At 38.3% G+C, this 72,089-nt stretch overlaps 1 protein-coding gene, 2 long non-coding RNA genes and 1 pseudogene across 4 annotated transcripts; 3 read left to right on the forward strand and 1 right to left on the reverse strand.

The window, feature by feature from the left end:
- Positions 1-3,882: 3,882 nt before the first annotated feature.
- On the reverse strand, positions 3,883-4,310 carry LOC131235350 (vacuolar protein sorting-associated protein 32 homolog 1-like). The gene is made up of 2 exons (XM_058232509.1): positions 4,186-4,310; positions 3,883-4,100 (listed from the first exon to the last, which is right to left on the reverse strand). The coding sequence occupies exons 1-2, from the start codon at positions 4,273-4,275 to the stop codon at positions 3,945-3,947; spliced, it is 246 nt and encodes an 81-aa protein (XP_058088492.1). The 5' UTR covers positions 4,276-4,310; the 3' UTR covers positions 3,883-3,944.
- A 7,472-nt stretch (positions 4,311-11,782) lies between these two features.
- On the forward strand, positions 11,783-22,979 carry LOC131235351 (uncharacterized). The gene is made up of 2 exons (XR_009166078.1): positions 11,783-12,070; positions 22,601-22,979. It is a non-coding gene; the product is annotated as an uncharacterized LOC131235351 (long non-coding RNA).
- Positions 22,980-24,436: 1,457 nt separating this feature from the next.
- Positions 24,437-44,574, forward strand: LOC131234632 (uncharacterized; annotated as a pseudogene).
- A 2,332-nt stretch (positions 44,575-46,906) lies between these two features.
- LOC131235346 (uncharacterized) lies at positions 46,907-48,530 on the forward strand. 2 transcript variants are annotated; one of them, XR_009166077.1, is made up of 6 exons: positions 46,907-47,352; positions 47,450-47,505; positions 47,630-47,715; positions 47,822-47,914; positions 48,193-48,330; positions 48,413-48,530. It is a non-coding gene; the product is annotated as an uncharacterized LOC131235346 (long non-coding RNA). The 2 variants fall into 2 exon arrangements; XR_009166076.1 differs by having other exon boundaries at positions 46,926-47,715.
- The last annotated feature ends 23,559 nt before the right edge of the window (positions 48,531-72,089 follow it).

The raw sequence follows: 72,089 nt of genomic DNA on the forward strand, positions 1-72,089 counted from the left end.
GACAGACCATTCCTTCCATCTACAACATAAGTTGGCCGCCCCATTGTTGCTTCAGCTTAGTTAAAAGGCTTTGTTCATGGTCAACATTCATGCTCCTGTCAAACAACAAAAGATAATCCAGAAACCTTCCTTGACCAAGGAAATCATTTACTATAATCTAAATCATTGAAAAGTCTTTTAGGAGGGACAACCTTTTGCATTTTGACAGTTAAAAAGTTCAAACGTTCAGATTTCACAATTCTCCGCTTATTCTTTAGTAATTCATATGCCTGAAACAGATTTAGCAAACCATATTATCTGTGATTTTTTACCTTCATTACAGTTTCTTTCCTTCCACAAATCAAATCCCTTGAAGAAAGACCTTGAAGAAGTACCTAATACATACATTAAAAAAAAAAATAATTTAAAATCAATGTACAAATAAGCCCAATTCAAATTAATGAAAGCCAAAATAAAAATAAAAAGTCAACGAACTGTCAACCTGAAACATATTCGAACAGCCTTGGGTCAGCTTTGATGGGAATAAGGCCCAACCTATTGGCTAGGACTTCATCTTGGACCACGATGTGTTGTCTAAACCAACCATTCAATGCAACAAAAAACAACTGAGCCAACCATCTCAAAAGATGGTTATAAACAAAAAGGAAAAGTCATGTGCTATACAACTGCTTTTCTCTGTAAACATCAGCAGGTTCATTCCCAAGTACGTGCTATACAACTGCTTTTCTCTGCACATATTGAATACAATTAGTAAGATTTACACTTTAGAAAAGGACAATGAGAACCTAATTACCCTATCATTCAACTCGACTTGGCAAGATTTTGAGCTGCGTCTCTTCAAAACTCGTTGGAGATTAACTCTTTAAAAAAACTTGCTGGAGATCCTGTCTTGATCCGGACTCAACAAGACTAGAAACATGAAAAGAGTTCTCGCAGGAATCCAGTTCTAAGTTAAATCTTCAATTACACTACATCAATTAAGTTTACTAACAAGTAAACAGGCACTTCACCTTTACTATGTGTGCTTTCCAACAAAGCAAAATGGGACGAGATGTCAATTGACCTTTCAACCAATCATGAAAAACAATTTCCCTGGATCCTTTCACAACCACACCTTGTCTTGGCAAAAACTTGAATCATGGATGAAAGGTTCACATTCTTATATCAATGACATGGATAATTTATATAAACCAAGATCACTGAAATATAAATACTCTTAACTAAAATGAGATGAACTAATTTTAATTTACATTGCAGGTGGATTGTTAATGACAACAATGATGGATATGCATGGCAACATCACATTTGCTGATTGAAATGGAACAATTCAGTCAAACCCATTTCTTAAAAATGTTTCTCTTAGCATTAGGAAGAAAGGGGATCCGTAAAACCAGATCAGGCCGGTTGGTAGTAAGATAGAAAAGCTCGATCACATTTGCTGATCTCACTTAGCACCTAAGGTTGGGAACTGACCTGGATCTTCAATGGAAGAAAACTAATTCTTCTGTCTCAGAAATTGCACAGAACTGTATAATCATGAAGAACATAAAAACATCCTATACTCTAGGATGCACAGATGGACTTTGTCAACATGTACCATGAGGACCCCTTAAGAAACTGCCACCGCTAATTATGCACAAACCACAATGAGGCTATGTTTTGATGTACTCCAAATCACTGGTTATTCATATATTTTGGCAACAAGAACAGCCATCAACTCGCCAAGCATTTCAGATGGAGTAAGAAACCAGAATCACATTATATGGGATATGGTGTCTCTACCTTCTCTGCACAAAATAATATCCAAAGTGTTTCATCCTACCCAAAACAGAAAGGTATTAATATTGCAGAAAAGCATCCCATCCCACCTTTCTAAGAATATCCAAAATCCAAGTACAGTTATACCCAATTGCGAAGTTCAGGAACAACCAAAAATGTTGGCTTCTCATTCTTATATCACTATTCTTTCCAAAAAATTGTATAAAGCTGTAACAAACACCCCAAGTACGTAATGTGCTTATTATAACATACACCCCAAGCACCCATTTCCCAATAACTGGCATTGATACCGCAGAAGCTACAATCATACCCACATTCAGATTTATTTAATTTTTTTCCTTTTTCTTTTTTGCCTTTAATACCCTCTAGGCAGTTTAATTTTAGGCAGATGTGCCATTTCTGAGTGCCAGTGTATCATCCATCACACCCTGCCAAAGTATCAAATCATATACAGTAGCATGGGGCCCACATAAACTTGCCCCTAATTTTATTTGTCCTGAAAGTTGCGGTTGCTGATTTACTTTCTAAATCTGTTTTCAAGAATCCACCACTTGTGCAATTATTCATAGTAAAGTAATTCATCAACAAAATAGAAATACATAAATGCAAAAACTGTGATGATGCACTCATTCCATCCAAATGGAGCAAGTGATAATCCACACTATAAATCCAATGAATCTCAGTGTGGATGGAAGATGCCCTCTGATAGAGAGGTTCCTGATCTTTCGATCAATGTCCCTGGAGTAAACGGTTAAGGAAAAAAAATACAGCAATAATCTGTAAAAATGCCAAAGAGTGGATGGTTAGGAACTTCCACTTGGTTCAGGTTCCAATAAAATGAGAACTTGTGAGATTGTTGACAAATTACAAATGCAAATCAGATTTTATCCTAGATATGAAATCACCATTTTCTGTTCCCCTTTTATTCTTCCAGGTGTGGGGATTGATTGGAGATCGACTGAAGCACCTAGAGAGATGGGGAATTGACCATCAAATATGGTACTTCTTGCTTCTAATTTTATTTCAACCCTTGGGCTACTTTAGTACACAAGCTGCATCCATGTTATACCAGTGCCTTATCCATGCCATATCTAGTGAAAATAGAACCTGAATTTCGAAATCCACTCAGGCACTTGTATTAAGCTTTTACAATACAAGCAATGAGAATATTAGGAAGCTAATAAGCATGTAAGTAATGAGTGTACATAGAATGGAAAACTAAACCAACGGCTACACTATGTTCACAAAACACTAGCTTTAAAAAAACCTCCACTTTAACATAGAGAGTTCTATTAAAACATGAAAATGACAGCTTTAAAAGAAGACTCCGAAAGAGTACCTGAATGACAGCAACACCACCAGAGAGTTTTGCTATTCTTTCGTTAAGCTTCTCTTTCATAATCCTGTTCAGCATCCTGCAAAAACCCAAAATATATATGCCACTAAGGATGCCATTTGAGGTAGTATTCATCTTGCATTATTACCAGCTACTCCATTGCCTACATATTTGATAATACCCTGTGTGTATCTCCATCGCACTCCTAAAGCACAATAATCCAAATGATTCAAGTCTACAAAGAGTAGATTATGCATTTTTACAGAAACAAAGAAGTAATTGAGCATGAACCTGTATAATGTCAGCTGGAACATAAGTTTCTGTCCGTATAATCACAAGACAGTTTAATAGGCCAACATGTATGCCATCATAGTACTAAGTGAATACTAATTTCACTTAAGACATAGGTTTCCCACACCGCTCCCAAATCCATATCGAAACATGTCAAATGCAATTCTTCTCATGCATAGAAGAATAAATGTAACATGTTTATTAATGGATCAAAAATGTGGAATGCAAGGAGATAAAAGCAATGGAAGGGTCAAAGGGAAGAAAAATATAAGACAATCATCCATCCTCCCAACTTGCAGAAGTTCAAAGTAAAATATGCAGAATAAGAAGGTTAGGTAAATGCAATTCTCCTCAAAACACAATTTATTGGTCATGCAAACTTTCTTAGGGAAAACAAAAACATGATTCACAAAGATAACCCAATCAAAGATAATGCTTAGAAAACATCATGTAACACCAAAAATATTAAGGCCATGTAAATTTGTAAATTTAAACTATAAGAAACATTCCTTAAAGTGAAGCAGGCAGAGATGTATACTTATAAAAAGTTTCCATCCAAAAGGCATTTCCTGTTAGAAGACAACCCAGAAAGAGAAAAAAACAATGTCAAAATTTCCACATGATGGAAGCAATCAGTAAGATGTTCCTCCAACTCAGCTCCCTCCAATTCCTCGAGCTCTGCCTCCAGTTCATTCTAACATGGTGAAAAGATTATATTCAGAATCTCCAGCTAGAAAAAGTAAATGGACAAATGAAGATTTATGCGAGGATGAACGTACTTCATCAAAATCAGCTGCTGTGCCAATAGGAGTAGACAGTGCTTCCTGAATCTGTTTCATGTTCTCAGTCTGCTCGTTGATCTCATCCATTGTCTTGTCCACATCATCAATGTTTCTGTAAAATAAAACACCATTATGGAATTATTGAAACCAGTTTTGCAATAAACGAGTAGAGTGAAAATTTTCATTTAAAACTAAGAATGGGAATTCACATGTGTGCAAAGTGCTGTCATCTCAAAACACCATCAGGCCATAAGAAAGTGATTTCAAATGCAATGGGGAAATGGTTGAAGAATCCTAGACTGGATGTTCGTGTATCACGATTTTGCATTGGAAGAGGAGAAATTTTTCACTAGAACTAGGTATCATTGTGGTATTTCCTGTGCAGTTTTTGTAAAATATGGTATTAAGATCCAAGCTAATACAAAGCTCACATCCTCCACAAGTGTTCCATTGTGGCAAAACCATTGCCCAATCCATATGATTTTGTCCATGAACAATACGGTTGTATCATCCACGTCACCGGATAAGGGTGATATGGCCCATTTCTATTGGTGACATAAACGGCCCACCAAAACCAATTTTCAATCGTCCACATTTTGATATAAAGACTTGATAAAATTATAATCATTGTTCTCTTTGTTTAGTAAAAGAATATAACTAACATGATTATTATTTTTTTTTCAGGTATGGACATTGGATTTTTCAAATATCTAGCTCAATGCCAAGCATTCAAACTTCAAAATGGCCGTTTGAATAAAATCAGTCTGAAAAAATGAGTGACTAGGATATTACATGGATGAGAAATTTGACCACAAGTGTGGGGTGTGCTGCTGGTGCTGCTACAAGGTTACACACATGTCAAAACACATGTTTTTTTAGATGTTTATATGTAATTCCAACCTAGAAAAAGACGTGAGCTCCATGCATGGTTTTTTTTTATTTTTTCAAATTGAATAGATTTTTGGGGTCCTGTTATCATGGTGAGGCGATGTGGATTGGCAGGTTAGATGCCATACAAACAGGAGGGTGGACCCAACAGAAAGCTAGTTGCAGGATATTCTCATCCACAACAGCTGTAAAGGAAGTGGCCTCGAAGAAGAAAAGGGAGGTGGAATTTGATTAGACTAGTGAGTTATAGTAAGAAACAGAGTCACCATCAAGAGAAACACTGACAAGAAGAAAATTGAATGGAGAGGTGCAGCAAATCAGACAGGTGCATCAAAGATGATAAGGGTTTTCAAAAGTTGTTATTGAAGACTGTTGTATTCTTCAAGTTTGTTGCAACAACTTTATCATATACACATCCACTTGTTTATACAAATAAAGCAATATTTTCTTCTACAACTCTAATTCATAACTCAAATGCCCATAGTCAAAATATCCATCTGCCAACATCATCTGCCTGAACTGAGAGAACTGGATTTCATAAAAAACTGCCAGATGATGTGGATAGAGCATGATATTTTAGATCGCATATATCTAATGCTTCATGAATTCATATTATGAAACTAAAGTCTATAGGATTTTTTGTCGTTATTCATATTATGAAATATATTTTCAATTTCATTATATATCATTGTAGGTGTGCCAGCATATCAGGTTTTCCAAGGTTCCAATGTCCAGCACCTGGTGTCTGTATCCAACACGGACACACATGTCCATGTCCAAGTTACATACAAATTTTCACGAATGCAATATAAGGCTTGAAAGAAAGCATTCACCCAAAAATTCATTCTGGATATCGACGGACAGTTGGAACAGAAAGCATTCTGTTAATGTAGAGGCCACTGCTTAAGGTTAATGTCTTTTAACCAAAAGAAGGAAAATGTACTACATCAATAGCATCAATCTCTATCTAGAAAGGAAGGAGAAAATGAATCTGGGTGTGCTAAAAAATATTTGAAAATTAAAAAGGAGAGATGTTTCGAGGAAAGTAGCTGGAAAACTCTAAATGCTATCAGTGCCGTTTGTCAAGCAACTTACGAACAATTCAACAACAAACTAATTTAGGAATAATGAGCAAGAGAAAAGTAATTACCAAGAAGAGAAATTATATGACTCATACAAACTAGTGGAAGCAAAGTAATCATCAAAAAGATACATGCACATAGCTGGATCTAATAGAGTCTGGCACCCGTAAAAATCATATACCCATGATTCAAGTAATCATAATCACTACAATTGCGGTGAAAGCTATGACATGTTTAAGATAAAATACAATAACAACTACAATAGCATTAAATGAATCGATAAAAAATAGCTGAATCAAATGGTAGTAGTAAATGTTAGAACGAAGCATATATCTTTTTTTTCTGAAAGTGCTTGCAATGGCGCCTCTCAATCTAGCAACAAAGAGGGAAACCAGTAGTCCCAGATGCACCGAGACAAGTCAATGATGGAACTCCAATCAAGATGATGAAGGGTCCTCTGAGGTTTTCTAAGGTGATGAATCTGATAGAGGGAGAGGGAGCACGACACAGGGAGAGGGAGATGGAGCAAGAAACAGCGAGAGATGGAGCACGAGATTGGGGAACAGAGATTGAGAGAGAGAGAGAGAGAGAGAGAGAGATTGGGGAACGAATAGAGAGAGGGAGGAAGATGAGAGAGCTGGAGCAAGATTGGGAGAGAGATAGGGTTAGGGAACGGCGCGCGCGCGCGCGAGAGAGAGAGAGAGAGATTCAGATATTTGGGGTTTTTTTGGGCGGGCTGCGCGCCCAAATTTTGGGGTTTTTTTGGTAGGACTCTGTGGGCCCCACCATGATGCGTGTCAAACATCTACCCCATCAGTCAGATGCATCATCCCATGATGGGCCCAGGGATTAAAAATCAAACCAATCTATGACTTTTGTGGGCCACACCACATACAAAAGTTGAGAGGGGTTACTCTCCATTAAAACATTCATAATTATTTTTTGGGCCCACAGAGATGTGGTCCACAAATCCAGCCCATCCATTATGTGTGTACCCCTTGGATGAGGGGTCATACCAAGTTTCAAACGCATCCAAATTTCAGTTGGCCCCACTAAGTGCTTTTATATGTTTTAGGCATGTCTTCACATGATTTTAGATGATATGGCCCACCGGAGTTCCGTATATGGCTGATTTTTGGGATATCCCATAATTTAAAGGGGACCAATCAAATGCATGGTGTTGATGTTTGACACACGTCATGGCGGGGCCCACATAACTTGACCTCATGGGGACGGCATGGATTAAACACATACATCATGGTGTGGTCCACCTGAGATTTATATCCCGGATAATGGATGAACAATGTGGATTGATCTCAAATTTTTAGTAAATCCAAAACTCAAGTGGACCATGCCACACAAAACGGTGTGGAATAATGATTTCCACCGTTGATACCTTCCTTGGGCCCATAGTAATGTTTATTTGACATCCAACATGTTCATAATATCACGAAGATATGAATGAAGAGAAAACACAAAAATATATGAATTATTATAGGCCAACTATGATGAAAGTGTAAAATCCACTCCGTCTATCATTTTCGCTGAATCATGATAGAATGAGATCTAAAAAATCAGATAGATCCATTGTTAAAGAAATGAAGAGCAGATACCATCATTTGTACCAAAGTAGCCCATGGGTGCAAGATCTAAGTCGTACATCAGGTGAGTCCCACCGTGTACATCTCTGATTCTAGCTTACTACTCAAGTGGATCACATATTTATCTTCCCCGACCTTCAAACAGCCGCCCCAAACATATTAGCTATAGAACCATGCATCACCCATATGCCCCTAGTTTCTTGAATTGCAATTTTTTTTTTCTTTTCTGTTGGAAGGTATAATCTCAACAAATGATTCAAGAAGACTTCAACGACCTTGACGCAGAGACTAGAAAGTCAAATCTTTTGGATCCTCAATGATCTTCACTAGAGTTTGCAAGAATGAAGCCAAATCAACACCATATATAACACAATGATCTGCAATAACATTCACCTTCAAGCATTCACAGTTTTGCCCAGGTGAGTTTGTGGAAGGCTCAAGATCGGAGGTTCCAGGCTTCCAAATAACTCACCAGGCCGAATGTTTCTCACTTGCACATCTGACTTTTCACACCAATCTGGCCATCCTTGGTAGCAACTACAGTTGGTTGGGATGCTCCAATGGCCATGATTGCACCCTGCAAAACAGTCCATTACAAATTTGGCAGTCAGACTCTCATTTGTGTATTTGAGAGTCCCCTTGTTTTTTTTTTTTTTTTTTCTTTTCTCAAAGTGGGATTGTGTATTTGATTTACGTGGTGCAGCATCCAGGGAACTTCCTGAAGACACAAGAGTCAGGAAATTCAATTTTCACCCATGGCATAGAATCACAAGCGTTCCCTGCACTTGTTAAAATTAAATGACACTAGCAGTGCCACCGGTCCTTGGGCCAAGACATGACCCTGACTGCTTATTGAGTGGACTGCTACTGAATTAGTTTAGTGGGTGTTTACACAAAACTATGCTGACTAATGAAGAAATTTCATGATGCAACCAAATGCACCATTACCCAAAAACAAACACCAATTGGATTATCCTAAATATCCATATTATGGGCTGAAAATGGATATTTAAAAACAAAAATCACCACCACATATAACAAATAAGAAGAAAATCAACTCTGATATGGTCAGGATTGTTTGATTAGGGTAACTTATGTAGCTATTCCACAATGAGACCCACCAAAATAAAAGGTTGAAATTACAGGGGAAAATCATTTCCCATACACAATATAAGGATAAAAGAAAACATGAACTCTGTTGTAAGTGACTAACTAGTGCATATACCAAGTCATACTCATCCAAGTGACTAACTAGTGCATTTCTGATCACCCTTTGTGAAAAACTACAATCATGCAGATTTTCTGTACTCTGAAAAACTACAATCATGTGGATTTTCTATATTTGTTAAGAGGAGTTTCTTCAAGGCATATACCAAGTACTCAAGATATCGGTCGGCCTAGTTTCTCATCTCTGTTATGCTCTCTCTGTGAGGTTTTCTTGCGTTATTTTCAACTGTTCCGAGCCCGTGCCAACCAAAATCATAATGTTAAACAAACCCGGCCCTAGTGTGGGGCCCACCTTGAAGATGTGTTCTATATCTACATCATCCATTCATTTTACCAGTCCATTCTAGGACGTGGTTCCAAAAATTGAACAGATCTAAATATCAGGTGGGGCTCCTAGACTTGGTAACTAGTGTTGAACATCTACCCCATCAGTCAGATGTACCATTCCATGATAGGCCTAAGGCTTAAAAATCAAGACAATCCGTGACTTTTTTGGGCCACACCACATACAAAAGTTAAGAGGGATTACCCACCATTAAAATATTCATAATCATTTCTTGGGCCCACCGAGATGTGGTTCACAAATCCAGACCATCCATTATGTGTGTCCCACTTGGATGAGGAGTCAGACCAAGTTTCATATGCATCAAAATTTCAGGTAAGCCCCACCAAGCGCTTTTATATGTTTAAGCCATTTCTTTACATGATTTTAGATGGTATGGCCCACCTAAGTTCTGTATATAGCTAATTTTTGGCATATCCCATAATTTAAAGAGGTCCCATCAAATGCACGGTGTTGATGGTCAAGATGCCATAAAAAAAAAAAAGACTTTTACTTACGAAATATTTTGTAGGTAAAGGTTTAATTTATGTTTTTTAGAAAAGTTTTTACCTACGACAATTTTCGTAGGCAAAAGTCTCAACGTTTGAAATTTAAATTTAAATTAAATATTATATTTTTACCTACGAACCATTTTGTAGTTAAAAATCTGATAATGTTTTTTACCTACGACCAATTTCGTAGGTAAAGGTCGAATTTTAACTTAGAGATTATATGTTTACCTACGAACCATTGTGCAGGCAAAAGTCTCATACACGTTTTTTAGCTACGAAATATTTCGTAGGTAAAAGTCTCATCTACAACTATCTCATAAAGATTTTTACCTACGAAAATAGTTGTAGGTAAAAGTCTCATAGACGTTTTTTTACCTATGAAATCGTTGTAGGTAAAAGTAAACTTTTCAATTTTTGATTTTTTCAAAACTTTAAACACTTTTATTTACGATAACTTTCATAAGTAAATGGGTTTTACCTACCAAATTGCATTTCGTAGGTAAAAGTAATCTTTCGTTCGTTTGTATTTTGAAAATTTGAAAGAAATGGAAACACTTTTTACTTACGAAACTATTCGTAGGTAAAGATGACCTTTCCTACGCTAAAAACACACGAAGTTTAAAATTTGAAAACACCCTTTACCTACGAAAATTGGCGTAGGGAAAGATGACTTTTACCTGCGAACGTTAACGTCGTTGGTAAAAGTAAAGTTAAGTAAAATTTGAAAACACCCTTTACCTACGAAAATTGGCGTAGGGAAAGATGACTTTTACCTACAATCGGTAAAGGGGAAAGATTCAAGACACCTTTTAGCTACGAATATATTCGTAGGTAAAGATAGCGTTTATAAATTGAAAACACCCTTTTACCTACAACAATTTTACCTACGAAATTACCTTTCGTTGGTAAAAGTAAAATTTTTGTAAGGAAAAATTGAAAACACCCTTTACCTGCGAAAATATTCGTAGGTAAAGATAACTTTTACTTACAAATTACCTATTGAAAACACCCTTTACCTACGACAATTTTCGTAGGTAAATATGACATTTACCTACGAAATTACCTTTCGTTGGGAAAAGCGGTAAAAATATTTTTTTTATATTAAAAAAATTTGAAAACACCCTTCACCTACGAAAATTTTCGTAGGCAAATATGACATTTACCTACGAAATTAACTTTCGTTGGTAAAAGTAAACTTTTCGTTAAGAAAAATTGAAAACACCCTTTACCTACGAAAATATTCGTAGGTAAAGATGACTTTTACTTACGAAATCTAATTTCGTTGGTAAAAGTCATATTTACCTATGAAAATTAATTTCGTCGGTAAAAGTTTCGTCGGTAAAAATCATATTTCTTGTAGTAGCTCGTTCTACCCCAAAATCATATATTTTACGTCAGGTAACTCATTCCGGATTACAAGATACGCCCCGATCTAAGATCCGACGGTTCAGATCACTTCTGTCGTCGACTGGGCCTTTTCTGATCCATCTTAGCCATGAAATTGTCTGCGACCCACTCTACATCATATTTGAAAAACTCTTTTGCAGGTACTATAGGCTATATCAAAGGCTCTCGACGATCCAAAGAGGCCCGTTTACCAGGAAGCTGCTAGATGCCGTCAAGCATGGTTTGATTTCATTTATAAGCACATCAATCATCTAATATTTCTCTCTTCAAGTCAGTGGGTATGACACTTTATGATCTTTCACAACATGGCATCAACTGTATCAAGAAGCCTTCATTTTTGAAGGCCACAACGTTGTTACTTGTTCGTTTAAGAAAAAAAGGCCAGTTCTGCCGGAAGAAATATAGAAGACTAACCCATACGTGCCTTTGTCAAACTACAAATGAGCGGGTAAGCTTTTGTATTCTCAGAAGCTTTTGTCATTTCATTTGTATAATTTTTTTGCTCTGTCAATGCAGCTAGGTACATAATTGGTGCGGTTATCTTACTCTGGGCACCTGTAGTCTTGGTATGTCTCATTGTCCTTCAATAATTTAATATATTGAGATTTCTTTCCCATCATCATTTACATTTTTCTTCTTAATCGATACTTGGAAGTTAATATAATCATTTACTCTGTTTTACAATCTTTAAAATCTTTATATGTAAATCTGTGCCCATATGCATTGTCAGAGAAACTAAAAAACTTACTCATTCTAAGATTGCATTATGGAATATGCATCCATTATTCAAAGAAAGGGCGACATTCCAAGCATTCACACTTTCTCTCCTTGCTAGTTAAATTGGTGAGTCTTCTTTCCTTCATACTATATGATTCATTGATGAACTGGCCTGGCCATTAGGACAGGCCCATGTTTATATATTATCTTAAAATTGATGAAGTAGATCCGGATGTGCGCCGGAGCTATCCGGATGTTGAGCGGGGGTCCCTGGAAGGTGGAAACCATTGTTATGACCATGATAAAGCTGTCCATTTTCTATGGACAACAATATGGGTAGCCTGGCCATTTGGACAGGCTCATGTTTATATATTATCTCAAAATTGATGAAGCAGATCCGGATGTGCGTCGGAGCTATCCGGATGTTTAGCGGGGGTCCCTGGAAGGTGGGAACCGCTATTATGACCATGATGAAGCTGTTCATTTCATATGGACAACATTGAAAGGGCCTGACCAATTGGAGCAGGCCGTGTTTATATCTATATTTGCAAGGACCACACCCTTAACCTAAACCACACCCTAAACCTATAACTTAAACCTAAACCTTAACTTATAAACTATAACCTAAACATAAACCTAAACCTATAACCTAAACCTATAACCTATAACTTAAACCTAAACCTTAACCTAACCTAAACCTATAACCTTAACCTAAATCTAAAACCTAAACCTAAACCACAACCTATAACCTTAACCTATAACCTAAAACCTAAACCTAAACCTAAAACCTAAATGTATTCTCAAATCCCTAAGCCTAAACCTACACCTAATCCTAATATCAAATCCCTAACCTAAACCTAAACCTAAACTTAAAAACCCAAACCCGAACCCGATCCCGATTTCCTAAACCTAAACCTTAACTTATTCTCAATTCCCTAAAACTATAACCTATAACCTATAACCTAAACCTAAACCTAACCTAAACCTATAACCTAAACCCAAACCTAAACCTAAACCTAAACCTATAACCTTAACCTAAACCAAAACCTATAACCTATCACCGAAACTTATAACCGATAACCTCACCTTAACCTAAACCTAAACCTATAACCTAAAAACTAAACCTAAACTTAAAACCTAAATGTATTCTTAAATCCCTAAACCTAAACCTATACTTAATCCTAATCTCAACTCCCTAACCTAAACCTAAACCTAAACCCAATCCTGATTTCTTAAACCTAAACCATAACCTTTTCTCAATTCTCTAAAGCTATAACCTATAACTTATACCTAAACCTAACCTAAACCTATAACCTTAACCTAAACCTAAAACCTAAACCTAAACCTAAAACCTAAATGTATTCTCAAATCCTTAAACATAAACCTACACCTAATCCTAATCTCAACTCCTTAACCTAAACCTAAACTTAAAAACCCAAACTAAACCCGATCTCAAACCCGAACCCGATTTTCTAAACCTAAACCTTAACCTATTCTCAATTCCCTAAAGCTTTAACCTATAACCTATAACCTATAACTTATACCTAAACTTTAACCTAAAACTTTAACCTATACCTAAACCTAAACCTTAATCTAAACCTAAACCTAAACCTTAATATATAACCTATAACCTATAACTTAAACTTATAACGTATAACCTAACCTTAACCTAAACTTAAACCTAAAACCTAAACCTAAACCTATAACCTCAAAAACTAAACCTGAACCTAAAACCTAAATGTATTCTCAAATTCTTAAACCTAAACCTACACCTAATCCTAATCTCAAGTCCCTAACCTAAACCTAAACCTACACCTAATCCTAATCTCAACTCCCTAACCTAAATATAAACCTAAACTTGAAAACCCAAACCTAAACCCGAACCCGATTTCCAAAACCTAAACCTTAACCTATTCTCAATTCCCTAAAATTATAACTTATAACCTATCACCTATAACCTAAACCTAAACCTAACCTAAACCTATAACCTAAACCTTAACCTATAACATATAACCTATAACTTAAACTTATAACCGATAACCTAAACTTATAACTGATAACCTAAACCTAAAACCTAAACCTAAACCTAAAACCTATAACCTAAAACCTAAACCTAAACCTAAAACCTAAATGTATTCTCAAATCCTTATACCTAAACTTAGACTTAATTATAATCTCAACTCCCTAGCATAAACCTAAACCTTAACTTGAAAACCCAAACCTAAACCTGATCCCGAACCCAAACCTGATTTCCTAAACCTAAACCTTAGCCTATTCTCAATTCCCTAAAGCTATAACCTATAACCTATACCTAAATCTAACTTAAACCTATAACCTTAACCTAAACCTATAACCTAAACCTAAACCTAAAACCTAAATGTATTCTCAAATCCTTAAACCTAAACCTACACCTAATCCTAATCTCAACTCCTTAACCTAAACCTAAACTTGAAAACCCAAACTAAACCCGATATCAAATCTGAACCCGATTTCTTAAACCTAAACCTTAACCTATTCTCAATTCCCTAAAGCTTTAACCTATAACCTATAACCTATAATGTAAACCTTAACCTTAACCTAAACCTATAACCTAAACCTATAACCTAAACCTATAACCTTAACCTAAACCAAAACCTATAACCTAAACCTTAACCTATAACCTATAATCTATAACCTAAATTTATAACCGATAACCTACCTTAACCTAAACCTAAAACTTAAACCTAAACCTATAACCTAAAACCTAAACCTAAACCTAAAACCTAAATGTATTCTCAAATCCCTAAACCTAAACCTACACCTAATCCTAATCTCAACTCCCTAACTTAAACCTAAACCTAAACTTGAAAACCCAAACCTAAACCCGATCCCAAACCCGAACCTGATTTCCTAAACCTAAACCTTAACATATTCTCAATTCCCTAAAGGTATAACCTATAACCTATAACCTACAACTAAACCTAACCTAAACCTATAACCTTAACCTAAACATAAAACCTAAATGTATTCTCAAATCCTTAAACCTAAACCTACACCTAATCCTAATCTCAACTCCTTAACCTAAACCTAAACTTGAAAACCCATACCTAAACCCAATCCTGAACCCGAACCTGATTTCCTAAACCTAAATTTTAACCTATTCTCAATTCCTTAAACCTATAACCTACACCTAAACCTAACCTAAACCTAAAATCTAAACCTAAACCTAAACTTAAAACCTAAATGTATTCTCAAATCCTTAAACTTAAACCTACACCTAATCCTAATCTCAACTCCTTAACCTAAACCTAAACTTGAAAACCCAAACTAAACCCGATCTCAAACCCGAACCCGATTTCCTAAACTAAACCTTAACCTATTCTCAATTCCCTAAAGCTTTAACCTATAACCTATAACCTATAACCTAAACCTTAACTTTAACCTAAACCTATAACCTAAACCTAAACCTATAACCTTAACCCAAACCAAAACCTATAACCTAAACCTTAACCTATAATATATAATCTATAACCTAAACTTATAACCGATAACCTAACCTTAACCTAAACCTAAAACCTAAACCTAAACCTATAACCTAAAACCTACACGTAAACCTAAAACTTAAATGTATTCTCAAATCCCTAAACCTAAACCTGCACCTAATCCTAATCTCAACTCCCTAACTTAAACCTAAACCTAAACTTGAAAACCCAAACCTAAACCCAATCCCGAACTCGAACCTGAACCTGATTTCCTAAACCTAAACCTTAACCTATTCTCAATTCCCTAAAGTTATAACCTATAACCTATAACTTACACCTAAACCTAACCTAAACCTATAACCTTAACCTAAACCTAAAACCTAAATGTATTCTCAAATCCTTAAACCTAAACCTACACCTAATCTTAATCTCAACTCCTTAACCTAAACTAAACTTGAAAACTCATACCTAAACCTGATCCCGAACCCGAACCTGATTTCCTAAACCTAAATCTTAACCTATTCTCAATTCCCTAAAGCTATAACCTATAACCTATAACCTATAACCTATAACCTACACCTAAACCTAACATAAACCTATAACCTTAACCTAAACCTAAAACCTAAACCTAAACCTAAAACCTAAATTTATTCTCAAATCCTTAAACCTAAACCTATACCTAATCCTAATCTCAACTCTTTAACCTAAACTTAAACTTGAAAACCCAAACTAAACCCGATCTCAAACCCGAACCCGATTTTCTAAACCTAAACCTTAACCTATTTTCAATTCCCTAAAGCTTTAACCTATAACCTATAACCTATAACCTAAACCTAAACCTTAACCTAAACCTATAACCTAAACCTAGACCTAAACCTTAACCTATAACCTATAACCTATAACCCATAACCTAAACTTATAACCTATAACCTAACCTTAACCTAAACCTAAACCTATAACCTAAACCTAAACCTATAATGTCACGCCCCAAACCCGGAAATCGGATTCACAGGAATCCCGATCGCTGAACCCATGCCGACAGCCTCCGTAGTACCCCATTCTTGGCTCCCAGCGTCCATATGCCAGGTTCCGATCCTAGGATTTTACAAGGAGGATTTTTTTTAACGTACATTTGTCTTATAAGAAGCATAACTACAAGTATACCTAAATCACAAAAGTAACATCATCATCACATATCCACTAATATAAACTTCGAATACTATGCTGAAAGGGAAATACATATGTCAAAATAAAATCAAAGCTCTAGAAGACAGCTACAAGCTCCAGCTCCACGCTGCTGCAACAAAACATCACTTGCACGCATCTATCGTGCATAAGCTTATAGAAAGCTTAGAGGGTGGTGTAAGTGTGTGCACAAGGAAAGTGCTAAGTAAGCAATATCAGAATAATCAGAGTAAGCGGAAATACTGACAAGCTCATAAGTCATATAACATCAGAATAATGCAAACACATGCTAATAGGCCCATAAATACCATCAGCCTTATCCAGGCTATGCGATGCAAAAATATAATAAAAACAATATCGTATACTGATGAAGCAATTTAGATCGGCTATCCAATGCGAGGACAGTAAGCCAAATATCAGATGCCGAGAGTAAAATGCAATATGTAAATCCTGTTAAGTCTGTCTAGGCCATATAAGTGCAGAAACATAGTAACCCAAAATGCCAAGTACTGCGGATGCAATGTAATATGCGGTGCGAATGAAATGACCATGCTGGAGTGTGAAGTCGGGATGATAGTACGTAGTATCGCAGGCTACGGGGTCCACCACAAGGAACTTCTATCCAAACCAGTCTCATACCTAAATTTGGATAGTCAAACTTAATGTGGTAAACTCCTGATCTCAGGTTAGTCGCGCGCTCAACCGAAATCCTGGTTATGCGAAGGTACACATAACAAATAGTTACGCACCACCAACCCGAGTGGATAGTAAATGAATGAATATGCAATTCCTGCCCAATAAGTCCACATATCAGTACGGTTTCTCTCTGGGGAATCACTGGGTTCTATTACACTCCAAACCAAATTGCCGCCCCATCGCGCGCAACAAGGCGAGTGGAAGAGACCTCACTATCTGCCTGTCAATATCGGGCCCGGCTCGTTGATAGCGGACCCATTCCTCCAGCTGGTCAGACTCAGCCTAGCATTGCCCCCTCCTCTCGGGCAGGTAAGGTCGTACCCCATTCCAACCGACCACGACACAATGAGAGACGCGGCCTAATGGTATACGGCCCTCATGCGCTCATACATCCACTTGGTCTAGACGTTGGAGCAACCTCTGGAACCAAGTGGGTTCTGGGACTTTCACCCAAGGGTATCTATAACACCCCATGTAGAACAGATTTTCGATGTCCCATCTGGCCATCTACGAAATACCTGTGGAGGCTACGACCCCTATGTCGCTAGGGTGTATAATAATCACAACACACAATGCAAGATGCATGAGTCATACAATCCAGTCATGTATTAATCTTACGCATACCGTGTACTTATGTGAGACAATCTCCGCCTATCAAGGAGTCTCATGAACAACCTGCCCTATGGCATATGCAATGGTCAATCACATCTCATAACAAACATGCAGATGATGCGTATGAACATGTATTATGATGCTATGTTGTCACATACTCATAATCTATATCAACAATTGGCATCGATAATCGACCTTAACAATGTGGACATTGAAGCAACATTGCCCCCAAGAAATGACCCTCATGGATCCTAACATATAGTGGACCCATGACCTCACACAAGAGCCAAATATACAACATCATGGGCCTCACTCAAGAGTTTAATATACGTCACGATGGGTCTCTCACATGGGCCTAACGTAAATCACAATGGGCTCCATCGCCTGGCCCTCAAATGCATCACAATGGGCCTCATCACATAGGCCTCATATACATCACATTGGGCCTTAAACACGGGCAGAATACACATTATAACAGGCCTCAAATACGAGCCACATATACATCACATTAGGCCTCAAACACGAGCAGAATATACATCATAATCGGAATCCACAATCGGTCACGATGATTGGCCTCAATCGATAATCGGTCAATTGGCCACGACAATCATAATCGACAATTGGCTATAATAATCGGCCTCGATCGATAATCGATCAATCGGCCATGACAATCATCATCGGTAATCGGCCACGATAATCAGTCTCGATCGATAATCGGTCAATCGGCCTCGACAAATCGGAATCGACCTATACAATCAATCTCGACAATCGAAATCGGCCTATACAATCGGCCTCGACAAATCGGAATTGGCCTCAATACTTGGCCTCGACAATTAGAATCAATCAATAATCGAAATCGGTAAATCGGTCACGACAATCGAAATCGATCGATAATTAGAATCGGTAAATCGGTCATGTTAATCAGAGTCGGCAATCGGTCACGACAATCTGGGCCTATGTGGCATACCTACATTCTTAAGGATCCGGAAAGGATTCCTTCTCCATACTATCATATAGCTCTGTTAGATGCCCTAGAGGGCCCAAATAAGCCCTAGATGGACTTCAAGATAAAAGAAATAATCCTATTAACAACCAATTGGGGCCCAACATCTTAGGATAGCCCAATAAGAATAGATGGATCATGCAAACGGGGCCCAGTGATTAGGGTCAACCCACTTAGAGAATGATAAGAATGGGCCTAATAAGGCCTAAGGGAAGGTCACGATGAGGACATTCAACCACCATTGCCCATCAATGTGAACATTTAACCAACATTGCTCCCAAGGAGTGGCCCACATAGAGCCAAATATAATATATAGTGGGCCCATGGCCTCACATAAGGGCCATATACACATTAAGTGGGCCGCATCGCATGGGTCTCTCACACATCACATCGAGCTTCGCCATCTGGGCCTCACATACATCACACAGGGCCTCACTCATGAGCCACATATACAACTCAATGGGCTGTACATATGGGCTGAAAATACATCACAATGGGCCCTACCAAATGGGCCGGAATTGCATCATAATGGGCCTTACCATGGACCTCTCATACATAACATTGGGCCTTGCTATCTGGGCCTTACATGCATCACACAGGGCCTCATATACACAACAGGTGGGCCCTGCACATGGGCTTAATATACATAACAGGTGGGCCCTACACATGAACCTCATATACATAACATGTAGGCCCTACACTTGGGTCTCATATGCATCAAATGGGCCGCGCGTCTGGGCCTCGAATTCGTCGAAAGGGCCACACGTCGTGGGCTTAATACATATCACAATGAGCCTTACCCATAGGCCACGAATACATCACAATGGCCTCATGTTGGGCCTACACATACATCAAACGGGCCTCATATATAAACAAGTGGGCCTCATTATAGCAGCAAATGGGCCTCATTACAACAACAAATGGGCCTACTGGTCCTGACGGCTTGGGTAACAAATACATCACGGTTGGGCCCGTTAGCCCTGAACGGCGTAGATACAACATATACCTCTCCTTGGGTCCCACCGTCCAGAGTTCTGGACGACGGATAAAACACAAATATCTGGGTGGGACCCCACGTCCATCAGCTAGATGACACAAACATCACGTGGGATCCACTGCAGTGTGGATTACAACCCATGCATCAAGGTGAGGTACCACGATTGGGGAATGGACGGCATGGATACAAGGTATATATATCAGGTGGGTCCCACCTTCCTACAATGGATGGTGGACACCACATACGTACATACATCAACGTGGATTCCACATGGGGCCCACCATATATATCACCTATATATAATAATAATAATAATATATTTACCCTTTTAAGAGGATAGCGAGGTCCAGACATTGTCCAAGCAAATCAGCGTCGTCCATACATTGTCCATGTGAATCAGCACCATCCAACATTGTCCAGCACCGTCTAGTACTATCTGGACGGTGTGGATGAGACAAATACATCATAGTTGGCCACAACACCAACCAAACATTGTCCAGCGCCATCCAGCGCTGTCTGGACCGCGTGGATGAAACGAATACATCATGGGTCCCATGCAGCACCGTACAGATGGACGGTGTGCATATACAGCACGTAAGTCAAAGGGAGCACCATCCAGCAAAACGTCCCAATGGACGGCTGGATGGAGCAGATGAACGGCGTGGGTATAATACATATACATAGAAGGTGGGTCCCACGTGGGGCCCACCAGATATATGATGTATATATATATTATATATAATATAATATATAATATCATATTATATATATATATATATATATATATATATATATATTAAAAAAAATAACCAATCAAGCCAGCGTCCAGGGATTTAAAATCCTCACGTTTCAGCTGGGGTCCACACATGGCAGGTGGGTCCACACGTGTGGGACCCACCAACAAATGGATGGACGGTCGTGGATATAATACGTACATCAAGGTGGAGTTCACATCAGTGGACGGCCTGGATTTTTTATTTTTTATTTTTACATATACCTCACGATCAGGCCCTCAGGGCTATTGACCTCAGCAGCAGCTGCTGCTGCTGCAACAAAACGGATGCAGGACGTGGATGAATTCCACATCACAATAGGCTCCACCGTGAATGGACGGTGTGGATGATATACATGCGCCACGATGGGTCTCACCGTCCAAGTTGCTGGACGGTGTGGACACACCACACACGTCAAAGTGGGGTGGATCTCCACCGTCCAGATCTAATGGACATATAATAAATAAATCATGGTGGGGTGCATCAGGGTGGGCCACACACATCAAAAGAAGGAGAGAGAGAGAGAGAGAGAGAGAGAGAGAGAGAGAGAGAGAGAAACGTGAGGTGGAGATGGGAGGAGCTCTGCCACTATGAGCTCCTCTATGCAAGATACAATGCATACATTAAGTGGGTCCCACCACAAGTGGGCCATCAAACATAAAAATCGACGGATAAACACCCACCGTCTTCTTCTTGCTCCTTTGGCTTCCTTTGCTCCTTAGCTTCGATCTGAATGGAGGAGATGGAGTTTGAATGGTTGAGATGGAAGATGAGAGGGGGTATGAAGTGGACCACACACAATTCCCTTAGAAGGTAGAAATGGCTTGGACGTGTGGCTCTCTCTTGCTCGGGAAAGTGTTTTGAGAATGAGAGAGAGAGAGAGAGAGAGAGAGAGAGAGAGAGAGGGTTGTAAAGAGAGATGGGTGATGGAGTGATGGATGTGTACGAGCCTTTTTTACTTTTGTGGTAGATTGTGTAAGAAGGGGTATGGGCTTGTAAGAAACTTTTGACTTTAGGGGTTGCTTGGGGATGGGTGTGAGGTGATGTGTACTTGACATGATGAGATTAATTGATTGATTGATTGATGTGACATATTGTAGAGATTTTTTCAGAATTCGCACACGTGGCGTTTTCCTTGCACCGAACGCTGGCTCACATTTCCTAGCCAGAGTATCGGATCGGCGCGCGAGTCACGGCATCGGAACTACGGCAACGACGCGGTCGCTAAGATACAAGTCTTGAGTTGAGTCGATTCAGGTTGACGACGTGTGATGTAGGGTCGCGCGCAAATGTCGGTTAAGGGTCGAAGGTTGCCGGAATTCGACCGGGAAGACCACGGAAGCTTACAGAATGGTACGATCTATGATACGGGTCTTACATATAACCTAAACCTATAACCTCAAAACCTAAACCTAAACCTAAAACCTAAATGTATTCTCAAATCCCTAAACCTAAACCTACACCTAATCCTAATCTCAACTCCCTAACCTAAACCTAAACCTACACCTAATCCTAATCTCAACTCCCTAACCTAAACCTAAACCTAAACTTGAAAACCCAAACCTAAACCCGAACCCGATTTCCAAAACCTAAACTTTAACCTATTCTCAATTCCCTAAAATTATAACTTATAACCTATCACCTATAACCTAAACTTAAACCTAACCTAAACCTATAACCTTAACCTAAACCTAAAACCTAAACCTAAACCTATAACCTTAACCTAAACCTAAGTTTTGAGTTTAAAAGTCCATACTAGGTTTGAACACGTTACTTATGTTGGATTTTGCCATAGTTTAGAAGATTTGTAGGTACATTTTTTATTTCTTCATATATAAGTGTTTTTTTTTTTTTTTTGTCTTTCTTCCTTTTGAGATGTGTACAAAGGCATGCTTGTTTGATTGTGTTTACAAATGCTGTTTTATACAGGCTGACAAGCTAAAGAAGTCAGTGGAGGATGAAATTCATTTTCTCAAGGGAAGGGTTTCAGAACTTGAAAGTGATCTTGTGTCAAAGTCCACAAAAGTTACATCTGCAGTTTCAAGGAAAGAAGAAGCTCTATCTTCTGTATTTGCTGAAATTAACCGTCTGAATGAAGAAAATTCTGTAAAAACGTGAGCATTATTTAATGCATATGGAAAGTGTCTACTGTGTTGGAGTGTATTTGTTTCTTACACATGAGGGCACGCCTCAGTTGTAATTCTTATGATAGGTTGAGCAAAGTGAAGTATTGTTTATTTAGAAATGTGAATGTGGGATGCATTATATGATTTGATTGCTATTTGTAATAAATGCATCGTTTTTTTTTTCTGATTGCATTCTATGTACTATTTTTATCAGCATTAAGCTTAGATGAGCTATCAATCATAGCAATTTTTTAAAAAATAGCTACAAATATAATCCGTAACTATAGCTACGGATTTTGTCCGTAGCTATTGGTAGCTATTGCTACGGATATCATTGGTGCTATTGGTATCTATTGCTACGGATAAAATCCCTTTTGCTACGGATATGATCCGTAGTACATCCGTCGCTATTGGTGGGGTAACTAAAGGTATTGCTACTGATATAATCCGTAGCTATTGGTATCTATTGCTACAGATATTATCCGTAGCTATTGGTATCTATTGCTACGGATATAATCCGTAGCTATACCTTTAGTTGCCCCACCAATAGTGACGGACGTGCTACAGATCATATCCATAGCAAATGGGCTTTTGCTACGGTTTTTTGCCATAGCCTTTGCCCGTTTTTCTTGTAGTGCACTTAGCTCGACTCGAACTCGATTCGAAAGCTTTGGCAAACAAGCCAAGCTTCAATGTTGAGCTCAAGGGGGAGCTCAAACTCGAGTATAGCATGGACAAGTCAAGCCGAGCTTGGCCCACCTCGGCTCGACCCGGTTCAATGTACAGCCCTGGTCATAATCATAGACTCATATTACGATTAGGAAAAGATGTAAGTTTCTAAAACTCGTAAGCGCGTAACGTCAGCACGTGCGACGGGGTGGTAGACAGTTCAGGACGCAGTTTCGGTGGAACCCTGGCTCTGAGGCCACCTTGATGTATTTGTCTCATATCCATGTCGTCCATTCTTTTTTTCAGCTCATTTTATGAAACAATACAAAAAATACAACATATCCAAACCTCAGATGGACCACACCATTCAAGCTGATATTTGTGTTTTCACTTCATCCAGATATGCGTAACCTTATCAACAGCACAGATAGAAAATAAACATTACGTGGCAGTAGGTATTAATAGTAGGTGTTCAATCACCAATGTTTCTTGTGCTGTGGTCCACCTAATATTTTGAATCTACTGATCAAACCTAAAATAAGCTTATGAAACGGATGGACGGTGTAGATGTAAGATACATGTATCACAGTGGGCCCAACATGCAGGTCGGTGGATCCTATCCACTTAATTGGCATCCAAAGTTGCAATATATAAGCCCTCTGAATTACATCAGGACACCAAAACGATCTTCTCTAACGCCAATGCCCAGAGCCGCTGCTCAGTTCGCATGCGTGCCTCTATCGAACAAGTCCGTGCAGAAAAGAAAGAACCTTCTCTCGCCATCAAAATCACCTTGAACGAGCGGTCCCAGTGATTCACGGCCACCTCCCATGGATACATATACAAAATCGAGGATTCAAAGGCTTCTAAGAAAATGCAGATTTTCGAAGACAAGCTTCATCGACACTGCCAATGTAATAGATCCACCATACGTTTCCAAATTATTATGTTGTACTTCAATGTTCATCCAATGGCCGGTAAATCCTCTACAGAGATCTTGGCCATTGGTGCTAGCGGTATGGCAGAGCGGGCCATGAAAGCTTGTAAGGAACCACATGTGGGCGTGCAGATTAATATAGTAACATCGTCGTTGGTGCAAGATGATGGAGATGCAGATTCAATGGCTACGATTTTGACGGGGTCCCCGGTGGTCCCTATATCAAGATCTTCTATTGAAGCATTGGAAGGGATGAACTTGGAATCTAATGGTAGTATAAGTGTGTAATATGTCAAGATGAATTCTTGGGAGGGGTTGGGATATTATCGTATGCCGTGCTCACATATTTTTCAATGTATAATCCGATGGTTGGAGGAAAGACACGTATGCCCAGTCTGTCGATTTGAGACGCCGGTAAAGCACATGCAAGAAAGCTGATTATTATTATTTTTTGTTATAATCAGTATTCTCAATTTTTTACCGATATGTATGATATTCTATTTGATTTTAGTTTTTTTAGCTTTTTTTTTTTTAATTCAACTTTTTTATTCACCTGTGTAGGCCCACCATCCTATAAAAAATAAATGAGAACCACCAAAAATAACTTTTAAATTTAAATAGTGGCCTGGTTTCAATAGGAGTGCTTGATCCCTACTATTCTCTTTGCTATTCCTCACTTGTGTTTTGGATCTGCCTTATATCAGACTCGTCCCCTAATTAACATAAGGCGAAAGATGTCATGGTAGTCCCACATAGCACAGGTAAATTGGGTCCGTTGGGCTTTGGGCTGTATACAAGGCCCGTGGAAATGACCTATATTTAAGGCCGTTTATTAATCAGGACGGGCTTGGGATGAATATAAGAGACATTTAGCACAGACCGAACCTGGCACGGCCTTGATGATGTCATGGTAAATATGAGGTAGATCCAAGGTTCAACTGGACCACACACGGAAACAGCCGTGATGATGAGGCCCATGTTGAAAACTTGCTAGGGCCACTGTCATGTTTATTTCCCATCCAACCTATCCGCAAGGTCACGTGGACCTGAATGAACGTAACACAAAAATACCAGATTAATCCACTTTGTGTGGTCCACCTGAGCCTTGGAACAGTCTTATATATGTTTGGGCTTGTATCCTAAAATTATATGGAAGAGGGATAGACGGTGTGGATAAAACCCATAGACCATGTCTCTTGAGAGCTCCACCGTGTGAGCTTACGGTACTGGTCGGTGTGGTGGGCTTCACAATGATGTATGTGTTTTATCCATGCCATCCATTTTTCCATTTCATTTTGTATTATTAAACCAAAACTGAAGTATATCAAAATCTCAGGTGGACCACACCGTAGGAAAAAGTGGTGATTGAACGGTCACCATTAAAACCTTCCTTGAGCCCAGTTTTGGATCAAGCTGATATTTGTATTTTCCCTTTAGGGGATGCGGATTGGCTGATGTATCAGCCACCATCGACCTTGCTGGTGTGGGTACATGTCATGCCACCACAATGATATATTTATTATATCCAATTGTTCATCCATTTGATGAGATCATTTTAAAGCATGCACAAAAATGAGTCACATCCACAACTTAAGCGGCCCACACTACTAATAGAAGTAGGGACAATGATTCTCACCCTTAAAACATTCGCAGGACCCACCGTAATATTTATTTTCCATCCAATCTGCTCATAAGGTCACGTGGACCTATATGAAGAGATAAAACAAATATTATATTGATCCAAAAGTTCTTAGCCCCAAACGGGTTTAAATGGTAGACTCTCTATCCCATAGTTTTTTGCAGTGTGGTCAACTTGATCTTTGGATCTATCTTTGTTTTCTTTATGAAGCCTTGCGATGAGCTTGCCAAATGGATGGACGGTTTGAATATAACACATACCTCAGGAACTTTTTAATGGTGGGTGTTCAATCACCACTGTCTCCCTGTAGTGTAGGCAGACCTGAGATTTGGATCTACCTCAGTTTTGGGCTCGTGCCCAAACTAGTAATCCAAAATGGATGAACGGCATGGATAAAGTACAAACATAATAGCTAGCCCACAGAGCTTTTTCAGCTCCGACTAGTAACCAGTTATCGGTAATAGAGGGGTTGCTACCGAATCTGAAACCTACCGCTGGTCTAAGCGGCTGGATCACGAGTTTCTTGTAGCACCAATGTATTTCCTGCGGAACAAAGCTCCATGGGGCCACCTGGATGCCTGTGTAAAATCCATTATGTCCATCAATTTTGGCGGGACATGTTAGGATGAGTCTAAAAAACTATACTGATCAAATACCCAAATTAATTGGCCATACTACAAGAAAAAGTTGTGATTGACGACCACTGTTGGAACTTAGTGGGGCCCACAAAATTTTCTTATCAGGCTGATTATTAGATTGTAAATCTCCACCTATGTAATATTCTCTCCAGCTATGTGATATTATATATTTAGCACCTAGGATCTTTCTTACAGCTATGCATATTGCCTATATCAATAGGTTATAATCATACTATAAAGAGGGTGTCTTTCCTCTAATACAATACACATAGAAATTCCAAACGTATTATGGTATTAGAGCCAAGTTTGATCAGGGCCGTTCATCCAAATTTTGAACGGTCAGGATCTCTTGACAGATCAGAGTATACACTGATCTTCAGTGTATAATCTTCCTCAATCCATCTTTACTCCCACCAACCCCATTAGCACGACGGTTCTCATCCTCTGCTGTGACCACTAGAATCCAAGACAACAACAACATGGCTACTTCAAAGTCTCCTGAGTCTACTATAAGCACTACTCTTGCATTACGGGATTCTTCCAATCCACTCTACCATTATCATTCGGATTAGCCAGGTATTGTGTTTGTTTCTCAACAACTTAATGGAGATTATAACTATACCACTTGGAGTCGTGCTATGATTGTCGCTCTTAGCGCGAAAAAAAATTGTGCTTCGTTGATGGTTCCTACCCACGACCACTTACTACTTCACCTGATTTTACCTCTTAGACTCGATGCAATCATATGGTTCTCTCTTGGGTTCTCAATGCCCTCACAAAGGAGTTATCCAATAGTGTCGTTTACACTGATAACGCTCATGATATTTGGATTGATCTACGTGATCACCGCTTTGCTCAAAGCAATGGTCCACGTATATTCCAGCTCTAACGTTCCATCTGCTCTCATACACAAAATCAGTCCACCATTGCTTTATATTTTTCTCAGTTGAATTCATACTGGGATGAATTATCTTCTTTCTTTACACTTCCCACGTGTACTTGTGGTGCATCCAAAGATCTCGCTTCTCATCAACAGAATGAATGTCTCATGCAATTCCTTATGGGATTTAATGAAAGTTATTCCGCTATACGAGGACAACTACTTCTTATGAATCCTCTCCCGATGATTAATAAAGCATATTCCTTATTACTCCAAGAAGAGAAACAACGTAAAGTCGCTACGTCTCCTCAGCCTTCTGATGCTACCATGACACTGGTCATTGCCAATCCTCCATCTCATATGGTTCTTAGTCACAATCCTAGATGTAACTCCTACAAAGACAACTACGGCAAACGTCGACCCAATCTCACATGTGATCATTGTGGCTGGATTTGTCACATAAAAGACAGATGTCATGCCCTTCATGGATATCCACCTGACCATCATTTACATGGCTCCACTCCATCAAGACCAATCAGAGCACCATCTCGTGACAATACAAGTGCTACCACTTCTGCCCCATCCACTCCATCTCTTACTCCAGAGCAGTATCAACAGCTTTTATTTCTATTCAAATAAAGGTACAATACTGCCTGAGGCACATCTTGCAAGTAATTCATCTTGTCTCTCTGCTTCCTCCTCTCCTTTCACATGGATTATCGACACTGGTGCCACAACCCATATATTTCATTCTCCATCTTTATTTCATTCTTCCTCCCAATCCACCATCTTTCCCCCCCATTATATTACCTAATGGTCATCTTGCCCCTGTTACTCATATGGGGACTGTTCCTCTCACCCCATCCATTTCCCTTACTGATGCACTCTGTGTTTCATCTTTTCATTTTAATCTTCTATCCGTTAGTTAATTAACTCATTCATTAAACTGTTTCATTACCTTTTTTTGTTGACTTTTGCCTTTTTCAGGACCTAGCTACGAAGATGACGATTGACTGGGTAAGGAGCAAGGTGGTCTCTACCATTTTCTTCCACAAGCTTCTTCCACTGCTCTATCCACATCTTCTCCTTCTTCTCCACAGTTATGGCATCGGCGCCTGGGCCATCCCTCACAAGCTCGCATCCACACTTTATCAACCACTTTACCTTTTGTTGTTTTTTCTAAACAATTTCATTGTGATGTTTGTCCTCTAGCAAAACAGACTCGTCTACCTTTCTCTTCCAGTTCTATTTCTACTATCGGTATTTTTAATTTAATTCATTGTGATATCTGGGGACCCTACTCAGTTCCATCTCATTCTGGTGCTCGTTATTTTTTAACAATAGTTGATGATTTTTCACTATTGTGATATCTGGGGACCCTACTCAGTGGCCTTGAAGATTACTGACATTACAAAGAAAGCCCATGAAGTTGGAAAGAAGATGATACATGTTGTTACTGAGTTTAAGGTTTTAAATGTGATTCAAGAAGAAGATGAAGAGGATGAAGAAGAAACACTAGCGTATCTCTTTAGAGAATCAGTTGATTTGGCTTATCAGAGGAGGGCTGGTGGAGTCCCAGCATCGCGATCTTCACTCGAAGCATTGGAGATGATGACATTCAACAAAGGAGATAACAAAGAAATCAAGTGTACAATTTCTCTGAATGAGTTCTCTACAGGGATGGAGGTCATACGTATGCCGTGCTCACATACATTTGATGGTGAATGTATAATTCGATGGTTGGAGATGAACCATGTCTGTCCGCTTTGCCAGTTTGAGATGCCTAAACAGTCAGAAGAAATTTGAAATATTGATTTATTTATTTATTGTTTATTTTTTAATGGACAATTAGTCTTTGTAAATTTTAGAATTACAATTTGTAGCAAATAGAGGATCCGAATTTCTTTGTAGTTTGGATTGGAATTTTCGGACATGGATTACAATAGTGATACAATATTTTAGGGTCTGTTAGGGTATATAGGGGATCTAAATCACTGATGTAGATTGCTTTTTCTTTCTGTCTTTTTTTTTTTTTTTTTTTTTTGATGTAGATTGCTTGCTCATGCTCAGATCGATCCATTGATTATGGGATTGTGGACCAATATTGCTCAACGTTGGCCCACTTTAAGGCTTGCAGTGAATATTGTTGCTGCTAGTGGCATGCACTCAAATGTCTAGGGTCATTTAGTATCTTTTTGAAAGCATTCCTCATTCCACATAGTGTAAGAACAATTATGGCATTACAGATAACTGTACAAGTGAAGGAACAACTTTTCAAAACAATATGAGAAGGGGTGCAACCCTTCAAACTTGCATTAAAATCTGTAAAGTGAAGGAAACAACTTTTCAAAACAAAAGGAGAAGGGGTGCAACCCTTCAAAATTGCATTAAAAGACACAACCACGCATGTGCATGCACCCATTACCACAGCCTGGCCCAACAGAAAATTTTGAAACACTAATATTTTAAAATATGAGAAGCCGTGGATCCAAAAAAATTCCCTTATAAGCCAACTGCAAGTATATAAAATTTTGGCACTGGGAGGGACGTGATGAGGTCGACGGTATTCCTCGAGGGATAAGTTCTCCAAATCCACTGAACTCTCTGGACTCCTCTTGGATAGGAGTGCACATCGAACTTGTAAAACCATGGAACGTGACCAAATGGTTCTAGAGTGCACTGGACCGGAAATGACCAAACAGTCTAGTTTGGTCCGGTTATAGAGTGCACCGGTTCCGGTTCCAAAAATCAAAGGCGAGCAGCTTTAGTTGTAAAATTTGGTCCATTGATTACGATTCCATGGTTGTCCAAACACAGGTTTCACTTAATATGTTGTTTTTTCTCAAAAGAATAATTTGATCCCAAACATAAGATTGGATGATCAAAATACAACGGTATTTCCCGACATGCAATCATTAAGCAATGATGATGTTAATTCCACCTAATGCAATTCAATATACTTTAATTTGCACCCCAAACAAGCCCTAAGGAGGCTCTTGGCTAGCCCCCAAACCTAAAATATCACAAAATAGCCTCGGACCTGCAACATATATAGCTATGGAAACACAAACCCTGCACCCCTCATCATCATACACATTGAATCATGGCCAGGACTCTATTCACCTCCATCACCAACCCTGAACTCCCAATCCTCATACACATTGCATGGAGCAGAAAGCATATCATAGTATTATACTGCATAGGAACCAGGAGTGCCTAAGCAACCAACAAGTACTCGATAACTTAGAACACGAACACCAGCAGCAGATCATCTACACCAGCACCCGGCTATTCGAAACAGGAAACAAAGGCAGCCTACATGCACGAGGCAAACTCCCTCATATCAGGAGATAAACATAGGAGACTTAAAGTTCGCACTGTCGCAGACACCTGTTGTACCACCAACACCAGAATAGGGGCATTTGAGAGCATGCAATGCCAACAAACTCACTGAGTACGACTAAATAATAATAATAATAATAATAATAAGAAGAAGAAGAAGAAGAAGAAGAAGAAGAAGAAGACTGAATTTTATATAGATGCATTGGAGTTACAGCCATTTGGGTAGGTCCCAGCAAAAAGGAATCGGACCACGCCTATCATATACATGAATACCAAAGCTAGGCTTAGTGATACGAAGACTGCCCTAACTCGCTCTATCAAGGAAGATCAGCCCACAAATCTTGGCGGGGAGGTCTTCCAAACCCTGGAAAAGGAGATCCTTGTGCCTCACGCTCTCTAATTGCGCGAGCTCATCAGCTGGGAAGTAGGCCTCCCTAGGGCAGTGGGAAAAGCGAATATGATGAGAGCCTTGATCCTGGTTAGCCAATACCACATGGTCCATGAGAGCTTTGTGCCTAGGGAGAGAGTAGAAATCACCGACATGGAGTCACTAGCAACCTCCACTATGTTGAGACCATGGCTAGCACACAGAATGAGGCCATATGATTGAAACATATTCAACCTTCCATCAAAGATAAATATGTGAGCATGGAATATGTGAGATCCTCTTCCCCATAGAAAATTTATCACGGTAGGTGGCACACTTGATGGATTTTGAAGCCGGGACGACATCTCATCTCTGCTTATACAAATGGATTGATTCTCTCAATGCCCAAGCTAGCATTTAATCCTCTTCTTCCTTTTCTTCTTCTTCTTACCGTCAATGTCAACACCTCAACCTCCCCTACGACATACAACATCTTCATTCCTCTTTCACTGTCCTTTTCTGCCATATTGGTAATATTATTCGATGTGATGAATCAATGAGCCTTGGATTAACGCCCATTGCTGAGACTCAAATATTGCATAATTTTCTTCATTTATATCTTGGTTTTATGAACATGAATCAGCTTAATATTTTATTTTACGCATGTATATATTGCAAGGTGAATTTAAGAGCTTGAATTGAAAAAGGGTACTAAAAGCATGGATTTGATGCTCAAGAATCACCAAGGCAAGGGATGGATCTTAGGAGACCAAGATTGGAGAATTCACATGCCAAAGATCTAAGAAAACCAAGTGAGGAATGAAGAGAATCGAAGATTTAAAGTGAAGAATCCTGAAATCGTCCTGAAAAAGTGTATTTTGAAACTCTTAAGTTTATTTTGGAAAACTACGCAGCGTAAAGTCTATTTTAACAAATTATGCAGTGTGAACTCTATTTTAGAAAACTGCGTAAATTTGAGGCGGTTTCTAAAGTTTTTCAACTTCGTACGAAAGTTAGAGTTCCCCACTTATAAATAGGGCTTCCCAGGGCATTCTTAAGCATCATTCAAAGCATTCAAGAGTAAGGTTTAGGGTTTTCAATTTTATTAAAATTTTATATATTTTTTTTCTTTTAGATCTTTTCTATTTGCATTTATTTATTTCTTGTTGCTTTCTTTCTCTATTCTAGTCATGTTTTTCTAAGTTCCCTTTAGCCCAAGCTAAAAGGGAAGCATATTGGTTTAATGTTCTCATAGTTATGGTAATTGATTATTTTAATGATGAGAAGAATGGTGTATGCATGTTATTTATTGTTTAAGTTTAGTTTTTTATCATAGTGTGAGATTCATATGTTTTCATCATATGAGATCCACATTGATAGATAGGCTTACCCTGGATCAATTAGATTTCCTAGATAGGAGAGGTTCTCAACATGTTATATTTCTTTGATATTCATTATCTCATTGATATTGAATTCTTAAAATTATCGCGCTTAAGAATATATATATATATATATATATATATATATATATATATATATATATATATATATATATCAATGGTGCAAATCCATGATTTTCTAATCTTTTATATCATTTATTTAAAATGTTTAAATTATTTTATTTTCCGATTAAGCCGACCATAATGCTTAGATCCTAGTTGTGTTATCCAAGTCATCATGATTTCAAAATATTAACCTATGTATAGAACTTTGAAGCAGCTTGGGTATTGTTTTCAAATTAATTAAATTTCATATATTCAAAACCTTCAAAATCATTTCATTTATTTAGTTTACATTACTTAATTAATTTTGCATTTGATTTTCTCATTCTCACAATTCATCTCCCTATGGGATCGACCCTGTATTCACAGGATATTACTTACGAACCTCTGCACTTGGAGGTAAGCAATCACCCATATACAAGACCATGTCTAGAATGCAGGCCTGAGCCATTGATGTTTCGAAGAAACAGTGGAGCTTATTTAAGGACGTTTTCATCACCAAAGGATCTTCCCTCTTTATGGAAAGAGAAATGTTCATTTGTTGAGAAATCAACTTCTAAGATCTTCTCTTTTAGGCAAACTTTGACAGATGGGATTGGTTCTTCATTTCTAAACATTTCATCCAATTTAGCGTGGACCCACAACAATTAATAGCAATTGGAAGAGAAGAGATGTAATTAATAAAATTATGTAACTTATTGTTATTATTTATTGAAAATTGAAAGAGAAGAATTTCTAAGTTGAATGGCATTTTAGTTGGTTAGACCGAATTGTCTACAACTGTTTTAGATGAAAACACCCCAGCGATCCTAAAACCTCTAAGTTCAGATGTTGTGGCCCACGTTATATTTAGATGAGGCTGATTTTTGTATTTTCGCTTTATCCCGGTGAGTTAAACAAGGTTCGATGAAGATATACACCATGGTATGATGTAGAGTGGGTCGCGGACACTTTCATGTTCAAGATGGACCAGAAAATGCCTGATTGGAGGTCGAAGTGATTCAGACAGTCAAAACCATAAAACAGACATATCTCACAAAACCAGAATGAGCTATTTGACTTCCAATATATGATTCTCGGTAGGAGAAGCTACTTTAGCTACTCAACCCCAATTCTGGGTAGGAGAAGCTACTTTAGCTGCCCAACCCCGCTATGTCAGGTTTCCAACGCAAATTGAGATTCTGTCAGATCATGATTATAACTCTTTAAATTTTGGTAAGTTAATTTTAGGAGTTGTGTAACATGGTGAAGCCAAATAGGACACTTACTATTTTTGGCTGAAAACCATGAAGTCTAGTAGGATTCATGACCATCTATAAATAGTAAGTTTAGTATTTATAGTAAGTTACATGAGTTTGAGTTTAAATCTGAAACTTGTGAGGAGTCCTGATTGAGGATTGACAAACACATGGGCGAACCAAGCTCATGCATGTCGCTGACTGTCTGCCCCAGATCCTGTAATTGAGGATAGAACCTGATGGACCGAGCAGATCCCTTACATGTTGTAGTGGACCGTGGTAATCGTTTGGACTAACCGTAATTTGACATACTCTATCATTTTCTCTTGGTTCTATGCAACTACATGTAATAAGCTTATTCTACAATCTAGTGTGTGGGGCGCACTATGTTGTAGAGATCACATCCAATCCATCTATATCTGCTACGTACCAAAAATCAGCCTGATGCAAAACCAACGTTGTTCACACAACAAGGACACTTGGGGTGAGGGTGCCCACCATTAAAACCTTCCTGCAGAGTCTGGGGATGACTTTTTATAAGCCATCTAATCCATTCAGTGGATGGGTCCCACCGGCATGACTAGGTATCTAAAATCAGGGCACTCTAAAACTCAAATGGGCCACATCGTATTAGAGGTTTCAAGTAAGATTTTGCACGGTGTGGCCAACCTGAGTTTTGGATCATGCTAAGCTTTGGAGAAAATGAGAGGGCGCACATGATGGACGTACTGGATGTGCGACCGACCTGTTCAGAGGAACCTGTGACTGTCAATACATAGGCTGGCTTTTGGGCTGATTATTTGTTGCGGGTTTGGGCATACATTTTAGGCCCTTGAAGAGGCTCCAGCCTATATATAAGAGACAACAAATTGAGCTGATTATTTGTTGCGGGTTTGGGCATACATTTTAGGCCCATGAAGAGGCTCCAGCTTATATATAAAAGACAACAAATTGAGGATATATATATATATATATATATATATATATATATATATATATAGAGAGAGAGAGAGAGAGAGAGAGAGAGAGAGAGAGAGAGAGAGAGAGAGCTTATGGGAACTTCCTATGAGGTCCAGCTGTGTGGGAGAGAGAGAGAGCTTATGGGAACTTCCTATGAGGTCCAGCTGTGTGGGCCCCACAGTGATGCGTGATGAGGTCGACCTCATGAGAAGTTCCCACGAGCTCGCACACGTTTATTGATGCCCTGGCCCATGAATCAGATTGATCCATGGGTCAGGTGAGTCCTAGTTACACGTAATTAATGGGTTTGATGAAGGACACACCATGGTCTTCCCCCTCCCAAATGTAAGGTTGGCATCACATTCCCATATATAGTTTCCTCTGATGTGGATCACTTAAGTCATGGATGTAAATGAGTTTCTCCCAAAGGCCTAACATCAAAGAGAAAACCTGATGGATGGAGTGGATTTTAGATATACGATCAGAGGAAGGGTGTTTTACCTGCTGTGTGAAGCAGGTGTTGTAGATTATTACGGTAGTAGGACATCAGTATCATGCACATTGTGCACCCTACTACGAAGATTACACGTCTAAAAATTCTAAGAACATCCTCTCATTAGAATGGAAACAGCCATGTATTGTGTCGGTCTCTGATTGTCCATTGATTTTGATGTTATAGCCCGATTGATGAGAGGGCTGGTCTGTTTATTTTTATTTTTTATATTTTACACCATGTGAACTTCATGGTGGGACATACTGTTTGCATGGTGATGATGACTCTATCTTATATATAAAAGACCGCATGGGTTAGATTACAAGGGAGAGTTAATCTTTTATGGTTCTAAAATATCCTAAATTTCGGAGAATTGGCAACGAGTTTGATGCTGGGATGAACGTGATGAGGTGATTCATCAATGTGATAATGAAAACGAATTTACTACCCTTTAAATAGGGATACCAAACCTTAGAAGAAGTTTCATAATCAAACTCCAACTCAAACTCCTTAAAATTCATAACTTACTATATATATATATATAGTAAATTTACTATTTATAATAATTGTATTATTTGTCTTAACCACTGTATTCTCCTAAATTTTCTAAGCACCTTTCATGTTGAACACAATTCCTAAACCTCAAAGGGGATTGATGAAATCTTGCAAATTCGGCATGGGTAACCCTGCTGTTCCAGTTTGGTTGCGTAAAGTAGCTTTTCCTACCCCAAAATCATATATGGCACGTTGAATAACTTATTCTGATTTGCGAGATATGCCTGTTTTAAAGTTCTGATGGTCTAGATCACCTTTGCCTTTGATTGGGCCTTCTCTAGACCATCTTAGACATGAAAGTTTTTTTGATCCGTTCTACATCAGTCCCCTCCACTTCAAAAGAAGTCATCTTCGAGTTCTCGTGCTGATTCAGTTTATAATACTCGGTCAAGTGCACCCCGTAACGATACCCGGATCAAAAGTTATGGCTAATTTACGGTTCAACTTCTTTTGGTCCAACCATGCTAGGAGTTTATCGATGCCACGTCCTACATCAGACCCCTCCACTTGGAAAAAACTCGTCCTCGAGTTATTCAATGGACTTCGCTCGTGGTACTCAAATAATTTCTAGCACCGATATTTATTAGCATCATTCTTATAATTTGCATTAGGCTCTTGAGTTGAAAGAATACATGTACTCATGCTATCCTTGACTTGACTAGTATGGATTAGTTCTTTCACTTGTGCCTTCAAGATTTGACATTCTTTCTGACTCATCCAAAAATAAAGGCGGTTGGGTAAATTAGCCCCAGGTGCAAGGCTTATGTATTGTTGGATGTCCCTCATGGGAGGCAATTCATCAGGTAAATATCCGGGTCAATTTATTTATTTATTTATTTTTTTAATTCGTTCAGAAATGACCTTAAACTTAGAGGAATATCTAAAGGCTCCACCATGGAGCTACTAGTGCCTTTGTCTACATAAGAATGTGGGTGTCCACGGATGTAGGTTCTTGCATTGAGGGGATCACATCAACTCTTGGATATGTGAGGCATATACTCAATCCAATTCACTTGATCATGTACACCGTCTTTACCAAGCATGTCTTATTAATTCGATGTACTGCAAGTGAGTGTTCATATGCAAAACCATTTGGGTGACCTATCTTTTGGACATCTTGGTTTGTGATAAATAACAGAGCTTGTCTCATCTGAGTACTTCGAGTGAGATCCCATGAATTAGGTGGGCTATATCGTAAGAAATAATGTTGGGTGTGGAAGCGTTACTCAGACATGACATAGCTATGAATTAAACAAGCATAGAGATAGAAATTTCGAGTATGCACAGAGAACACAATGATTTACAGGAAAAACCTTTGCAGGAAAAAACACGAAAGAGTACCAAAACTTGGAGCATAGCCGACGGACATGTGTCTGTTTTCGCTACGGCTATTAACCGTCGGAATTTCAACGCCTAAAACCCGTAGCTGAATTACCACAATCCGTAGCGAAAGTGTTGATTTCTAAGGGTGGACGTCCAATCGCTACTGTTTTCTCGTGGTGTTGTTCATCCGAGATTTATTTCAAGATGATTTTTTGGTATCAACCTTAAAATATTGTTTAGAAATGGATTTACGGTGTGGATTAAAAACAAACATCATTATGGGGCCCGTAGAGCCCTACCAGATCCAAAGCACAAGCCACCGTTGTCACAGTGAATGGGTGTGAGTTTTACGATTTATGTAAAATGGTGGTGACTCGTTCATATAAAACATGGGTTTGATATATGGCTATCAGGACCATCCGAATAATGGGTATTGTTGTAGATGGTTTATATTTATAATTTTCTTATGTAATATTATCTTAAACATTCAATAAATGGACCCTTAATTGTACGGCTGTGAATAGAGTGTAACTCTTATCCCGTTTCAGAAGAGGAATTTCCAAATCCCTCTTTCGACCGCCTTTTCTTCCTCTCCGTTCCCGCTTTTGAGCACTCTCTTCATCTTCCGAGCGACCTTCTGCCTTGCGGTGGCGTGATGATTCAGACCGTTCATCCAGAAGCTGTGAATCTTTCGAGCGCCGTTCTTTCGAATGCACATTCTCAGTGATTAGAGATCATCATATCTCATGCTAAGGTGAGTCATAAATTTGCAAATCCCTATTTTATGTTTGTGTGGATGATAAGATGTCTGACGATGGTTTGAGAAGAGGATTGTTGATGGTCCACATTCAACCTGGACGTGTGACCTCCCTGGCAAGTGGAATGGCCTGATTTTTCAGACCACGTGATGTGCAGTGTGGACTGTGGAATCCACCTGAGGCATTGCTCGGATGTCACGGTGTTTATCCGCCAGCCCACTTCGATCTATGTGGTGTACATCCATGATGTTTATCAGGTGGCCCCAAAATTGAAGCAGATCCAAATATCAGGTGGACCACTCCATATGAAACAGCTGTGATTGAACGCCTACCGTTAAAAACTTTGAGGGCTCACTGTAATGTTTATTTACATTCAAACGGTTGATAAGATAAAAAAGACTGGGATAAATATCAGCTTGATCTGAAACTTCTGTGGCCCACAAGAAGTTTTTAATGGTCAATCACTACTGTTTCCTGTGTTGTGGTCTACCTAAGATTTGGATATGCTTCAGTTTCATGTCTCACGTCTTAAAATGATTACAGGTTGTGTATGTTTTACCTTTTCTTATGAGTTCCTGTTTTCAGAGTTGCATTGCTAGTTTTGACTTTTGGGTATTTGATAAAATGCATGGATATGCTGTTGTGGTGGAATGAGCTGCATTATCTTTTTTGCTGCATCGATTGTCTTGAGGCCAACGTTCTTTTAGGAATGAAGAAGCACTTGCTGACATCCTTTGATCTCTAGCACTACAGATCTCGTTGTTGTCCCCAACATTATTTATTTCTTTTGATCTGTTTAACAATTGCTTAAGCTTAGTTATGTTGGTTAGCATGAGGATGTGATTATAAATAGTAACGATTGTTATTCTATGCTACTAGATGTAGTTGGGTGCAATGACTGGCGCTTTGAAGTTGACAATATCTCCCTATGTCTTATCTTTCAAAAAATTATTTCCCTGTCTTGCAGTTGCCTTATAGCATGATCTCAAGTCTTAACATTTTTCTTTCTTCCAGAAACTGTGTTTGGCGTCGGCTTCCAAATGGGCAATGGAAGATGGGAAGGATATAATCAATTTCAGGGGTGGATACTGTTATTTCGCTTTCATATGGGGAAGTGAGTAAATCACTTCTGGGTTTCTTTTAAGCAACAACTATCGAGTGCCTTAAGCTGGCTGGATTAACTATAACCTGATTTTACAAGCAGGAGGTGACAGTATCCAGTGAAAAGCTATTACCTGCAAATCCAGATATCCTTGAGGGTGTCGATGATCTTATTAAGCATAGTTACCTGAATTAGCCCTCAGTTCTCTACAAACTTCAGTACAGATATTGTCATGAAAAGATTTATGTGAGCATCATTCTTGATTTTTTATTTTTATTTTCTGCTTAATGTGATGTTGGTTCCACCTCCATTGCCTTTATTGACTTCCTTTCCCATTTATCTTTCTGTAGACCAAAGCAGGGCTTGTTTTGGTTGCAATCATTCCCTTTAAAGAGGTGTCTCTTTATAGAAATGATTTTGTTATAGCCTATAGACAGAAACTTATGGATAGTCCACATGTATACGCTATAGTAGATACTGCCTTCAATGGGATGATTAGAAGAGGAATGGAAGAAACCTACCAAAGGATCCCCGAATTTCACTGAATTTTTGGATCTGCAGTATGAAAATGCTAATGTATTAGCTTATATGCACCAATAATCTCACATTTCACTGAATTTTTGGATCTGCAGCATGAAGTGAAGAAATTCACAAAGATGATTGTGAAAATGGTGAAGGAAGAGAAGTTGTACGAATCTCAGGGTGGTCCTATCGTCCTGTCGCAGGTTTGTTTCTTTTAGTAAGATAAACAATTCTCCAAATCCAATTTTGGTGGGCCTTGTTTAATCTTGTTAATTGGATTTTACTCTATGTCGAGTTTAGATAGAAAATGAATACAACACAATCCAGATTGCCTTTAAAGATAAGGGAGCATCCTATGTTTAGTGGGTGGCGCTAGGGACAGTTGTGCCATGGGTTATGTGCAAGCAAAAGGATGCTCCTGATCCAGTGGTTAGTACGCTTACATATTCCATCCATCTATCCCGCAAGAAATGAGCAGTTCACATCAGAGGTAATGAAGGATTAAAGATGCTTTTCTCTCTTTTTCTCTGTTTTAATTAAAGATCAATGCTTGCAATGGAAGGAATTGCAGAGATACTTTCACTGGCCCTAATAAACCCTACAAGCCTGTGTTATGGACTGAGAACTGGACTGCTCAGTAAGTACAACTTCTTAATAATAAGCCTTAAATAATTAATGCATTGGACCATTCGATTAATTAATGATCAAGGTGTCCTGTATCCGTTACGATACGGCCGTATCGGACGATACATAACGGTAACGGCCGACACCGTTACACGATACGGGGTCGAAACGGACACCCCCCGATTTTGTGACCGTAACGGCCGTTAAGGGCCATAACGGACGTTACAGACCCGTAATGGCTGTTACAGGCCTTGAAAAATAAGGAAAAAAAGGAAAAAAAAAAAACTTACCTTTTTTTTCTTTCTTCTTCTTCCAATTTATTATTCTTTATGTCTTTCGGCTTTTGATTAGCTTCTTCTTCTTCTTCTTCTTCCTCTCTCTCTCTCTCTCTCTCTCTCTCTCTCTCTCTCTCTCTTCTTTCCCTCTTCTTTCTTTTCTCTCTTCTTTCCCTCTTTTTTCTTTTCGGTTTCCCTCTCTCCCTTTTTTTTTTTTCGCAGGTGTACCACACACTAGCTAGCTGCTGGAGGTACGTGTCATGCTAAGACGAGCGCTGACACTTCTCGAGCTTCGAGTTGTATGAACGGTTCAAAGGAGATCAAAGTTACGTGGGCTCCACAGTGATGTATTTATTATATCTACACCGTTCATCTATTTTCAGAGATCATTTTAGAGCACTACCAAAAAAATAAATTATATCCAAAGATCGTCTGGACCACACCAAAAATAGTAGCGGAGATAATGATTTTCACCATTAAACAATTCGTAGGGCCCACCGTAACGTTTATTTTCCATCCAATTTGTTCAAGCCTTAAGACGAGCTCGTCAAATGAATGGACAGTTTAGATATAACACATACCTCGTGATCAGACCCGAGTGGGCCCCACCACGATGTATATATTTTATCCATGTCGTCCCTCCATTTTTCCACGTTATTTTAGGTTAGATCCAAAAGATTAGTAATATCCAAATCTCAGGTGGACCACACCATACGAAACTGTGGTTATAGAATGCTCACCATTAAAAATTTCTTAGGGTCCACTGTAATGTTTATTTCCAATCTAACATATTAATTGGGTCACACTGACGAGGACGGAGGGAAAACACATATGTTAGCTTGATCTAAAACTTTTGTAGCCCCCAATAAATTTTTAATGGTGAACGTTTAATTATTATTGTTTCTTATGGTGTAGTCCACCTGAGCTTTGGATGTGCCTCATTTTTGGGCTCACGCCCTAAAATTATTTGGCAAAATGGATGGACGGTGTGGATATAACACATTCATCATAGGTGGGGCCCAAAAAACTTTGACACGTGTGCTACACTTCACAATCCGAGTCCCGCCTAATTCGGGCCCTTAAAAAATTGTACATGAGACATATATTAACTTAAAATTTACCAATTAAATTATGGACTGCTATTGCTAACTCACAATGCTAAAATCAAATTGTTTGAATAGTTTTAATTGTTAATTTGTGGACTTTTATTTTTTAAAATAGGGCCTTTTGATTTTTTTTCATGATTTACTATCCAATAAATGTCCACCAATTCATAAGTGGGATAATGGCAATAAATTGCATGAATTTGAGGCTAATTTGGGGCATAGATTGGTCCTCCAAGTCAGCCCCAAATTGGCAACGCCATCTACCTGAATTTAATTTCATTTTTTTAAAGAACTATTGGGAGAATTTCATTTTTTTAAAGAACTATTGGGAGAAATGATATCAAATTGTTAAGTATATAAATTAGATATTTAGAAAATTAAATATATGAATTTTGTAGTCAAATTTAGGTTACCTGGTTCAAAAATTAATCAGACAGTCCGATACAACTTTTCACCAAAGAGTGGACTGTTACACCACCATAAACATGTTCCAATTTATAAATGAATGCATATTTGGATTGCTTAGAATATTCCGAATTTAATCCATATTTTTTCATATTTTTTGGTAAATAAAAAATAAAAAATTGCACCGTTACGGGTCGTTACACCCCCGTATCACCGTTACACCCCCGTATCTGTATCGGTATCGGAGGGCACCGTTACATCAACCGATACCGATACGGGATACCTTGTTAATGATTATATTACCAATGATAATACTAAAAAAACAACAATAAGGGACCGGGGGCTATCTTTTAAACTGGATACGATTTTAATGCTGAAACTCTTCCTCCATACACATTGAATACATGCTGATCATGGAAAATTAAACAGTGAACCATTGCATGGATTCAAAATATTCTGAAAATTTTGATGATTAGACGATCTCAACAGTTTGAGCATATGTAGAACTTGGACTGCTGACAATTTAGCCTTCGTAACTGTGGAGTTCATTGTCATCAACTGGATGTTTATGGTCTGTCTTATTAGCAAGTTTGGTGATATGTGCATCTACACTATGGGCCCATGATTTGGGCAGTCAGCATTGGCCTGTATGTGACATGTATGTTTGATGGGTTGGAGGCTTGGAGCATCCTATTGAGGTGTGGCTTACCGGATTTCAAATTTTCCCTAACAATAATATTAGGTCAAGAAGATGTATTTGCAAAAAAAAGAAGAAATATTCGCAACCAAAGTCTAGTTTGCAGCCAAAGCCTAGATGTTTTTCAAATTCAAGAAGACCCATTTTACATGATGGCCTGTTTTTTAAAGAGACTAACTGTATCAATTGGTTTGGTAATTACAGGTACAGATCGTTTGGTGACCCACCATCTCAAAGATCAGCTGAAGATCTAGCATACTCGGTCGCTCGTTTCTACTTGAAGAACGGCACACTCAACAACTACTACATGGTACAACCTGTTCTGAATTTTTGAAACAACTTCTCGAAGACTCAATGACTCAATTGTAATCAATAGAGGTAGAGGAATCCTTTTCCCTGACAATATTATCTTTTCATCTGTACTGATAGTATCATGGAGGAACTAATTTTGGGAGATACGCTTCCGAGTTCGTAACAACATGCTACTATGATGAAGCTCCACTTGATGAATATGGTTAGACAATTTGAACCCTTTCCTTCACCAATGAAATCTAATATTAATATTCCATATGAAACGTTGCTAGTAGTCACTGAATTTCTCTTGAAAAATGTTTGTAAAAGAGAACAAATTCAAATAGGAAGGTTGAACGTTCCCTGACAACTGAGATTATTATAATTTCTTCTTCTTCTTTTGTGTTTTTTTGCGTGAATTAACCAATTCAGCAATCATCAACTTCAGTTATAGGATTTTACTTTAGTTTTATGACAAAAAAAAATGAAATTACTTATGAGAAGATGCAAGCCCTAAGGTTAAATCAATATGTCAAATTGAATTGCAATTAATAGTCTAAGTGGAAGTACTCTTCTTGTAGTTTTCTTGCCTAGCATTTGTATTGAAAGACTGGGCTCTGAGTTCTGAAAGCACTACTTTGAGTTTTGAATTGAAAGAAATGTAACTGAAATTTGAAGCTACTTCCACAGTGTGAGTTGTAAGAAACGTCATCGTTACATTTTGTCATTTTCTCTTGATTAATCTGGACGTTTTTAGAGGAAAAAAAATAAAAATGGACGTTTTCATTTCTCCTTGTGAACCTTGCTTTTTTCAATGTGGAGAGCGTTTCAATCACAACAGTAGTGCATGCTACTTTTCAATGATCAAATAAGCCGAATAGAAAGAGTTCAGCATCACAGGGCTGGAATTACACCACCTTCGTAGTTGAGCTATTCATATGTTTTCAGCTGTGTAAAATTCTAAATGCTATCGAGAAAACAGAAATGGCTAAAATTAACAAAACAGTTTGAAATAAAATGTCAGGTATAAGAGAGTGACAACACAACTCTAAAGTGACTATGATCTCACCATTTTATTGTCCATGTAAAATTAGTAACTTGTTAGTTTTTCTATGTCCCTTATTAGTTTTAAGAGTTTGTCCAAAAGAAAAGAATTTGATTTGTTTTGATCTTTTCGTAAGGCATGCAAAGGGAACCAAAATGGGGCCACCTCAGGGACTTGCACTCTGCTTTGAGACTCTGTAGAAGGGCTTTGCTTTGGGGTTTTCCCACTGTCCAGAAATTGGAGGAGGAAATAGAGGTAGTAATACTATAGGATTTTTTTTTTTCAGATAACAAGAAAAAGGATAATGATCCAGCTATCCTAGTTGAATAGGGACGTGTGGGCAGTGCAATCACCTCATCTGAACTATCCAGTAAGTCCATCCCACACTTCATGGGCCCCCATGTGAAAATCGCACTGATCATGAAATCCTAGCCATCTTGAATAGCCTATAAAATGGACAGTCAAGATTGTTTATGGAAATAAACAATCGTTCCACCCAGATATTTGGGACACTAATGGATTGATTGCTTATAGTTCAAAAGAATTATTTAATTATCATTCTTCATCATCCCATCCATGGCTTGGAAGGAAGTTGTGTACACATTTTTTTAAAGGGTGGATTGCATCTCCATGTGGCATGATTCATGTTAACCAATGAAATATTGATTGGGGCTAATGGTCTCTCCAAATCGATTGGATGGACCATTAAAATGTCCCTATACAACTAGGTACAATGTTACTTGTATACTAGAAGATTGCTATGAGAGCAGTGGATCATTTCTCAAGAAGAAGAAAGGAAAAAAGAAAATTACTATGATGGTTGTATGGAATGTTATAATCTGATAAGAAGTTTGTGATGTAGGCTCAAGTCTATCAGCAGCCTGGAACCAATGTCTGTGTTGCCTTCATTGCCAACAATCATTCTACCTCAGCTATGACTGCAAACTTCAATGGTGGACAATATTATCTTCCCCCACATTCCATCAGTATACTCCCTGATTGCAAGACTCAGGTCTTCAACACTCAAAAGGTAAATTAGGGGATCCTTTGGTAGGTTTCTAAGCTATTAGGGGAGGAATGGAAGAACCTGTCAGAAGAAAAGCGAGTGCCTTATGAAGAGGTTTTGGCTTGTTGGACATTTTCTTCTCCGCCTCTGCAAGTCTACAAACACTCTTAATTTCTGTTTCTTATGTATTTCGGATTGCCAAGAAGCAGAGGGAAGATTATCTGCAACAAATGGAGCTTTACAAACAGAAGAAGAATGAGGTTAGTTTGCATACAAGCAATCAGATTTCTTATAAGACAGATCTGCAGAAAATGAGAATATATGTTATTTGGAACTAGGAAGCGACAGCTCTTCAAAAGGAAGATGAGGAACAGAGAAAGGTTCAAAAACAGGAAGCCATGTCTTGTTGATTAGCCATCGGCACTTTTTGAAGGATCTTGAGCATTCTTTCTTATAATTCAGTGTTAGGAAGTTCATTCACCTACATTTAGCTGAAGGCCTAAAATATATGCCTGTTGTGCAATGTAATAATTTAATTTCTCAGACAACACCATCTTTATTCCATAGACAAATTTCTTTTCAACAGTGACAACCGTTATTTGATGGTGTTAGGATAATCTAATCAGTGGGATTTTTGGTATATATTCCATCAATAGTGGGGCCTGCAGTCTGGATTTAGGCACAGGTACCACACATGTGGGGTGGATGTCACTGCAATATAGGAAAATGGTGGAAAATGCACATAGCAGTCTAGCCCATCAGCTACCCTTAGCCACAGGACATAATGGCATCCGTGTCTTTTGGTCTATCAATGGGAGGTCATTCTGGTGGTGTATGGATGTTTATCTAGTATTATATGCTTGGATGTTTGCCTCCACTATCAAAATTATTTTCTTTATCAACACTTTAACTATCCTGGCCCATGTTGCTTGCATTTTTTTTTTGGCTATGTGGACAATTGGAGGACTTTTGTGTGACATGTGCAGGTTCTTTTTTATTCTGTGCAGTGTGTTGTCCTGTTTTCATTTTGTTTGCATTGATGTGGATCCTTTGGGTGTTTATATAGAAAGTAATGGGAGATTCATTTTTGATGAGTTTTTTTGATAATAAAGCTGTGGTTTTTCCAATGGATGCATCTTTTTCATTACACAGGTCAAGAAAACTGTTTACACTGTTGCATGTTGGTGATGTGATTCGATTGGGCCAGTAGGTAAACATTTTTCTCACCATTTATGCATCTTTAGAATTGATTCTTAGTTACCATTGTATGTATTTCATTTTTAATCACACAGTCGATGTCCACCAATTCAATGGTCAGATAATCAAAATAATCTCTCTTTTTTTTCTTTTTGGTTAATGATACATCTGAACTGGAATATATTATTTGGATAGTTTAATTTGAATTTCTTGTATGGCAGGTATTCAATTTTTAAGAAATTTGAAAGAGCTTGCATACCATCCATCACACTGTCAGAGTATTGAAGTTCTTCTCTTGTACAATTTTTACGTAGCTCAAAAAAGATGCAATGATGCAGGTCACGACACCATGGTTTTAAGACTCAGAGACTCGAACTAACTCGTCTGTTCCCGAGTTGAGTCATACATGATGAGTGGGTAGTGACTCATCTCACAATCCAATTCTCATTGATGTGAATATGCTTTGATATGAGATTGAAGCAGGGTGGTTGCAGGTACTTAATTTTTGTCAATTGTATTGTGGTACAGGCATAGAAAACCAAAATTTCCTTCAACTCTCCTTTTCATAGGCAAATCTAAAGTGAACCTTCAAACTAGTTTTGTGTTGAATATTCATATTAAACAAAAAGCAAATACAAAACCCAATCAAGACATTGAAGAATCTGTGACTATCTTCCTCAAAGGTATGCATTTGTATCATGCTACAATTTGACCCATTAAACCACAAATTTTCAGTGTAGTAGTTAAATGCTTGTCCATATTACAAGTGGTTTTGCATCTCCAACTTCGCTTGGGTCAATGTGCTCCAATAAACTCATTTGTTGCTGAGGAGTATGATAACATGCAATGCCTGAGGAGGCTGCTAGACATGGGATGTGTTTAGTGTGGCCGTAGTAGTTGTTGTGGAGGCTGCTGGTCATAAGATGAGATGGATGTTGCTGTGGAGGGCCACTACATGCCATGGCGCTGTTTCTATTTTTCTCGGTACAGCTGTGATGATTTATGGGTTGCTTATTTTTTGATTGCTTTTAGTCCTTGTCTAAGCTTAGATTCCTTGTAATTGTTTCTTTTTGTTTCATAGGTTGGTGTTATGCAATAGGTAAGGGCCAACAATTTTTTGTGACGGTCAACAAAATGGTATTTTTGAAAGACCACTTGCATTTCACTGTTATGTTCATAGATTTAGTTTCATTGAAAGCTTTTAATCATCCTCTGATGCTGCAACTGATGTTGGTATTTTTGAAATTCTGATTTTCTGCAGGAGGGATAGCTTCAAATGATGTGTATCAAGATCAGATTCAGCATTTCCTAACAGCAATGTCTTCGCATGTTTACCGATATATATATGTAGGCAAACAGATAGAATCAGATATACTTCTTGGCTGTTTGAATTTGCTTTAATTGTTGGTTTTTCTTCTATGCATCTCACATCTCTCAGGATTTTCTGCTGTAGATTGAAAATGTATCTGGAACGTTGGTTATGCGCTGGGTTAACTCAAAGTCAGGAAGAATTTTAGGATGGGTTGAATGGGCCATTCAACAGGAGGTAATTTCTTAAGTTTGTCTAAAACCAAACACATTGCTCAGTGCTTCTTCATTACATTATTAGTAGTTTGTCACAAACAAGGCTTTTATTTGTTAAAGAGTTGATTCATTTGATCACCATTTGCTTCACAGTTGTTACCCTCTTCTACTGCTCTCTTTACAATCATGTGGTTATTGGGTATCTGTAGTTTCAATCATGTGGCTACAATCATCTTGTTCTTCTTCTTTCCTTTCTTTCTTCGTTGATTGTAACCTTGTCATTGTTCTACTGTGGAGCAGGGTGCTATTCATGCGGCTTTTTTGGAGGCCATCAGGCCCATGTTCCAGCACTCCGGAGCAGCCCTTACGGGAAGAAAGTCCTTTTAAGCAACAGCCTGAAGAAGTAATTTATGCTGTTTCAGGAAGTTCTGCAAGCGGGTAATCACTTTTCCTTTTTTGTTCCAAATGATCGTTAAAAAAGGTGTAACGCTTTTTTATGGGTCATATGGTTACTGCACAGGATATCACGCCTTCCTATGGCTGAAGCATGGCGTGACCTCTCATCCAAATAGAACACAATGGATGGGTTGAATGTCTGAACCACATTTTAACAGACCCTGTAAATAATCAAGAATAGGTGGGTATCCAATTTCAGCTGTTGTATGTAGTATGGTCCACTTAAGTTATAGATTGACTTGATTTTTAGGCCCGTGGCCCACCATAAAAGGGCACATCTGATTGATGGGGTGGATGTCCAACTAGATTATACTCACAAATTTCTGTTACAGTACTCAGAAAGTTGTGTTGGTGTTTTTTTTTTTTTTTTTTTTTTTTTCTGGTTGTATTTATTAAATAGGTATGAGATGAGTTGCACTAGTAGGAGCCTCACCTATTTTGAATTGGGTGTGTATGGATGCTATCGAATTTCGTTGCAATTAAATGTATACTAAAGTGGAAATTAGCAGAAGTACCTGGCAATCATATTCAAGGACTTGGCTTCCAGTTGCAACTATGCCACTTTCAAGTCAGATTGGAAAGGAATATGGTTCCAGTTTGAGGCTTACTTCTTCATTACAATCATTAGGGAACACCATTAGCTTAATTGTACATACAAACATGGGTTTTTTTTTTTTTTTTTCTTCTTCTTAAATCTTATTTTCATAAATGCTGTACTTCAATTTTTAAAGACAGTTGGAAACATATTCTCATGTGTCTTTAGTGTTTGTGGTTGATAGAAACTAAACATATTCTTAAGGGCCTGTTTGGATAGACAAAATCCATGGGAAAAAAAAGCAACTTCCATGATTTGACATTTTTTACGGTTTGGATTGGAAAGAAAACCATGGATTCTACAAAATAATCATTAGCCTTATGCACAGTGGCGGTTCTCTTGCAAAAGTTACAAGGTAAGCGTTGCCTAATGAATTTGGTAATGGGTTTTCTGCATTCTAAACAAATACCTCTTAAAAATGGTAGAGATGGTATAGTGTGTGTGAGTGATCCAAGGCTCAATCTCTGGTAGTGTTACCCTTTAAAAAATATCTGTATGTATGTATAATTTATGAATATGTTTTTGAGTAGTGCTGAGGGAAACAATAGTATGTAATCATTATTTTTTTTTCATGTCCACACCTTTGATTCTGGCTATCCAAACATGTCCTATAAGAAGCAAATGGTGGGGAAAAAAATAGATGGTTCATTGGACAATGGCATTAATTACGAGAAGTTGTTCACCATTCAAAAGAAGAAAGAAAAAAGAGTGAAAAGTTGTCATTGCTAATCACATGTATCACAAGTTTTTTTTTTTTTTTTTTTTGTCAATACACAAGGGCTGGAATACATGTTGATTTTCTTTAGAGCTTCATAGTTTTCTGTTGGAGAGAGCTATTGTGTTTCACATGGCTGCTCAATTCTAATGTCTAGGATGTGTGTCCAGTCGCATATGCTTTTTTTTTTTTAATGAGAAAATTCAGTAAACTTCTGCACAACATGTTTTATTTAAATCACAGGGTTAATTTGCTGCTTTTTCTATGTATTTTCAGTTGCTTGCTGTTGGACCCAACTAACGACTCTATTTCAAATCAAAAGGGAATAGAATCTCAACATAACATAATCAAAGCTGCGATGCAATGCACCAAACCATTAGAAGGGCACCATATTGAAGATTATCTAACACCGTACGCAGTTCAGCATATTAAGCTTGGAGAGTTATTATCTTTGCCATCAAATTCTAAATAGTTAAAGAGTGACAGGGAACATGATAAGGTTGCTTTGGATAACCTCACATATTGTAACCAGTGTAGATTGGAATATGCCTACCTGTGAGCTCCAGAGACGCATGCCGGCTGTATTCTCTATATCCAAACCCGTCCCCGCCCAACCAGATGGTGTTGGACAGACACACAGTGATGTGTGTATTTTATCCCCCATCCACCTGTTTTGTCAGCTTATTAGGGCATAAAAATGAAGCAGAACAAAAGCTGAAGTGGAACACACCATGGGAAATGGTGGTGATTGAACACCCATTGCTAACAACTTTCTGAGGCTACAGAAGTTTTGCAATTTATGTAATCGCCATTGCTGTTTTAGAATGTTTTGGTGCTTTTGAATACATACTATAGCTTTTTCATCAATGTCTGGCCATGAAAGTTAATACTTTCTTCTTTCTCTTTTCTTCTCATTTCAAAAGCCTCCCAAGGAAGCTAAGAAAGAAGCAATTGCTCCTAAGGCATCTTCTAAGAGGAAATCTAAGGATGGAGCTGAAGATGGTTCAAAGAAGAGAACCAAAGAAGAAAAATGATCCTAATGCACCAAAGAGAGCTATGTCTGCTTTCATGTTCTTTTCACAAGCCGAAAGAGATGCAAGTTGTTTTTGGTATGCTATGCTGGTTTTTGCTTCTTGTTGCCTTTAAAAGTTTTTGGTATGCCAAGTACTTTTCTATTGTGTAGACTTGCCTTTTCAAATAGGTTGGTTCGTTCAAGGCTTTAGAGAAATGGGTATGTTTAGAAATGGATGTGCGTTGATCAACGCACACGTCCATTTCTAGATATACCCATTTCTCCAAAGCCCAGAAATGGGTATGTTTAGAAATGGATGTGCGCGTTGATCAACACACATTCATTTCTAGATATACCCAGTTCTCCAGAGCCCTGAACGAACCAACCTATTTGAGAAGGTAAGTCTTCACAGAAATATATCATCCAAATTAAATGGATGATATGTTATAGCCGATGGTTTTAACCATCGCTCTTAGAACTCGGGCGATGGCTAAAATCCGTCGGGGAAGGTCATTACCGACGGTTTTTAACCGTCGGCGTTTCCCTGTGTTCTGCTAGTACCAAGATATAGAATCAACTAATATGCAAAAGCTTCCAATACCCTAATCTCGCATTACACTCATTTATATAAAACTCGGATTTAGAATTAGAAACAAAACTGCACACTTCGCAAAAATTAAGCAACCTGCTGATAGGACATCTGATAGAATCGACAACCATCGATTGCTTGTCAATAGGATCGAAGTGTCCTTCAATAAAATCAAACATGACCAAAAATAGTAAATCAGGATTTTGGGGAATTACTCAATAGTCTATCGACATACCTAATTTCAGGATAGATTAAAGGCATCCAATTTCAACAAACAACGGGGATGGAATGCCAATAATAGGTTAGTGTCATAGTGCACTAAGGGGTATCTTTCATCAAACCTATTAATTTCATGCCACTGGCTAGGATCAAGTGAAATATAGAAAAATCAGTCACATCAAAATACCATGCTGGCAAGGTGGGAGCTTAAAAGTTTTAGTAGCAATTTTAACGGTTAAATTTGAAATGTATCAATTATCCTTCAACAAACCAGTATCCATGAAGCAGATGCTAGGACTATTTTAAAAAAATTATTTTGGGAATGAAAATTTCCATGTTAATTAAATATTTTTTGTAATTTTTTTAATTGCTGTAATAACATTAATCCCAATGAGATTCCAGAAAACAAGCAATTACCACACGATTAAAACTGCCTGATATTCAACTGTTTATACTTTTTTTTAAATTTTATTTATTTATATATATATATATATATATATATATATATATATATATATATATATATATATATATATATATATATATATATATATATATATATATATACCTATTTAGGGCCACACTTGTCCAACTTGTGAATAAAGTGAGCCCTAACGAATTTCTACAAAAAAAAATCAAGCATATTCAATCGTTACGATGCTCCATACTATAGAAATGAATGTTACATAATCACCACTGCATTCTGTTTCTGTTTTTTTTTTTTTTTTCTTTTGGAAAGGGGTATATGATAGGCTGCCCTTGGTATTTTTTTTTTCCCTTTTGGAAAGGGGTATATGATAGGCTGCCCGTGAGAAAAATAAATAAATAAGCAAGATACCTAAAGCTACTCATTCACGCTTGAAATTGGCCAAACAAATCTTTGAAAGCCATACCTAATATTATAATCAATCGTCTCGAGGATAAAGACTTTCCTTCTAGCTTCTCCAAAGAGGTATAAAAGAAAGAAAACATAAATAAATTCAAATCATTCCGATTGCTGAGGCATCTGGAACCGGCAAAGCGGGCACACATGGTTCATCTCCAACCATTGAATTATGCATTCACCATCAAAAATATGTGAGCATGGCATACATATGACCTCCTTCCCTATAGAGAATTCATTCAGACAAATTGTACACTTGATCTCATCTGACTCTCCTTTATTAAAGGTCCTTCTCTCCAATGCTTCGACTGAAGATTTCGATGCTGGTGCCATTTCTTCTTCTTCATCGTCTTCATCTTCTTCATCTTCTTCATGAGGCACTATCAAAACCCTAAAATATGCAACAATATGTACATTCTTCTTTCCTAATTCATGAGCCTCCTTCACAATGTGACTGATTTTTAAGGTGATTGATTCAACACAGTCTGGATGAAGGTTCATTTGCGAAACCATCTCAGCAACAAGACTTCTAGATGTCTCGGCTTGCAAGAAATGACAGAGCTGATTCGAGAACGTCTCTACCCTCCTACGAAATTCCATGTCTATGCCTATCACACTGTAGCATTCTTTCAGCTGAATTTCGACTGATAGCATGGGTACTTGAGCTTCAGATGGTATTTCCTCCCTTTTTTCATGGAATCCTACCCAATACAAATGCCTGATATCATGGTCGAGGAATTCATATTCGTCCGACCATGACTTCTCCTAGTCTTCTTGAACAGCAGACATGGTTGCTGTTGTGTCTTCAACTGAATTCATGAATCTAGAAAAAAGAAAAGAAAGAGAAATCCGATGTTCTAGGCGAGCTGTATTATCGATGGTGTGTTGAGCGTTGTACGCATCCTAATTAGTCCCATACCTCTCCAAGGAAATAGAGTCCAGCTACTGACAGGTTGCGTAGCGAGACTCGCTACTGAAGTTACGTCACCTAGTTCTGTGGGTCCCACCATGATGCGTGTTTTGTATCCACACCGTCCATCCATTTGGAGAGATCATTTTAAGTCATGAGCGAAAGAATGAATCAGTTCCAAATCTCGAGTGGACTCCATCACAGTAAACGGTGGAGAGAGTCATGCCACCGTTGAAAACTTCTAAGGGCCACAAAAGTTTTCGATCAAGCTGATATTTCTGTTTTCCCTTCTTTAATGTCTATGTTAACTTATGAACAGCTTGGATCTCAAATAAACATCACGGTGGACCTTAGGAAGGTTTTAACGGTGGGCATCACTCTCCCCACTGTTTTATGTGGTGAGGTCCACTCCAGCTTTGGATCTGACTCATTCTTTTGATCACGCCTTAAAATGATCTCTCCAAATGGATGGACAGTGTGGATACAACACATACATGATGGTGGGCCCCACATAACTTGATGACGTCACTTCAGGCTACTCGACCTGTCAGTAGCTACTCCGCGGAAGCGGATTGGCTGGTGTACCACACACCAGATATATATCTGATGTAGGTACGTGTCGTTCGAAGACGAGCGCTGACGCTCCGCGAGCGTACGAACGGTTCAAAGGAGATCAACGTTACATGGGCCCAAAGTGATGTATTTACTATATCCACACACCGTTCATCCATTTTTCAAGATCATTTTAGAGCATTATCCAGAAATTAAATCATATCCAAAGATTAAATGGACCACACCACAAATAGCAGCGGGATAAAGATTTTCACCATTAAAAAAATTCGTAGGGCCCACCATAACATTTATTTTCCAACGAATCTGTTCATAAGGTCAAAAAGACCTGGATGGAAAGGAAAAATAAATTTCATATTGATCCAAAACTTCTGCGACCCCTAAAAGGGTTTCAATCGTAGACCTTCAATTCCCCACTGCTTTTTGAACTGTGGTCCACTTAATTATTATATCTATCTTATTTTTCGTCTCAATCCTTTAGACGAGCTTGCCAAATGGATGGACGGTTTGGATATAAGACATACCTCATTATTAGATCCATAGAATTTGCTGACGTCAATAGATAGCTATACAGCTGGTATGGTACACCAGCTAATCCGCTTCATCCGCGTCCCCTAATCATACGAGGAAACAGAAAATATTTGAGAAATTTGGGACCGTGGACCCCACCTTTTATCCAGCTGTTTTTATGGAACACTACAAACTTAGTCTTGGAACTTAGTCTTGCACGGGCGAAGACCAAATTTCTGGATGAAAATACCCCTATTTTTTTCATACTCTTTTCATTGCATTGCTTTCAGCGTTGCTTTCACTAATCTTTTTGTTACCAAACATTTGAAATGCCTGTTTGGATGTTTTACCCCTATATAAAAATTTTTTTTTATTAAATGAAAATAAAATTATTCATTTAGAAGTACTTAATAGAAAATCAAGAAAATCAAGTCAATCTTCAAGCATAGAAATATTGTAATACCTGTCGAGGAGAAATACTTATAATCAAACAGTTCGTACAACTTAGAGCATTTTAATGGATTTTATTAGTGAATATGATACTTGGAACCATGCAATTTCATGAAGCTTACTTGGATAGGGCCTTGTATAAGCTCACTAGATGTGGAGGGGATGTAGCCTGAAATCCATATAGAAACTCATAGAAAACCACCATAAAATGTAGATGATACTCTAGTAAGTTTCATGGTTTAGATCTTTTGCATGCTTCCACAATCCTATTTTGGAATTGGGGACCATTCAAAATTCACCATTTGGTCATTTCCACATGTAACTGACGAGCCTTGAGTGGAATCTTAAGATGTAAATATAATTGAGGTGGAGCATTTTATTCTAGAAAAACATAATGGGAGTCTACCAATTTCACACCTACCTCTATCTAGATATCATTATTCTACATTTGCCATTTTCATCTTCACTAAGGTTACGTGAAATCCCACGAATTGGTTGTATCTCCTTGAAAAGGTTCAAAATATTATTTTTTGTTTATTACTAAATGGGAGAATGTCTACCGTTAAAAACTTTCTAAGGCCTACGAATATTTCAACTGTACATTCAATACTCACATTTTAGGTCCACTTGAGGAGGTATAGATCAAAGACAGAACCTTGAAAAAAACGCCGCAAGTTGACCACACCAAAAATAGTAGTAGGACCATTTAAAAAAATTCATGTATCCATCTATCGTTGAAACCTGTTTCCATCCAACCTATTCATTAAGCGAACATGGATGAAGTGAAAACGAATGAAGTTTTTAAAGGTGGACGTTTAATCCCTTGTTTCTTTTATTGGATCACACCTTAAATTATTTGAAAAAGTTGATGGACGGTGTTAAACACATAAATCATGGCTTAAAGGTTGATTTTGTATTGCAATTTAAAAGAAAAAATTTCCATAGTAACTTGTAAACGTTAGGCTTAGTCAATTTCATGCGTTAGGCTTAGTCAATTCCGTGCGTTAGGCTTAGTTAATTTTATACGTTGATCGATGGAATCCATGTCAAACTCGCTCAATTCAATTTGAAGCTCACTCAATTCCATGTTAGGGCTCACTTGATCTCACGCTAGGCTCTCAATTCTATGTGTAGAATTCCATGTTTACCCTGCTCAATTTCATGCTAGGATTGCTCAATTTAATGTTTGCCCAGCTTAATTTCATGGTAGATAAGGTCAATTTAATGTTTGCCTCGATAAATATCATGCTAAGATCGCTCAATTTAATGTTTGCCTCGATAAATTTCATGCTAGGATCGCTCAATTTAATGTTTGCCCAGCTTAATTTCATGGTATATAAGGTCAATTTGATGTTTGCCTCGATAAACTTCATGCTAGGATCGCTCAATTTAATGTTTGCCTAGCTCAATATTATCCTATGCTCGCTCAATTTACAATTTTCCCATTCAATATCCATGCAATGCTCGCTCAATTTAATGTTTGCCCGGCTCAATATCATGCTATGCTCTCTTGATTTAATGTTTGCTTGCATAGCTGAATTTATAGTTTGTCCCGCTCAATTTTCAGTTTGCACCATTCAATTTCATGCTTGCCGCGCTAATGTTTTAGATTTTCTCGCTGAATTTTGTAGTTTGTCCAGCTCAATTTCATGTTTGCCCCGCTCAGTTTTCATGTTAGCCCCACTGAATTTTCATGTTAGCCTTGCTGAATTGCATGTTTGCCCCATTGAATTTCATGTTTCCCTGCTCAATTTCAGGTTTCCCCTGCTCAATTTCTAGTTTACCCCGCTGAATATCATTTTTTTCCCGCTTAATTTCATGTTTGCCCCACTGAATTTCTAGCTTGTCCCACTGAATTTCATGTTTGCCCCGCTGGTTTTCTAGTTTGCCACACTGAGTTTGATGTTTCCCCACTGAATTTCATGTTTGCCCCACTCAATTTCCAGTTTGACCCGCTAATTTTCTTGTTTGCCCCGTTGAATTTCATGTTTGCCTCGCTCAATCTTCAGTTTGCCCTGCTGAATTTCATGTCTTCCCTGCTGAATTTCATGTTACCCCCACTAAATTTCATGTTTGCCCTGCTTAATTTTTAGTTTGCCCTGCTGACTTTGTTGTTTACCCTACTCAAATTGATGATTTGCCCCGCTCAATTTTCAGTTTGCCCCTCTCAATTTCTTGTTTCCCCCGCTCGATTTTCAGTTTACCCCGTTGAATTTCATGTTTACCCCGCTAAATTTCATGTTTGCCTTGCTCAATTTTCAGTTTGCCCTGCTCAATTTCATGTTTGCCCCACTCGAATTCTTGTTTGCCCCGTCGAAGTTCTAGTTTGCCCCGCTGAATTTCATGTTACTCCCGCTGAATTTCTTGTTTGCCCCGCTGAATTTCTATTTTGCCCCGCTCAATTTTCAGGTTGCCCTGCTGAATTTCATGTGTGCCCCACTCAAACTGATAATGCTTCCCTCGCTCAATGGCATGATAGATAGCGTCACAAAATTAAACAAGCACCACTTGAAACCATTCGTTAACGACGAAGGCTTAATCTGTATGAGATCTGATTGTTTTTTTGAAATATAAACGCATAGCTTTCTATTCATTTCCTTAAGCTCTTTATCATCCTCATCTATAATAGAAACTGAGCTGTCGGTCCTTTATTATTTAATTGAGTTTTGTCATATGGTAAGGTTTCATTGATTTACGATTCACTGATAATGTGTCATTGTATTGGTTTTCAGATAATGACTGTAAGAATCATGTGCTCTTTTGGCGGGGAGTTAGAATTTGAAAACAAGCGATACTCGTACACGGGTGGAACATCAAAACAAATGACGCTATGTCTCGAGACTATGTACGAGGAGCTTCGATCTAGAATTTACAAGATTATTAAAAGCAGACTAGAAGATTGTGATATTAGGATGAAAGTATTGAATCCTTGCACTAATGAATCAATGCCTCCAATCAAAATTGAAGACGAAAATGATGTCAAAGAGTTCTTGTCTTAACAGTTTGAGCATTCGGAAACATTCATCCCGTTAGTCATCGAAACAATGCAAAACATCAATACCACAACATATGTGGACAGTGTGGTTGAGGAGTATGGCGCGGAATTCAAATACAATCCTTCTCCATTACAAGTGGTAGTAAGCAATGATCAATTGCCCGATCCGCCGCAAACATCAAACGTCGTGACTAGCCAAGTCAGTGGTGTTCTTGACATTAACAGTAATTATAAATACAAGACATTGTCGTTAGCATCAACAACAGATCTGCCATCATCATCCACCATCCCATTTGTGCGTGTAAGCGATATTCCGCTTCGAGACCTTCCCGAAACATCAAACCTCATGACTCGTCAAGTTCTCGCGCCGTTTGATGATGATGCACTCACCAATGCAAAAATGCTGAAATATACTGATTTGTTGTGTGAACCGATCAATATATTTGTTGGGCAAATGTTTTAAGGACAAGAGTCGGTGCTAGTATGTGTTGAGCCAATTTGCAATTCGGAATAATTTCCAGTATAGAGTAATATACTCAAATTCTAGGAGATTTACCGTGGTGTGCTTCGAAGATGCATGCGAATGGAGGGTTCATGCATCTCGGGTGAATGATATGGGTATATTCAAAATACGGACTTATACATCAAAACACACGTGCGGCATGACATGGATGAAGAACGATCACCGGCAAGCCAGTAGTAAGCTAGTGTGTGATCTGGTTATTAGCTGCATTGAACAACGCCTAGGTTTGAGGCCACGTGATATTATCTTCGTCATGCAAGAGAAATATAATATTCGTGTAAGTTATTGGAAGGCATAGAAAGCTAGGGAGCTTGTAATTAATCACATGATGGGGTCTTACGAAGACTCCTACAATTAACTCCTTTTGTATTTGCATAAGTTGAGGAGGGCCAACCTAGGGACTGTTACTGCCGTGCTTGTTAACCAACAGACTTGCAGGTTCGAGAGATGTTTTGTGGCTCTCGGATAATGCATTCTAAGTTTTCAGAAATCATTGCAGAGGGTATTGGCCATTGACAGGACACACTTAAAGGGCAAATACAAGGGTGTTTTATTCATTGCCACGGTTTTAGATGGAGACAATCATATATTTTTAGTTGCGTTTGGCATTGGGGAATCAGAGAACAACAGTAGTTGGAATTGGTTCCTTACCTACCCTAACGATGTGTTAGGGTCTGTGGAGGGTCTTGTCATTATATCCGACCGACATAAAGGTCTAATGAAAGATGTTCCTGAAGTCTTCCCGCGTGTAATCCATGAGTATTGCGCGTACCACATCTACAGAAACTTGGTGGACACTTTTAAGGACAAGTCGCTGGAGATGTATTACTGGAGGGCTGTGAAGACTTACATGAGGGCTGAATTTGAAGAAATAATGCATGATATTGAAATGGCCAATCCCCCAGTACATGCATGACTGACAGAAATCGGGTACAAGAGAAGGGCATCTTCGCACTTTCCAAGAAGAAGATTTAACTTGGTCACGACAAACATATCTGAGTGCGTTAATGCCCTTTTCAAAGAAGCACGCTAATACCCCGTTACGAAATTGATAGAGGCTGTAATATTGAAGATACAAGAATTGTTTTACAAGAGACGAGAATCTGCGGCATCATTTGTGGGTCCATTGACACCATGGGCAGAGAAACAGTTAAAGGATATTGTACAGAAGGCGCGAGATGTTCGCTACCATGTTATTTCTCAAGATGAGTACTATGTTGTTAGAGATTATAACGATATAGTGAAGCTTAGTGAGTTTTCATGTACATGTCGTGAGTTTAGCGTGAAGGGGTACCCTTGTATGCATGTCCTGTCAGCCTGCATAAACTACAATCTTCCTCACTACTCATACTGCTCCCCATTCTACACGACGCATAATTATCTGGCCATGTATAGCAAATCGGTGTATCCAGTATGCGACAATAGCGAGTGGAAAATTTCAGCGGGGATGAGGGAGTATTGTGCTCAGATTAAATCCCCAAGACAGAGGAGGTCAGCTGGAAGACCCAAAAAGCTTAGAATTCCATCGTGTGGAGAGGAATCGAAAACAGTAAAGTGTGTGTGATGTAAACAAACCAGGCATAATTGCCGGTCGTGCACGTTTCTGATACCCGGTGTATAGCATATCATGTAATTTATGTACTTTAGATGATACATAGTTTGTAATTATGCCACATATTCAATTTATGAGTAATTTCTAACAACCTGCGTACCAACGAGGTGAAAAAGAGGTGAAAAAGCATATAAAAGAATGAACTATTATAAATACCTCTCTTTTGACAAATTCAACAAAAGCACTATCTTTGATGTATTATAAAAAGAACATGACCTTAGCACAATAGCCCATAACGACGTGTTCTTGTCGTGGGTCCCATCATGTTTTGATTTTTTTTTTCGTATCCAAAATTCCAAGATTTTTAAGGTCCCATCATGTTTGGAGTTTTAAAATAACCTCCAGTTCAAAGATTTTTCAATGACAAAACTGCAAAACTATCTAATCAAATCATAATATAAAAACTTGGAAAAACTCTATCAATTAGGTATCATCAACATGTCATATCGCTCAATCTGGGAGCGAGATTGCTGTGGCGTAATGCACACCATTGAGCGCCATCAACATTTGAAAGGTAAATGAAATTGAGAACATGCAATATAACATGAAGTGCATAAATAAATTTCATCATAACACCAGATACTGTAATCAAAATAAGTACCCCAAGTTTGGGTACTAAAATCAATGTCCCCTGCATCAGTCAAAGTGAAATTCATGCCATTATCTAAAGAAACAGTTCGAAAATAATATTTGATAGGCTTGATATCCCAAAAAGATAATTAATGCACAAGCCAACAGACATGACTAAATCTAGTCTACCTGGACGGACCGCCATCCGGTGGAGCGACATCATCACGTCGGCAGGTGATTGTGGCAATAAGGGTGTCGTCTGTCCTGCTCGACCATGTGACTAACAATGTATGCCCTGCGGTTACGGGACATCCTTCGACTGGTATGACCATATGAGGGTCATGACACCTCACGCTGCTCTCCCTCTGTAAAATAGTTAGTGTCGGCTGCCTCTGTCTTAGCCACGTCCATCTCTGTAGCCTCTGTCTCCGCTGCCTCTGCTTCTATCTCTCCCATAAAACCTTCACTGTGCCTTACTGATGTTGATGCCCCTTTCATCCCCAGTTTCATGTGCTTGATGTTGTTTTGTGTAAACATTTTCACAGGTCTTGGTCGGTCAGTGGTGGGCATGAGGCCAATATGATGGGAGAGTAAACATAATAGGTGTGGGAATGGAATGGCCATGTTTCTCGTGATCGTTATGCAGTCGGCAATTAATCGAGTAATGATGGTGGGAAAACACAGAGGAATACCACGACAGATGTTGTGTAAAATATCTAACATATATGAAGTAATGTTAGACTTATTCGAGTCCCTTGGATAAACATTCAAGAAGAAGATACTGTGTAGCACCTTATACTTGTCTTCCAGGTTCATTGCTCTTAGTGCATTACCGTGATGCCACTCCACATTATGTCCGTTACAAAAATACTTGGTCATTTCTATCCGTACATCTAGGTCATCAATGTCGTGATTAGTCAAGCCTCGATTTGTGGCTGGAATCTCTAATAGCTGTGCAACTACCCCAGGATTAATGGTGGTGGAGGTCTCTCTAATAGTCACCTAAAATGAAGCAGGGTGCATTACCGACGAGTGACAGTATGAAAGAAATATGATCACTTGCTCATTTCTAACTGTCCCTCCAAAATCTAAGAGGTTACTCCACCCAACTTTCTCCAAAATTTGTGGAATCCCAAAGTCCTGGATGCATGCTCGATCGACCTTTTTCTCATATACTATTTTTTGGACGCGATATTTGTCTTACATGTTCGCAAGAGGAGGAGGAACCTGTGGGATCAATTGTTCGGGTTGGATTGGTGGAGGGGGATCCTGAATGGGAGCACTCCTTTGAGTATGAGCTTGCCTAGCCGGTGATTCGGTCGGGGAAGTCCGTTCCTCTGCCCGTTCCGATTTATGTCTTGATCGGAGTTTTGAACAATCTCCCCTGGATGACTCTCCAACCATAGCCCTTTTTCCTTTATCCTCAGGCATTATGACTGTTGAGATGATAGTGTCTGTTTCAAACAAAGGAAATGATAAAATAAACTCAAAATTCAAGATATCTGGCCAATTCATGATTTATCATTGAACAATGAACTGATGTATCTATATAAATCATCTAACGATTGAGTGAATAACTCCGCATGGGCAAGGTAGCACAAGTTGTGGTACCATACCATACTTCTTAAGAGTCATGCATGTTAAAGTAGCCTTCCTGTACCATGACATTTCAGGGAAAATCGTACTTGGTGAGAAAATGCTTGTTAGACTTTTCCATGTTATCTTGAAATGTTTGACATGGGTGCGACACCAATAGAATAGTCCAATGTGCTCAACCTGTATGAAGAAAGACACATGCTTCATTGTTCCAGACTTTAGATCTGATGGGTCCCACTGTGGATGGAATATGCTAAAAAAGCCAAAAGATTGGATGGCTATCCTCCAATATGGAAGATTAATATGGCAGCTCCATCCACGGCAGGTCCCAATCAAACCATGATTTAGATTGACAGAACCATGGGCCACACTTGGACAGGCTATGCCCGACAGGACCCTGTAACTCACCTGTGTTAACTGAGCATACATTATTAAAATCCATCATCATCTATACATATTCCATATAGGAGTAAAATCAGATTTGAAACTAGCCAAACAGAACAAAAGGGATCAGGTAAGCCACACTTGCAGTATAAACGCATTGTTTGCGTTTAAGATACCCTTGGCGATGTGGTTACATCATAGTTGAATATTGAAAGTAATTTTTCCTTTATGATGATCCAAACTTTATGGGGCATGAAAAATCCTTCAAGTGGTATCCAAACCATGGAAAAATGGAAGGAACATTTACTTCAACATCTCTATTTTTTCTAACAGTGTATAGGATCATTGTTAGGCTCATTTCTAACAGGGTGTATGATCATTTACTTCAACATCTCTATTTTCCATTTTCAACTTAAAAAAAGAAGTTAAAATCCGGTTGACAGTTTGAAAAATAGAAGAAAGGAAGGTGAAAAAGGGGTTTTCATCATCGACGAACTCAGCATTTCATATTCATTGCAATGAACACAAACTCACCGAGATCGTCTTAGAAGAAATCCTTCAAAGAATAAGCTTGCTAATGTGGAGAAATCTATTGGAGATGAAGTGGAGAGATCGTTTTAGAAGGAGTGTAAATAAAAGGGTAATGGAGTGTAATAAAGGACGGTTGGTGAAAGCAGTTAATGTAGGATTGGAAGGTATTTTTGAAAACTGAGAACTGTCGATAATATCTATAGTTCATCGATATATCGACAAGTGACATTTCGATAATATCGACAAATGGGCGATATATCGAGTCCTCATGGAAAATACAAACACCATTGCTGGACAGTTTGAAGGTGTCATCAATTTTATCTAGAAATTTTCGATATATCGATGTGTGATCAACGATATTATCGACAAGTTGTAGATATATCGATAATATAGGAATTTGAACGGTCAGTTTGCTAGACAGTTAAAATTTATAATTGATATTATCGACAAATAGTCGATATATCGAGACATATGGTGTCGATAGTATCGACATAGCGTTGATATACTTCGATATGACTTATTAAATTTCCATACGTGACATTATTCATAAGTCATAGATATTATCGATGATATCTAAATAATATCGATAACTTATGTCGATAATATCGACGATATGTCGATAAAATCGACTACATTTCTGATTGTTTTATATGTAAATATCATTGACATGTCGTTGATGTATCCATCGTCATCGTCAATATTATTTAGAACTTCTCGATATATCGAGTAAATATGAATTTTTTAGTGTTTGGCTGCTGGACACGTACAGCCATAATTCGATATTATCTACAACATGTTGATATATTGATATATCGAGAATAAATTTCTATTATCTTTGATGATCGATATTATCTATACTGTGTCGACTTATCGACAATATATTGAAACTGAGGTTTGCTCACTGGACAAATTGCAACCATACTTGATATAATCGAGAGATTAACAATTTATCGAGGCCTGAACATCGATAATATCTAGATTGTCTCGATATATCGATATTATATGAAAAATGCAGCAAAGCTTGCTGGACAATTGTCATCCAAATTCGATATTATCGACATATTATTGATATTATCGATGACTTACATCGATATTATCGATGATATGTCGATAATATCAATGTTTGCATCTTCTTTTTTTTTGGGTTAGCTTGTTGGTACACACTCATGTCAGTACACACCCTCCATGTTAGCCAGCCCCACTAGGGATCAATATAAGATGAATAAATTCCATCCTTGTTGGGAGTATTTGAAATTTTATTAGGGGTGAGAAGTTGGGGTTCTCCGTCTTCGAATTGGTTGTGTGAATAATAGTACAATACCTTTTTTGCTTTTAGTGCTTGTATGTAACAGTTATTTGTTATCTGCAAATGTGATGTGAAGAGTTGATCCAAATTACTTGTCTTCCTTTTTTTAGCAACCAGCCAAGGAAAATGTACCTAAATAAGACTTTAATTTCACTACTAAACTATGGAGGCGTCCCAAAAGAATACTTTATGGATCTTCTGAGGAATGCTTTGAATGATGCTCGAAATGTTCGTTCCAATAAGCACATTGCATTGAGAGGTATGTTTTCTACTTAAGACTTATTAGATGTTGAAAGCGAGTTTAAATGCACATGCAACTGCCATAAATTTCTATCTCCATAGATTTCTTAAAATTTTAGAACTTCTGTAGAAAACTGATGTAGTTTTTCCATATTGCTCCAACATGTTATCATCCACTTGTTCCAGGTGAATAACCTAAAAAGTGTTCTTTGGGCAATTTGTTCTTAAAAAAAATATTTGTTCCATGCTTTATTTCTCACTAAAATACAGAGAGAATGGGCAAATCTCAGGAAATATATTGGTATACAAGGCTCCTGGACTACACTTTGGAGATATCCATGTTGTCACTGTGACTTACATCGGGGATTTGGAGAATGTTGTTGGAAATTCTTAATATGCTATTTTCTTTCCAACCAAAGGGCCACAATCATTGGCAGATGAGATGGCGAATAGTGATTTTAATGGGGACATGTACTGGGTGTTAGGAAATCTAGGGGTTTGTAACCATTCCCTATTAGTTTATTAAGCAACATATTTAGCTTTTTTAAAAATGCTTCATGATTTTGCTTTATTTTGATATTGATCACATACTGCTGTTGCTTCAGCTGTTGCATTACTTCTAAGCAAGTAAACCATGGGAACAGGTTTATTCGAAGAGTAAAGTGCAACAATGCAAGCCATCGGGGCAAAGTGGAAATTGAGCGGGGCAAACTAGGAATTGAGCGGGGCAAAGTGGAAATTGAGCGGGGCAAACTAGGAATTGAGTGGGGTAAACTGGAAATTGAGTGGGGCAAACATGAAATTGAGTAGGGCAACCTGGAAATGAGTGGGGCAAACATGAAATTCAGCGGGGCAAACATGAAATTGAGAACCTTTCAAGTCGAAAGAAAAGCAGACAATGCATTGGCTCCTTACCCCTAGCTCAAACATCAACCTCTAAAGCTATATCAGCGAACAGCTCCTGCAACAAGTTGAGTCACTGAGATTGAGATGCTAGTGCCTGCAAAGACAAAACAGCCATTGATCAAACATGTTAATTTTCATTGCAGAAGAATATGCCCAAGATAGAATCAACCATGACATCATCTAAAAACCATAAAGATCCACCGATAGACAACAAAATCCTAACCACTTCAATTCATAAAGACTGGTTTGGGTGTCTGGAAAATATCCAAAATGAACAAAAGAAATTTGCTAACAGACCCAATTTAGCAATTCCATTTCTTCTCTTCTTAATAATATAACAGTTGACATTTTCATTTGTTTCAGCATCCCATATAGTGGGCCCATTTCTAGCAATCAAGATTATTGATACAGTGGGCCCCACTATAGAGGACGAAGTAGACTCAACATCATTCACCAGACGCACATCCACCCATGCACATACAATATCAAAAATATCATCTTGGTTTTGAAAGTGAATAAGAGATGTTAGGTTTCTTAGTTGGTGTTAAACTTGATGTATGCATCTTGGTTTTGAAAGTGAATAAGAGATGTTAGATTTGTTATTTTCTTCTCACATACTGTCTCTATTTTTATCATTGCTACTTTATTGATTGAGAGGGTGATTAGTTTAAATCCAACCACCTGCATGGTTGTACCTAATACAACAAGTTGGGGTTCCCTTGTTTGGAAGGCCTTCGAATGCCTGTGTCTTGGCTACATCTACATTGGTATATCCATTATCCACAAGATGCCATAACTCTATGGATTTAAAGAGAACCTTCGTTTCAATGCTCTAGTGGTCATGGTTATTCCCACAAAACCTCAAGAGTTGTGGTAGAATCATCCTATTCATGGTCATGATTCACATTGACACAACACAATTGAATCAATTAATTATCAAAGATTGTTTTTTCTTTTGATGCAATTAATTAAATAAAATGAAAAGTATAAAATGGATCCCAAGTGCATATATATATATATATATATATATATATATATATATATATATATATATATATATATATATCGAGAGAGAGAGAGAGAGAGAGAGAGAGAGATTCTTTTACCCACCATGAAATCAAAGATTTTGAACTATGGAATCAGTGTTGCATTTTTGAAAACATCTTAACCATCAGGTAATGCTTTTTCATTGCTTAAAATGACTGGGGCAAGCATGAAATTAAGCGGGGCAAACATGAAATTGAGCGGGGCAAACTAGGAATTGAGCAGGGCAAGCATGGAATTGAGCGGGGCAAACATGAAATTGAGCGGGGCAAACTAGGAATTGAGCAGGGCAAGCATGGAATTGAGCGGGGCAAACATGAAATTGAGTAGGGCAAGCATGAAATTGAGCTGGGCAAACATAAAAATGAGCGGGGCAAACTAGGAAATGAGCGGGGCAAACATGAAATTGAGTGGGGCAAGCATGAAATTGAGCGGGGTAAACATGAAATTGAGCGGGGCAAACTAGGAAATGAGTGGGGCAATCTAGAAATTGAGCGGGGCAAACATGAAATTGAGTGGGGCAAACTAGAAATGAGCGGGGCAAGCATGAAATTGAGCGAGGCAAACATAAAATTGACCAGGGCAAACTAGAAAATGAGTGGGACAAGTATGAAATTGAGCGGGGCAAACATGAAATTGAGCGGGGCAAGCATGAAATTGAATGAGGCAAACTACAAATTGAGCGGGGCAAACATGAAATTCACCGAGGCAAGCATGAAATTGAGCGGGGCAAGCATGAAAAATGAGCGGGACAAACAGGAATTGAGCGCGGCAAATTGAAAATTGAAGGGGCAAACATGAAATTCAAGATCTAGAGCAATCGCCAAGCATTGAGTTCCATGTGTGTTGAACTTGATCGACAAGCATATCGAGACAAACTGAAAATACTGTGGGACAAAGTATAAAGTTCATTTCATCATCCACTAAAATTACAAAGTATGCTATACATCGAAACTTGCACTTCCGGTGATTATGCAGAAAATTTCCAAGTATGTGCATTTTAGTTTGAGTTCTTTCTCTAATCATGATAGCCTTGAGAGGGTTGATCCGAGGAATGGGTTGATTGCAAAAGGGCTGATTATAACTATATTGGGTTATCTTACTGTTTGGCATAATGATTTCAAGACCAGTAAGATAACCCAATATAGTTTTAATCAGCCCTTTTGCAGTCAACCCATCCCTCGGATCAACTCTCCCAAGGCTATCGTGATTAGAGAAGGAACTCGGACTGAAATGCACATACTTAAAAATTTTCTGCACTACAAGATTACTGTAAACCTCGTATAATGTATATTCAACAATGAATTTAATACTCTATATAATACATCTTTCCAAAATTCCTCCCATGCACTAGACAAATATCACCTACTGACTACAGACAAGCAATCATATGCTATTGACTTCCTTCAATTGGCGGTGAATTTTTGCATGTCTATTCCCCCTAAGGTGAGACCTTCTACACAAAATGTCAATGAATTTCATCACGAATATGCTGCAGTCATAACCATTGTCCTGCTTCAGCGCGGATTCATCGAATTTGACGGTCCACCTCTTCCCTTCAAGCGCAGTGCTGTCTCCAGTGGCATGGAAGAGAATGGTGAGTGCATCAATCATATTCTTCATCTTCTGCTTGTACTTCGGCATTGGATATGTGCATAAGCTATTCACAACAGCGATTTCTCTTACTCTAGGATAGATGACCAGCAAAAACCAATGTGAATTTTCATGATTTATGGGCGCATAGACCTGTCCATGATTCATAAAATAATATATTTGTTAAGACATGATAGAACACATAACAGTAAGAGATGATGTTTTGTGATGAGTACATTACCCGTTCATAATACCAAATCGCTTTGGCGTATGGTTTATCTCGCTGCTTGGCAATTGCGTTGGCCGTAGTTAGCTGGCCTATTAGCGACGCCCGTTTTGACGCTGAATTGGAGGCCCGATATACGATCAAAACCAGCAAACACCCCTTAAGGCCTTGCTGTTACAAACATGATCAAAGTTCAATACATGTAAGAAAATAAAATTTTCAAACAGATTAAGGATTGTTGTAATAAACAGTTATCATAAAATACGTAGGACAGAACTTGCAATCTTGAGGATATGCTACTGAAAGGGCGTTCTGCCTTTTCTCAAGGAACTCGATGTATGTGTCGATAGCCTAATCAATAGGATAGTACGATTTAGTCATAGATTAATATAACAATTAATTATATGTCAATCAATGCATGTAAAGAATAAATTAGTAATACTTACCTCACTATCAACCCACGCATCCTTCATCCGTATCATACTGAACCATTTCTCCGCTGCCATGTCCTTATTTGCTTCATACTAGTCCTTTGCCTCTTTCACCTCCTGCGCGGATAGTATCTTAAAAGGATCCATCTGTAGAGGAAATGGTATCAGAGAAGTAGCAAAAGCTGTTACTTGCTCGGGTTCGGGAACCGCCCGAGGGGTTGTATCGAATGCAGACAGGGACAAGTACGGAGAAATCTTGTAATATGATGGCTTTGGTATCCTTTTGGTTCTCCTTTCATAAACGAGATGAGAAGTGGATGCATTATCGACATTACATTTGGCATTACTTGACGATTGCACATCCAGATCCCCATGTCCAAGTTCTTTATCTTCAATATCATTTACTTCTCCCCTCTCTTCCTCAACTCCTCACCGTCCTCCTCCATCATAAAACGTCCCCTCTGTGTATGAATATCTTCCTTCTCCTTATTAAACTCCTCCCTCTCATTCGCCAACTTTTCCTTGTCCTTGAAGAACCATTCCTTGTCCACAAAGAACAAATCATTCTCCCTCTTCAATTGTTCTTTCTCTTTCAGTAATGTCTCCCTGCCATCAAACATTGCTTATTTCATTCTTATCTCTTCCCTCTCTTTTCTCAATTCGTCCCTCTCCTCTTTCAGTTGCTCTCTCTCCTTCTTCAGCTCTTCCCTCTCAATCTGAAATTCCTCTATAAAAACAACATTCCTCGTAATACCCCCCTCGGTCCCTCTCCCTCCACGTCTTTCTCATCATTATCATTTGACTCGTCATCCTCCTCATGATCAATCTCATTACCCTCCTCATCATCTTCTTGGGTCTCAGTAAGCTACAAAATATATAGATGGATATGTAAGGGTAAGGATAACTTTACAATGGCAAACATGAAATTATAGTTCATTTTTCGTAACATCTCACCTGGAAACTGTTACGCACCGAGCAAACAACATTCGTTTCCCATTCTCGTAGCGTTAGTTCTAATTTCATTACTACTGATGTCTGCAAAAGAATAAAGAGTAATGTTAAATAAAAAAGCATATACGTCAAGTTAAGCAAAGTAAATGCCGGAGATATATATATACATATACATACATATATATATATATATATATATAAACTTACACCTTTACTCTTAAAAGTAGCATGTATTCTGTTATACCTCCAACCCTTCTAGCCTTGATATTGAATGAAGCATGGAATTTGATGGGGAACATACGAAACAACACATTCTTATAGGGTTGGCAATATCTCTACTGTCCATACTTGTTAGAATGAAATTACACCAGCTTAAAAATCCAAAATTGACTATAGAGGAAAAATACAGAAAATAAAAGGTGTTCTTACTTGTAGAGGAAAGACACAACCACATACAGTGTACCGAGTGGAACTTGATGCGGCAACGGCAGATTCGATTCCTTGTGACATTATATTGTATCCCAAACTACCCCAGGGATACGTATGAAAATCATCTAGCGAGCCCACCAGGTGAATATAATCTATGTTGCATATGGTTTTCGGTTCGGTTCCCCTAAGAAAGTACTCCACAACTAGAAGTAGGGCAACCTTCATGACATCCTCATGCTTATTGGTGTCAACTAATCTCTCAAATACGTCCATTAGGTGCTTCTTTAATACTAGATATTCTTTGAAATATTTGTCTCTTAATGTACTCGTAGTGCAAGAAATCTTCGGTATAGTAAGATCTCCAGTCTTAAGACCGGTAATGAGGGCGAAGTCCATCTCGGTAAACTATAATCGCCTCCCCCTAATCTCAAATAGTAGATCACCTTTGTATCTTACAAGAAGAAGGTGAAATAGAGCCCCTCTAAATCTAAAGGATGTAACATGCAATAGAAACGAGAAAGGGGTATGCCTAAACAAATTTAGCTGACTATTATGCTTCTCCACTCCACCCTTCACCTGGTCTAATCACCACGTCAGTGTACACCTAGTTGTTGGGTTGGAGATTACGGCAGAATATTCGTCGCATGCAGAGATGAATTGAAAAACATATCAAACATAAAATTCATAAGATAAACATAGTGGACAAAATCAGACATAATTGAAAACAATGTAGCATTTTATTAATTTGAACAAGCTTCATAGGACAGAGATTGAAATTAAGTGGGGAAATATCAAAAATTGTATGAGACAAACTATCAACATAAGCGAGACAAACTATAATTTAATCGAGGTAAACTGTAAATTCAGCGGGGCAAACATGAAATTGTCGATTGTGATATATAAAAAATGATCATTTTGAGAAAACATTGAGCTTGATCGAGGGAAGCATGAAATTGAGTGGGGTAAACTAGAAAATCAGCGGGGTAAACTAGGAAATCAACGAGGCAAACATGAAATTGAGCGGGGGAAACATGAAATTCAGCGAGGTAAATTAGAAAATCAGTGAGGCAAATATGAAAAAACTGTAAATTGAGTGGGGCAAACATGAAATTCAGCGGGGGAAACAGAAAATTCAACAGGAAAAACTGAAAAATGAGCGGGGCAAACATGAAATTCAGCAGGGGGAAACATGAAATTCAGCGGGGCAAACTAGGAATTCAGTAGGGCAAACTAAAATATCAGCGGGGCAAACTAGAAAATTAGTGGGGCAAACATGAAATTGAGCAGGGCAAACTACAAATTCAGCGGGGCAAACTAGAAAATCAGCGGGGCAAACTAGAAAATCAGTAGAGAATTCTGGAAATTCAGTGGGGCAAACTAGATATTCAACGGGGCAAGCATGAAATTGAGCGGGGGAAACTAGAAAATCAACGAGGCAAACTATAAAATTAGTGGGGCAAACATGAAATTGACCAGGGCAAACATGAAATTGATTGGGGCAAACTAGAAAATCAGTGGGGCAAACTGGAAAATCAGCGGAGCAAATTTAACAGATAATTTCATGGCTTGAGCCCAAAAATCTAAACGTATCTAATGTTCAAATGGACCACACCACATGAAAATTTTAAATTGAACTTCTCATGTTCATCATTTTTTAGGGGCCACAGAAGTTTTGGATCTAGATCACCAATTGTGTTTTCTATTAATCCATGTCTGTATGATCTTATGAATAGGGTTGGTAATAAACAAACAAGTTATCCCAATGAGCATGTTATCCATGTTAACACAATGTCCATAGTGATGTATTATTGACATTCTTATACATTGGTGTTCTAATATTCACAGACAATGATAGTGTTATGATTGATGAGTTTATAAAGGCTAGTTCGTAAATTTGAAATGACAAATATGGGTCTTATGGCATATTATCTTGAATCAGGATAAATTAAAT

The sequence above is a fragment of the Magnolia sinica genome, chromosome 19 (genome assembly GCF_029962835.1).
Source record: "Magnolia sinica isolate HGM2019 chromosome 19, MsV1, whole genome shotgun sequence".
Taxonomy (NCBI): domain Eukaryota; kingdom Viridiplantae; phylum Streptophyta; class Magnoliopsida; order Magnoliales; family Magnoliaceae; genus Magnolia; species Magnolia sinica.

What these genes read in the sequence shown, in the direction of transcription:
- LOC131235350 (XM_058232509.1), bottom strand. Translation starts at nt 4,275, where the DNA reads ATGGATGAGATCAACGAGCAGACTGAGAACATGAAACAGATTCAGGAA. An exon ending in CAGCAGCTGATTTTGATGAA is followed by an intron (nt 4,101 to 4,185) that starts GTACGTTCATCC and finishes TCACCATGTTAG; the next exon opens with AATGAACTGGAGGCAGAGCT.